Source organism: Ptychodera flava, chromosome 2 (assembly GCF_041260155.1).
Source record: "Ptychodera flava strain L36383 chromosome 2, AS_Pfla_20210202, whole genome shotgun sequence".
Lineage (NCBI taxonomy): Eukaryota > Metazoa > Hemichordata > Enteropneusta > Ptychoderidae > Ptychodera > Ptychodera flava.
Genome location: NC_091929.1, coordinates 27,122,344 through 27,185,869, shown reverse-complemented (window position 1 = coordinate 27,185,869; position 63,526 = coordinate 27,122,344). Strand labels below are relative to the sequence as shown.

At 36.5% G+C, this 63,526-nt stretch overlaps 2 protein-coding genes across 3 annotated transcripts; both read left to right on the top strand.

Annotated features, from left to right (window-relative positions):
• Positions 1-8,807: 8,807 nt before the first annotated feature.
• Positions 8,808-23,624, top strand: LOC139118230 (uncharacterized). 2 transcript variants are annotated; one of them, XM_070681513.1, is made up of 13 exons: positions 8,808-8,934; positions 10,942-11,102; positions 11,492-11,595; positions 12,300-12,507; positions 12,998-13,104; positions 14,878-15,086; positions 15,596-15,773; positions 16,180-16,357; positions 17,102-17,202; positions 18,313-18,457; positions 19,104-19,186; positions 19,769-19,931; positions 20,188-23,624. In XM_070681513.1, exons 2-13 carry the CDS (start codon positions 10,949-10,951, stop codon positions 20,316-20,318), a joined length of 1,761 nt encoding a protein of 586 aa, XP_070537614.1. In that variant the 5' UTR covers positions 8,808-8,934; positions 10,942-10,948; the 3' UTR covers positions 20,319-23,624. The 2 variants fall into 2 exon arrangements, 1 of the variants encoding a protein (XP_070537614.1); XR_011548647.1 differs by lacking the exon at positions 19,104-19,186 and having other exon boundaries at positions 8,846-8,934; positions 20,188-20,277.
• A 7,844-nt stretch (positions 23,625-31,468) lies between these two features.
• Positions 31,469-46,586, top strand: LOC139118245 (uncharacterized). Its single transcript, XM_070681526.1, has 13 exons — positions 31,469-31,636; positions 34,787-34,947; positions 35,356-35,459; positions 35,763-35,970; positions 36,695-36,801; positions 37,503-37,711; positions 38,294-38,471; positions 38,821-38,998; positions 40,787-40,887; positions 41,986-42,130; positions 45,096-45,178; positions 45,854-46,016; positions 46,325-46,586. Exons 2-13 carry the CDS (start codon positions 34,794-34,796, stop codon positions 46,453-46,455), a joined length of 1,761 nt encoding a protein of 586 aa, XP_070537627.1. The 5' UTR covers positions 31,469-31,636; positions 34,787-34,793; the 3' UTR covers positions 46,456-46,586.
• Positions 46,587-63,526: the final 16,940 nt, after the last annotated feature.

The window sequence follows — 63,526 nt, the reverse complement described above, 5'->3', positions numbered from 1 at the left end:
ACCTATGAACGTAATTTCAGGTCAATCGGCCCTCATTTTTCCAGTACCAATGATTTTTACACTCTATTCCACTATTTTGAAAATCTTTTAAGGTAGAATGCGCCTTGGGGACAAATATTCGGACTCTCAAATTTGTCTAATTCTTTTTCTGATCTACCACTTGTTGGGTTAATTTTAAATCTCTTGTGATAGGACAACTTTTCACTGTCTTCGTTTTACAAAAATTGAAAGTCGTATTTTTTTCTCAAAGAGTTTACTCAGGAGTGGCGGTCATATTCTTGCTTTAGTAAGAGAGTGGTTAAAAGTTTCACTGAAGAAAGTTTGGGCATAATTCGCTACCTTAATTGCCTTACAGCATGCACAGCCCCTGATTATGTAGGGGAACATATTGCAAATTATTATTCTTTATCTGTGACATGGATTGAAGTGTCAGGTCCTCTGATATATCTTCAGAGTCAGATACCTCTGGCTGCCAGTAATTCATCTTTTCAGCCCAGGTTTTTTCTAAGAATGTAAAGCATTAGGATATTTTCCATGAACAGTCAAAATGTTCTTCCGTGATGTCTAATAATTTTAAAGATTTCAATTTCAATTAGGTGTTGTTAAAATTGTTGTTTGATTATATAAGTGCCTGCTATGTAAACAGCCGGTGTAATGCATTATTGCCTTGTCAACGGCATAGGGAGTGTTGGGGCATAGCCCACCATATGTTGTGCCCGACACCTTTCACATTAGCGTCAAGAAGCTTAAGGTTAGTACAATTAATAAGCCAGAGGCCGTAGGCGATCAGGGGCGGCAAAGCTGGTTGTTTAAATAACTTTTCATAGATGTTTTCTTAGCTAACAGACTGTTGTTTTATTTTTTTACCAGCAAGGGGAGAGTTTAATTCTCTCGCTTTGACACAGAGTATCAAGTACCAGGCGGGACTTTTCAAGGACGGTTGTGTATCCATGTCCGTTCCACAAAATGTCAAGATATACCATTCACTTGACTAAAAATAATCAACAAAAATTCAGCCTTTACAAACACTGCATCAAAACGCAATAATACAGATAAATTCACACTAACGAATTGCCTGTATTATAGAATTATACACGTGGATTCACATGAATCCACGTGAATACAGGCTTGCTGAATACAAGCAATAAATTATTGACTGTATTCGTCTGTGTATGCACTCTTCAGCTAAAATACAGTTAATAATCCATGCAAATACAGTTAGAATTATTGGTTTTTCATGCAGTGAAAAATTGAGAAAATTTGACCAAAGAACCAAATTTGACGAACTGTATATGAGTGACACACTATATCACGGTGCGGATACAGCCTCTTGAACGCTTACGGGTGCAATGAAATTATTTTTAGATTACCATATCAGTGTAGTTTATCACAGTCGTCTGTACAAGCTTGGTGCATTTTGAAAATGTATTTTTAAACCAGATCTGTAAGAGTCTGACGCTTCACTTTGTTGCTACTTCGAACTTTAACTTTTGTAACAGTGTGTGCATGGTAACAGTTGATTGTTTAATACAGACCGTAAAAAAGTTTTACTAACTCCTCTCTGGCTACAAGCAGAGTAAGGGTAGCGTACAGTTAACCAGTATTTTAGCAGGTTTCAAGCATTCGAACAAAATAAAGTGCTGTTTATATAAAACAAAATTCATGAAAAAAGGTAAAAAAAGAGCGACTTCGTGCTTTAAGCGTGGCGTTGCATTTAAACGACATACTTATTTTACAGCAATATTTCTTCAGAGGTGACATGAAAATCCACTAATGCTATACATTGCCAGAACGCAGAGGATTTAAAGTTTACTATGGAAGCAATACTTTACTCGACGGATGAAGGGGTACCAATTTGGGAATGAAAACCTCTATTATGGTATTATTGAAAAAAAAGTAATTTAAGTCAAAAACTTAATACTACTTATAAAATTTGACATATCTCATTGAAGCTATAGCAGACAAAATTTTGTTTTCCATGGTCTATTCTCATTCTTAAATGGCAGGGGTTGAAAGACTGACATTCAAAAAGTGACTAGTCTTGATAAACAACTTTGAAGTTAGCCTTATTCAATTTGTAAGAACTTTTAAGCCAATTATAATTTTGTTTTGTGATGTAGTATTAAAAGAAAGTGAAAGTTCAAAAAAGTTAAAAAAATGACCAGAGTGGCCAAAGTGAAGTTATAGATATTGTGAAATGTTAAAAACAGAAGAGAGACAAAGCCAGGAAATCGGTACACTTACATTATTTTGCAAACATTTACACTTCTTTCTCATCAAACTTATAACTTTTTGTCATGCTAACAGGTCAATCTGACCAATATTTTAATCTTAGGTTACCAAATTAATGATAACGTAATCGATTTATTTAGTGCAACGGCACCCTAAGTTCTTTTATTCGGAGGCGCGAACTACCTGAAAGGTACACATAATTTTTCACAAGCAGCAATGCACGTTCACAACTGCCCAGTATTATCGCGACAGTTAATCCCTTTATGTCGCACACCCGGTCTAAATTTTGGTCTGCAATCACGCAAACCATCGCTTCCGGAGGAAAGGACTTACAGACCAACTGTCATACTGAATTACATACCAGATTCAACCCGAATTTGCAAGACTGGTGACGTTAAAAAAAACATCTGCAGACGAACATATGTTGCCGCGACCAGCGGAGTCTGTTGTCGTTCACAAATAGCTGTGACTGCTGAATTTAATAACGTAGAAGTCAAATCAGACGTTTGCTTAAAATAAGAATTAAACTCCCATGAACGTCGAAAACCTTGCTTTGGTACCGAATCTATGTCAATCTCACGCAATGGTACATGCATGTTTAGCAATAATAAATATCCATTCACGCGTGTGCGTGCAATGTGTCGTGCGTTATAATGCTGGAAACATTATCCATAATACAACATATAACAATATATAACAAAACAAAAACAAAATTTGCCGATGAAACGATATATATATATATATATATATATATATATATATATATATATATATATATATATATATATATATATGTGTGTGTGTGTGTGTGTGTGTGTGTGTGTGTACATACATATATATTATATGTATGTATCTATGTGTGTATGTATGTGTCTATGTATCTATCTATGAATCTATGTATGTATGTATCTATGTATGTATCTGTATATAATATATAAACTTTATGTATGTATCTTTGTATCTATGTATGTATCTTTGTATCTATGTGTGTATGTATGTGCCTATGTATCTATGTATCTATCTATGAATCTATGTATGTATATATGTATGTATCTATGCATGTATCTGTGTATTAATTTATATAGCATTAGCTAGCACGGTTATTAGCTGAACGGTGTGATATTTGCATGGAACGCGACAACGCACAAGCTGTTTCCCTTGGTTGGAGTATAAATTTGGATACAAAAGCCAAGCCCATACACCTGTTACCAAGATTAGTAGTCAGGAATACACAGTAAAGAAGAAAAAGTACCATGTGTGATCTCTGTGATTTTGTTTTATTATATACCGTGAACATTATTCTCCGGCACATATGGTAGGGGCGTTAGCTAAACATGCACGTGATCCAGCTTGAACAAATATTTAACTGGTAGGCCTATATAAAAGAGATGATACAAAATGATGCTAATTTTCCACGTGATCACATCCTATGACAATTTCCCGTATATTTTACGCAAAATAGTAAATAGATAATATCTGAATCAAGTACTTTGAATTCCATGTTATTACTTTTAGTATCTTTACTAATTCATTCAATTGTATTCAGCCAAAAATGTACATTTTCGTTTTGTAAACTTGCACCTTTTTACGATCCTTCACATGTCTGAAACAAAGTCCATTCAGTGTGACGAGAATCAAGCTTCGAGAATGTGCGAGATAGCCTTACATACTACACGAAAAATGGGACTGTTTCCCTAATCCTGATTTTCAGACATAAAACAAGGATGCTTCAGGTTCTAGAGTACAAGAAGACATGCATGCATAATACTGAAATATTCAGGAAATGACAGCAACATTTAAGGCACTTAATTGACTAAAGAACTTATTACTTAGGCCTTACAATACTTCAGTCTGTTTTCAAACTATAGTTTTATTTTCATTCTCGATATGCATTGATTCAATTACAGTCACGTGACAGGCACATACAACTCGAGCCTCTTCCTTTAAAAAGGCAAGATAGTTCATATTTATGGTAGAAATAAACGGTTGCTCGTGTCGTTCGAGAGCCATGGTGCATTGGTGCGGCGCCTCAACGGCCGGACCATCGGTTACACCCGGCTATCACTTTCAGTTGACGAGTGCAACATTGCCCGACTAAATGATCTCAGCCCATCGCTGACGCATCGACCTATCATCGGTCTTTCTCCGGCACACTGGATTGTGATTCTTTCTTTCCGCAACTGCTTGTTTTCCACAACCTCGCTGCAAAGGGCATTGTTCTTGAAGTGTTCGTCCATCCCGACGCGGATTTCAGCGTCTAAGGTCACATTTTCTGTAACAGTATGAAAAATATCGTTTGCCAACAACAATTTTATTATACATATAAAAGCAATCTACAGCATGCTAATCTCAAAATCTATATATGCAATGCAAAAATTGGAAAACACATATAAAGGTCGCGGCAAATAACAAATAAATAACAAGAAACTAAGGCAGAACGTACCTCCGGACAGAGAGTCGGACTCTCAAATTTCTATATTTCTTTTCTGATCTACCACTTGTTGGGGCTCATTTTAAAGCTCTTGGAGAAAGAAAAACGTTCAACGGGTTAGTTTTTCGTATTTTCCCCATAGAATTAACTCAGGAATGGCGGCCATTTTGAATTCCAAATATCGCAAAATGTTGGGTAATTTGTTTCGCTAGTTCAAAACTTTGCACGATGACATCCCCCCTGATTTGTATTGTTGATTTGGTAAGAGAATGGTTGAAAGTTTCATCGAGGAAATAAAGTTTGAGCAAAAGTTTAAGTCTTTCACATTTGAGGCGCATACTACCTTATTGAACTTTAAATTCTGCAACTACTTTCTACTAATTTCGTTCATAGTGCTATTTTCGCCAGAGCGTTTGTAAGGTCACAAAATGAAAAGGTTTTGTTCTTTTAACTTCCCACGAGTAGATGAAGACTAGCCAGAAACGTCAGCCATTTGGCCCGTGAAGATTTAAATATAAAAAAGTGACACTGTACTTGTTCTGGCAGACAAAATACCTTTTAGGAATACTTAAGACTGTTCTAACGCCATCTTGTCGTGTGAGAGAATTGCCACCGCACTAGTGTATTTGCGTTATTTTCATATCGGTAGTCAGATCGTCAGCTGTCATAAGCAAATAACCAGGTCACCCGATCATTTAGACAGGGAAACTACTAGGAGACGCAAATCTGTAATGTTCTAAACCTAATGTATAAATTTTTTACTTTTTATGGCCTAGATTTATGTAAACAAAGCAATATTTAACATTTGCATAAGTCATTGCGCTTATTATGAATAAATTGTTATTAAAATAACACCTGTTACATTTAACGTGATCATGTCATATGCAAACCCACACGTCACGTTGACCATAAACGTAACATTGTGATAATCATTCAGTCAATAAATATATGTAATGCCGTGAAAGCTTGAACTGTGCACATTTTTTATGTATAGGTTATATAATCTCACGTCACGCCCCCTCCACAAAGAGGCCGTGGTCATGTTTTTCGAATAAAAGTGTTTGAGAATAGTGATTCTAATACGAAACCGGCATCTTCATGACCACTCGGCCGTGTTAAATTGTATTACTTGACACTGTCATCGAAGGTGCCTTCCAAATCGATTTTCCAAGATAGTCGGTGTACTTAAGCGGTGTGTACTAATTTACGAGAACTCACCACGGCTTCGCCATATCTGGTAACTAGTTATTGAAGTGTGTCACGCACTTCCCTGTCAGTAGCCTCTATAAGACGTTTACTCTTCGAGACATAGACGAGCGGCACTGGAAACTTACAGGCAACATTTGAGAGGAGAAACAAAGACGGACAAACAAACGCACAGAAATTTATGGTTAACTTGGTTGTCAATAAGCGAACAACTTTGCCCACCGAAAAAGTAGTTACAGCTACTGCTAGCTACTGCCATGGTCATCTCCTATGTGATATTTGGTATGGGAAAAACTATTTAATGTCATACTGATATGAAATAGGGAACATAGGTCTGTGTTAACCCTTTGAGTGCTGTAAATTTTGCCGCCAAAATGTTTGTGCAAAATTTAACCAATTTTTACGAATTTTTGTAATTGTTTGACAATATTGGACAAAATAGACATTACTTTTCATTGGCTACATTTTTTAATCAAAATCTTGGGGAAAATCGAAAGAAAACATGTCTTGGTTACATCTAATAAAAGTGGCAAAAATTGACTTTGGCGCTCAACGGTTAAATATTGTCAAATGCTGGGAAGGAAGAGCTTCAATACAATAAGGGTAAAATGGTAAACGGAGGGTACCCAGCAGTCGTTTGAATATATTTCACCTATATTAATGCCAGGTCAGATATCAGTTTGGAATTGCTCCCTGTCAGTACAAGTTTAAATGTGTATGGGATCGGTAAAGACGTGTAACATTTCTTTATAATAAGCTGCAAGATAATCCACATCGCACCATTTTGCTGAAACGTTCTGTCGTGTCATTTTTAAGTCTCCGTTCATTCGAAAATGATCCGTATGCTTCCCCAATTATGGAATCATTAATATTCATAACATCTGAATATGGGCGTTGGATGACGTGATGACGATTTGCTGCGCCTCTATCGTCTATCCTTATTCCATGAAGATATCGGAATATACATGTAACTAAACAATGTAAAAAGTGTCCCTAAAAAGTCATTCATCTTCATTGATATCTGATAAGATCGTTTAACAATACTCTGTCGTCATCGTGTTGTCTGAAAGCCTGCCATGTGCGCCATGGCTAATTCATAACACCAACAGTAAACACAATAATCAAAATTAAAACCAAACGAACACCATGTAATATGCCTAAAAAGTCACTAAAGTAATCCACAAGATGACCATAAAACAGCACATTAAACACAAAACACTCTACAAAATGTAGTAGCCGATGCGGAGGGCCACTTTCCTTGTGCTTGTCGATACGATAAGCTGCGCATGTGCGAAGACAGCGCGATATTTAGTAACTTTCAGGTGGTTTGATCTCGCCTTAGTCTCACTACCACGCAATAAACCTTGAACATCGCGGGAGTAGAACTGTCAACATAACTCTACTTTTTGACACTTACAAAATGAGTTTTATTCACGGACTTGTACCAAGTCTAGTGAGGAGTATAAAATAGGGATACTATAAAATTTAAGCCCTGCGTGTCAAGATAAAGCATGAAAAATATAATACATCGATGTCAATTTTCAATAAAAGATGCGTTACTTTAAATTGTCAGGACAAGTCTTTATCTTTTCCTTATCAAATTGATATTAATGACATCATCATGAATATACTTATTTGACACATCTGTTTGGTCAAATACAGTTTAATTTGCAGCAGCTGATCAGACTGTCTAAGGTCACATGTCACACATGATTTTCTGAATGCAAACTTTGGCTGTCTAGGTAAGTCTCGAGATCACAGTCAAAAAGTGTTTCTGCCTTTCGCTTACCCTTGACATCTTTACTGAGGACACAGGTGACTACAGTATATCATTTTTAATCTCAAGAAGCAATGATGAATTCATATTGTCAGCATGAACCAGTCAATGACAAATCGTAGAATTTTTTCCATTTTTAATCACCCAATCTTGTGCGCCCTCTACAAACCCTACTCTTTTATTATGTTGCCTCTGTGGGAGGAATTGTTACCATCGTCAATACAATGTACACAGTAGGTAATTGTTTCAGATGTGTTCATCACTTTAAAAATCAATCAATTTATCACTTTTAAAAATAAACTTATCGTCATCAAAGCATACGGTACCAAAGACATTACTTTTCTTTATTTTTAAAATTTTACAATAAAATGCACCAAAACATATGGCGCTAGCTAACTCTCCCCAGATCGCTGTTACTCATTTATCAGGATCATTTACATATTGCATTTCTACATTTTGTTTGAATAAAGTCTTTATTGCCATTTGTTTTTAGGTCGCAGGTTAAAGTTTCCAAGTGACAATTATGGCATTTTCGAAGTGTTATGCAGCTGTTTCTTTACCGGAATGGTAATGAGATGCCACAGAAACTAGCCTCACAAACCTCACATATGATGTATCCTAATTTTGGATAATCACCATTGCAGCAGCACAGTCCATGAATTTTTAAATGTTCACGACGTGCGAGTCAGGCCAATAATATTACAGGATCAAGTCCCTGTGGGGGCGCCATTTACTAGATCAATTGTAGTCAACATTAGCGAAAAAGTAATTCTGTAAATTTTACACCTTCTGATGTTCCGAGAAATCATCTCTTTTTTTGGGTTTTTTTTTTCATCACTCATCCAGAAATGTAGCTACACTACATTTCTTCAGAGTAAAGTAGAAGCTGAAAGAATATGAAAAATTTAACTCTCGTATAAACATCAAAGAATCATTAAAAACGAATTATTTTTTGCAAATTACTTGACATGTATCATGATTTGGCGTTTATTGTTTGGACACAGCTTTTCTCGAATGAAAGCATCTCATTTTTGCTAAAAGGCGATAATATTGATGCGACTTGTTCATGCCACGTCACATGAGGCAGAAGAATGAGTGTTTTCTACAGCGCCACCAGTGCCAGGGCAAGGCATTAACCGTTCCATCTTGACAGTCTGGGACACGGATTTGAAGACTGTCCACCATTGAGGACAACCGTTTGGTTGAACTGACATAGGACAATCGTTCGAACGTGCGTCGAAGTACTTTTATTGTTACAGTAGCATTTTTAATTCCCCAGCTGTGTCAGGTAAGTAATGGTCCAGCATGTTTACTTTGAGTGATAATGATAACAAAACAGTCAGCAATTGGGTCATATCTCGTATACGAATTAGTTAATACATATTAGGTAAAAAGATCGTTTTATCCTCGACGCCCTGGCTGTTTTGAAAGTCATGAGAATATTGAATTGCAACCCCATTAAGCAATTCACGACTTTAAGTTTCAGACAATTGGAGCTTGATCCCTTTATGTGTTCAAAGTATGTTTAGTACAGCTATGTTACTACATTCCAGCAGTCAGGGGTTGTAAGTTTAAGATGAATCTGGTTATCATGAATAGACCAGACATAATAGTGCGACCGTCCGTAACCTTGCAAATATTTTCGCCTCGTGCTTCGTGAGTTTACCCCGCTATCTATGAATAAGTGAACTCGCCATGGAATATAAGATTTCCATATGTATAGGAAGACTAGATTTACGTATATAGGAAGAATAGATTTACGTATATTGTAAGACTTTCGTAATATGTATTTACTTCATAGTCGGCCGACACACACTGTAGGGTTTGTGTACCTTTGTAGGGGTATAAAACTCGCTCCGGTGTTGACCGTCAATTGTGCCATTTGTATAATCATGATCTTCGATGATTTAACGATTTTAGTAAGAAGGGGACCTCTTTCACAAAGGATGACGTGAGCAGAGATAACTCGTTTTTTAAAACATGTTGCATTTCCCAACCATATCGTCACCTCGAATGTTATGACCGAGCATGTTTTTGCAAGTCAAGTGTGAAAGGTCAGGGCGGTCTTTATCTAAGACCGCAAAGCCCTCGCTTTTTGAAAAAAAACTTTCTTAATAAGTTGCAAAGTTTTTTTTTGCACATTTTGTGTCTATAACATGACAGAGTGCAAGCATTTATACCGTATGTAATATTGTCTCAAATGAATAGATTTACGTATATTGTAATTGCGTTCATTTACATGCAATCACACACACGCAAGACGTTTTGTTGACCTACTTCGCCTATGATAAATTTACCAAAGAGAGGTAATCAAGAGGGCAAATCTAATTTGTAAAAAAACGTTCTAACTTTACCCCTGGTGTGGTGACAGTCTCGGGATCATTTGCCAATGTCGCAAAAAAGACGCGCTGAACCGTATTAATAACATGACCTGATATAATGGTGTTGGTCTCTATGGCCTATTTTCACCCACGACCTTTGGTCAAAGTTCTTCGTCTCGCATTTCACGACGGTTCTGCAGGCACACTCGGGCAAAGGCTCTGGTAGCATACTCACTATCAGAGGAGCTCGAGCTGGAGACTCTAGGACAGTGCTGTACCCTTGAATAAGGCTATTCACTCCTCATTGCTTAAAATGGGGTTAAGTGGCACTGGTACCTTAGCCTGTAATACGGTATTCGCCTGTTGAATTGTGGATTGAATAAACAACAAACGAAAACAACAACAACAGCAACAAGCGTTGTACGGAGTCATATAGGTGTCTGTGTTTTCTAGACTGATATGGTGAGTGGTAGGTGCAAACTGGCCTACATAAATGATAATAATCACGGCGACAATTTAAACGCATACAGTGGGAATCGGGACTCGTTCAACAAAGATGATGTGAGCAGAGATATTACGCTTGTCACAAATAGACATTGAATTTATCCACATATACCAATTTATAGCAATTGCTCAATATGAATATTATGATGTAACATTTTTTCGTTTACAAAGAGTTCAAGTTCACTTGAGATGGTTTAGTAACCTTTTTTGGAACGCACCTGCTCATGAGTATTATTCATGATATTATATTTTACTATTCCCTATACTTCTAACATACTTATATTTAGAATATATATTATTTATGTAAAATATTTCAATATTGGAAACAATTGGATGTCTGTGAAATACAATGCATCTATATAAGTATTCACTATAATAATTAATTGATTTCTTAATGAGATTAATTAATTAACTTTCTCTTCATTTATTTATTTGTTTGTTTATTTATTTATTTATTTATTTACAACTAGTATCACCATGGCAACACTTCGAATTAACTGCAAGTATTCTCCAGTAACAGAACTGTTCACTAGCCTTAGGCTGGGAAGCTACCAAAAGAAATCCGCGAGAGTGACGTCATCGGTATTGCAGCCAAGAGTTCGGCGATTCACAGCCTCATCTCAAACAAAAGGTGGGGTGTCTCTTCATAAATGAGTAAAATATTAAATTCATCCCTTTTGTCATATACAATCACGTACACTGAAAGATTTAACATATGGACAATCGTTGTCAGGCTTGCCAGTGTACTTTTTTACCTATAACAAACTACATGTTCTTCATAGTCTACACATTGAATGAGATGGGCTTACAAACGGGCGTTTGTAGAACTTGTTGGAAAATCGTACCCGTGAAGGTAATAACATCATATCGAACTTAGAAAGCACGCCCTGCAGGGAAGTTGTGAATAAATAGATCAATATACCTATATCTATATGCCTCCAGTAAAAAAAATGTATATATGTAGCTGTCCGTCATCTAAACCAAATCATTAACGGCATGTATTTTCCGTCAAATATGCAGGTATCATCAAAAGCCAGTTTGATGACGTGCAAATACCTAGTGACCAATCTTTGCCTGAATGTGTTATGTCAAATTTTGACCTCTTCGGGGATCAAGTGGCATTGGTAAGTAAACAAAATCGAATATTGCATTATGTAAAAAATTGTCTTCATTGTTCATTCATTCAATACCACATATTACTCGCACCGGAGCGCGATCGTTTGGTTCTTTAAAGTTTGGACTCCACATAGAAGAAATCAGTGAAATTCCTTGCAAAACATTCAATATAAAACAAATCAATCAGGGAAGCTCTTTATACATACATAACAACATATTTAGCTGCATACATACACAGAGAAAAGCATAGAAACATAGATACATAAATCGATCGATTTAGCATAATTCGATACATATACAGATACATAGTATAGAGTACATACATAGATCTTTCGATCGATCGATAGATACATACATACATACACACACACATACATGCATGCAAACATGAATATATACATGCATGCATACATAAATACATGCATGGATGCATGGATGCATGGATGCATACATACATACATACATACATACATACATACATACATACATACATACATACATACACACATACATACACACATACATACATACATACATACATACATACATACATACATACATACATACATACATACACACACACACATACATACATACATACATACATACATACATACATACATACATACATACATACATACATACATACATACATACATACATACATACATACATACATACATACATACATTTCGATGTTGTTTTATGGCAGATTGATGGCGTTTCCAACGAAAGCTACACATTCAGAGAGCTGAAGAATCTGGTTCGTCGGTGTGGAAGTGGTTTAGTGAAATCTGGGTTTGTACCGGGAGATGTGTGCGCCCTCTACAAACCCAACTCACCAGAATATTTCTTATCATTTTATTCTGTTGCCTCTGTGGGAGGAATTGTTACCACCGTCAATACAATGTACACAGTTGGTAAGTGTTTCAGTTCTCTGTCAAGTGTTCCAACGTATTGGAAAGTCTTTTGGCTGGTCTGAAACGACATATTTGTAGAGACTGTGACAAATATGTTCTATTTTCCTTGAAAGATTCAAAGTGCACTTTTTTAGCATAATTAGTGATATCTTTGATTGACTTTAGATGTCAATTGAAAGATATAGACAGTATTTCGTGTTGACCATGTTCCTGCCGTCATAAATAGTCGTTCTGTAATCATTTGAGTGCTCTCCATGGAAGAGAAACAGACTGGAAGAAGATATAGACAGTATTTCGTGTTGACCATGTTCCTGCCGTCATAAATAGTCGTTCTGTAATCATTTGAGTGCTCTCCATGGAAGAGAAACAGACTGGAAGACCCTTTTTCTCTGCAAGTAGCGTCGTTATATAGACAATCAAAGGTTCTTAAGACGGCATTATAGAAAGTGTGCTATTCCCAACGACAAAACTTGTTTTCTTTTATGTGCAGGTGAGTTGAGAAGTCAATTAGAGGATTCTAATGCTAAATGGCTTGTGACACATCCTTCACTGATTGAGAAAGCTAAGGAGGCCGCTAACGATCTACCTACATTAAAGGTGAGTCGGCAGCCTCCCGAGAGAAATAGTACTAAAATATTTGCCCAATAAATTAATGAAGGAGGGCGCACTACAGAACAAGCCAACATTTTTTTTTAAATCGTTTGTGAGATTCGCTCTTATAACTCGTGATTACTGCTCTTCATCCTTGAATAATGTTGCATTTGGGCTTTGCTAAATGTTTGACAGAAAAAAGTCATGCTCAAGTCCATGCTTTGCTTGAATGAAAACACCTTGTTCGATGCTTGACACATAGTCTGTCACATGGCGTTTGTTTACTGTGACTAAGCATACAATATACTCAACGTTCAAACAATTGCCACACCAAAGAAACTCGGAGAAAATTATTTTCTTTGAGAGGCCTAATAAATAATATACATGCAGGAACGGGGGTCATCAATTACTTCGTTAAGGCTCTTATTCTTACCTAAGCAAGCTTCTCTTTGGGAGGCACCATATTACAATTCGTATCACCACTGTGTTAGTTACTCGTCTTTTTTACCTTAATGCTCGTCCACGCACAGTGTGCGACACTAACGTCAGTCTGACGGTCCGAAACCGACTGATTTCTGGTCGGGCCGAAAGTTTTAGCAACATGTCAGACATTATAACCGGCTGGAATTTGGAATAGCTTAAAATGATGAAAAATTATCTCTCAAGACATGTAAGAGCTTATAATGCAGATAATTACTACGAATCTGCAGGAGTGAGCAAATCCACTGCACTAACCTGACCTTACGCTTAGTAGCAGTTGTAATCGCCGGCCAAGTAATTTTTGGCGTTTACTATCCCAGAACATGCGCAATTCTTGACTGGAGAAAACGTAGTGCTGATAAATTACGGCTTTTATCTAATCTTGAAAAAAAGCTTTACATGAAAACGTCAAGCGTCTATGTAAAAATTCGACTGATGTGCGTCCAGTACTTGTACTTTTTAGTCAAACGCAGTTTTTCTCCACATTTTACAGTTAGAGAGCAAGCAGTGAAACAGTCAATTTTAATTAACAGATTTAACAGATAACTGGCGGGCTAGTGTAAACTGAGGCTAGGCTAGTAAATATTTTGGCTACCAGCCAAGGGGCTAGTGAGTCGAAAAATGATTTGCGCACCCCGGTCTGTTTCTGACAACGAATCATGTGATTCAGAATTCAATGACAGAGAAGAAGATGAAGGTTGTGATATTTTTGAGGTTCCTGATAATGTAGATGTGTGATTCATGATCAGTTACTAACACTATCTACAATCTATTTACACTAGGTCACAGCTTACCTGTGACCTAGTGTAAAGTGTCAGAGAAGTTTGCTGATGGATACTAGGCGCTATATAAATTATTTATCCTATCTTTTCATATCATATCCTATTCATTTGAAGTGAATGCTTGCTGACTCTATATAAAAAGAAATGAACAATTAAAGATTAGATGCTGTCTCTTTCACAGCAGTATATTGAAAAGACATATATTTTCATATGGAAATCAAAAAATGGTATTGAGGGAAAGAATGTCGACTTTAATAGTACAACTGCATTTTGTAAGGACCGTCAGTTTTCTGTAAGGAACCGAAGCTTTGGCTAGGCGAATGTCCCAATGACCTGAAGCTATTTTTGCTTAATTTCACACACTGACCACATACCAGTCTCTCTGTAAATTGGCTGTCACAACTTGAAGGTCTCGAATTATTTTTCCGAGCATTAAAAGTCAAGTTTAGCTTTCGTCTCACTCCATGTTCAGTCCTATTTTCCAGACAAATATTGACAATTTAAGCTTACATTGTAGGGCATCTACGTCCTAGGCGATGACAACATACCAGGATGCAGTTCCTTTAGCAAGCTTATGACAGATGATGGCTCAGCATTTCCGAAAACCGTAAACATAAACCCCAGGGAAGATGTGGTATTTATACCATACTCAAGTGGGACAATGGGTCCTTCTAAGGGAGCAATGTTGACCCACTATAATTTCATAGCGGGTGTGAAACAGTCAACGTAAGTATATAATGATAGATGCAAAAAGCTTGGACTTTTGATAATGTCTCTAGTACTTTTGCTCAGTAAAACACGCTTTTGCTTATTCATCTCCCCCTAACGCTGGAATACCAAGTATCTTTCTCATAAAAACGTTGAATCATATATAACACTTACGAGTTATTTAAATACGGACATGTTTCATCTGAAACCAGCTTTCACTAGCTACACTGGATATAACACACGTTCCTATAACATGCATTCGTTATGGGAAGTTCATTGCCGTTTGCGTTAATTTTCGATCGATAGAGACACCTTTTCTTAATCTTCTCTCTAAATATTGGCTACAAAAGAAATCGTATGCCCAGTATTCAAAAATGCAATGCGTTGCATACAGTACGCAATAAAAAAAAAATGAAAAGCAGAAGAGCTCACATTTGCAGATCGAACGAACATTAATACGTTATGCAATTGTCTCAAATTAGCTCCAATTGTGTTACATAGAGGTTAATGAAATTCGTTTTCGACAGAATACCAGGATATTTCAAATATCAACCAGGGCTTGACGTACTTCCCGGTCTTCTGCCATTTTTCCATATCTACGGAATGGCTGCAATTCTCTCAGCTGGACTGTATCAAGGTGCTAAAGTTGTCACTCTTCCGAATTTTGAACCAGACACTTTCTTTGGAGCATTGCATAAGTACAAGGTAACAAGTTCAAGCCTTCTATCCATTTATCTATCCATTTATCTATCCATCTATCTATCTATCCATCCATCCAACTATCCATCCATCCATTCATCCATCTATCTATCTATCTATCTATCTATCTATCTATCTATCTATCTATCTATCTATCTATCTATCTATCTGTGTGTCTGTCAGTCGATCTGCCGATCTATCGCTCGATCTGGCTGGCTGGCTAGCTGGCTGGCTTGCTGGCTGTGCAGAAACAAATTTGCATGTGGGTACATCATCACCACGTTGACAGCTCTTATAAACCGACTGAAACTTCCCGAAAGAGCTCAGTTACCCTTTTATCCCAGTGTAAGCAAATAGATTGCTTTGCAGTTAGGACTTTTTATCTTGATATATGTGTATTTTGTGTGAACAGGTAACGCGTGGTATGATAGTGTCATCTTTACTAGTATCCCTAACCAAACATCCAAACATTGACAAGTATGATCTCTCGTCTTTAGTGGAGATATTGTCGACGGCAGCTTATATTAGTCAAGCCACATTAACTGAGGCGAAGAGGCGTATTGGAAATGAAAATCTGTTTGTTAGACAAGGTTTGTGGCCGCTAAGTATCGACATTTATATGCATATGCCAAAAAGATCTAAATGCTGTTTGAAGGGGGGTTTACAGACGTATCAGATCACACACGGACTTCATAATAAAACAACAAGATTGTGACATGCGATGCTACATCGCCTTGATAGATAACGCTGCTAGGCTGCATTCAAAAAGTTATTTAAATTGATTTAAAAACAGACATTATGGAACATGACCATAATGTATGGAATCGTATTAACGCAAGGTAAACCTAAGGTCCGGCGAGAGCAGTCATATATTCAACCATTCATAATCCGGAGATGATTTAAACAAACAGGGTTATGTATTATTTGACTGACGGGAATACTCCACATGTTCAATATTGACAAAGATACATATCCAAATAGCTGCCAAGAAATTAAACTTGGTTTAGTTTCATTATCATGATGACAACGACTACAGCGTTCATATCATTGAGAGAAGTACAACTAAGAACTTTTTTATGGAAAGCGAATAGAGTTGGGTGTTTAGAGATGAACCTACAGACGAAAAGTAAAAGTTATGTGCTAAATTCTGCGTTTAATTAATATATGTTGTTTCTTTTGACCTTTTTTGTACATTGAAAAATGAAGATGCATTTATCAATATAAGTTTTTGGATAGCTCCATTTTAGCGATTATTTGATGACCAAAATCCAAAATATGTCGATTAAAATCTAATTTGGAGAGACCCTAAAATATACATTAAATATTATTTTAAGGCTACGGTTTGACAGAGACACTGGGTGTAACGATGACGTCAAGTCTCGAGGAATTTTGTCCAGGGTCCGTTGGAAAATTAGTACCAAATACAGAAGCAAAGGTAAGATGGTACGTCATAACAATGTAGCTGCATGTATATCAGGAACAATGTTTAAACCACAGCTTGAAATCGTTTGTTTGACATTTATAATAAATGTCACAAAATAAAGAAAGGAAGATCATCGGTCACAGGGTAAAATTCAACTAGCAAGCATTTAGAATGCAATTCCTCTTTCCCTGTGGAGAGTGGATGATCTAGTATATATAACGCAAAAGTAGTGTTTACACAGTTATTAAGCGTATTATCACTGAAGCGGTAAAAAGAGTGCATTTAGTAACATCAGATCGACGACACGGTCAATACTAACAAAATGTATGATTCAAAACTAAGGTTGATCATTGACATTAATTGGTTATTTGAGACATGATAAACGTAAGATAGTAAATTCCTTAGCACATGTCTTCTTGGTAAACATTCTCTGTCTCTTATCTGTCTTCAATTGTTTCATAAGAGCCTTGGCTTTATAATGAAAATAAATTGTATTCCCATACAGTGTCTGAGTAAGCAAAGGGGAACAAAAATTTTGCGTATATAGTTTCATTTGAAGGTCTGTGAAAATAAAAAAATGACGAATGCATTTTTTTGTTTTATATATGCAGCACATTAATCATTTATTAAAATTAAAAATGAATAGTTGAGCTAATTTATTTACAGATATTTCAAATGTAAGCATGATTCATATAATGAGGTATCTTTTGTTTATATGAACAATAAATAAATTTGATCAAGATTAAAGAAAGACAAGCTAGACTACTGAGATTACCGCTCTGTTAGTATTCACAGAAGGCGTAAACCTGTGTTTACAAAATCAATCATCAAGTAGCCCCATCATTTCAAGCTGTTAACTCTAATTCTAAAGAATATCCTTTAAATGACTGCAAGAAGTGTTGAATCGAATGTGCCATAACAGACACGAGCTTTGCAAATTATATGTGCGACAAATTCACTTAACAATTAAATATCTAATACATATAAACGCGTACACAAAATGACCCGAACTGGACAATGGCGTTTATTGTCTACCGTTCTTGATATTCGAACCTGTGCAAAAACTGAGAAGGTGTGAACAGACCTAACCTATCTGCTAGTCTTTCTTTTATTCTTCTCCAGGTTATTGATGTCGACACGGGGAGAATTCTAGGCGCTGGCGAAGATGGGGAATTGTGTTTCCGTGGTCCTCAGATAATGAAAGGGTATTTGAATAACGAGAAAGCAACCAGACAAACCATTACTGAAGATGGTTGGCTGCACACAGGTATTATGCGTGTACAATTTGTTCATTATTTGTATTTCAGTGAAAACAACGTCACTGGGCAATTGCTTGATATACGTTCAGTATATTTGACGTATACTGAACAGAAAATTACTGGTATACGTATCGTATATCTTTGCATATGCCACATTTTAATACGTTGATATACGTAGCGTAAATCTATGCAGGAAAAGAGTATACTTAATGCAGATCTTTGCACATCAAGTGTACACTGTACTTGTGTGTATTCTTAATACACGTACGCGTACACTTAATGTATTTGACAAATGCAAAGAACCCAGTATATGCGTATATGTTGTTGTATATAAAGCATTTTGCCCAGTGCGTGTATGCTATTTATCCATCTACCTACCTATATATCTAGCTGCTTTTCTATCGCTTTATATATCCTGCATCGATGTTGTGGTAAGAGCTAAATAGATGTACTCTTTATCTCAAAAAAAGGAAATAAGCAAGCTAGACCAATCGATATCCTTTGTCTCTTTTTCACCGAAAATCGTTGTTGTTATTGTTGTCGTTGTTGTTTTCTTTTGTATAACAACAAACAAAAACAACAACAAAAACATCTTTAAAGTTTATTTTCTTTACGAGCTTTGATCGGAATTCCGTAACTTTTGTCTGTCGAAAGGAGATATTGGGCATTACGACGAGGCAGGTCACTTTTATATGGTGGATAGACTGAAAGAAATAATCAAGTACAAAGGTCGTCAGGTAGGTCATCTTTTGAAATGTAAAATTCAATGTGCTTTTAATATTATTATTATTATTATTATTATTATTATTATTATTATTATTATTATTATATTAATGTATGGCACCTTTTATGTTGAATTAATTTACAATAAAAAAAATTGTGTTTTACCTTTGTACAAACTTTATCATCAAAAATGTAGAAAGTATAATTGCTAATACATACATGGTAAACTAGTATATCAAATTCGCTGATAGATATTATTTGTTACGCTAATAATACACCAATAAGAAATTATTTGACAAATCTACTAGTATGGGTCTATGTATAGTATACCATGTTTCAGCTGTTCGGGCTGTTCTATTTAATGCTATCACACCCCTCATTCTGTCTTTAACGTAATACGCGCCTCGAAAAGATCTGTGAACATCAACTTCACACGTTGTGAACTTAAAATGCAACAATTGATTCGAAAAAACCTTATCAAGGTGTAAAAAAATGATGTATCGTCGCATGTCCTAAATCATTTACTTCGCTGAAGCTCCGCTCCTGGCAGTCTCTCCTTAAGTATTAACGTCTTTGTACACTTCATCTAAATATAGGTCGCTCCTGCAGAGTTAGAAAAAATAATCTTGTCCATTGACGGCGTACAAGACGTTGTTGTAGTTGGTCGACCCGACGAAGAAGCAGGAGAATTACCCAAGGCTTTTGTTGTGCCAAAATCGGAAACAATAACGACACAGGATATAGTCAATTATGTAGAAGGTAATGGTTGTGCACGTAAATATTTACAGCGCACGTCCAACCTAAACCAATTCTTTTCAGTGGATACCATATATCTGAAACACTGTATACCTTTGGTAAAGTTACCAAATTTGAAATACTTTACAATAGTATTAGTCCGATTCGCTATATTTGGTTAAAATTCCGGGTTTGTGTCAACACATGTCTGTGTGAACGTTTAATCTAATATATCGCTTGAGTATACTTCAGTAAACTTAGTAAAGTCTTTTTCCCGCAGAAAACGTTGCGCCATACAAGAAACTCCGAGGAGGTGTTGAGTTTGTTGACCAGATTCCAAAAACAGCCAGTGGCAAAAGTTTACGACGTGTCATGAAAGACAGAGAGCTGGCAAGGGCTGATAGAAAGTGAGTCTACGAGTATGATACGAAGACGAAACGTACGATATAATGACAATAAGTGTAACTGGCGAACACAGACCTTTATATAATTGTGTGTTTTACAACTATATACGTTAACATGAGTTGATATTTTATCTAAAGTGTGGCTGATGATAAGGTATTCAACAATGTTGTAGAATTTAAACATATCAATAGCATGAAATCAGCTATCACTATCACTGAATATCATCATATCATAAGTAACGATTAGTTTTAGACGAGAAACAACACATACATGTAAGAAACATACTACGGAATATGATTTAGACGAAATCTTAGAAAATGGTACTTTGACACCAAACAGTTTTATAATAAGATTTTCCATATTATTACTGGTTTGTCCATTGTTTCACTTACTTTTCATTTGTGCACACTTACTTCATAAGATACGTATACGTATATTTTGTCAGTTTGAATTTGATATCCTTGTTCTTTTAGCTGTGTATATGTTTAACAATTGAATGCATACTCTTTCAACTATCCCTTGTGTAACAAATTTAGAGATAATATTTTACTATTGTTATTCTTAGTACTGTTTCTGGAACATGAACTTGTAAAGGTACAGTATGCACATGAGCAGAACCCTACATGATTTCTGCCATGTAAATACTGCATTTATTTTCTGACTTTCTTTGATGGCAAAATCAAAGCCATCAGGACCAATTTAGCAAAACCTCCAAACCTTCCTTGTGCACTGAACGTTGCTTTCATGACTTGAAAATGAATCACTTCAACCCTGTTAGTCACGTGATTGTCAAGCACAACTAGCCTTTTGAAATTCTGCTGCTAAAACTTCAAATCTCAACGTTATGCCGGCTGACCTGTTTGTTAAGCGTTTATATACATCCCTACGCTAGAAAAATGAATCAATTATTTCTTTTACTTTTCCATCGGCTTTTCAAAACCTTTATTACAATGATAAATTCTCTTTATAAAAAGTATCCTTCGAGCCAAATGACCTTAAAAACTTAAGTTCGGTCTAAAATCCCCGTTTTTGCCTCTGAGAAAATTATCTTTCAGCTGCTAAATGATCATCTTATGTCAAATAACATTCTCACTATCCTTAAATCGGCATACAGTCCTCTTCATAACACTGAAACTGCTCTTCTGAAAATAGTTTATGATCTTACGACTGCCCTATACAATTGCCACATTACTATTCTTACTCTGTCTGATCTATCTGTCTCTTTCTGATATTACAGATCATAGTATCCTCCTTCACTGACTTCAACAAATTTTCTCTATTTTACTGATTCTGCTCTGCCCCGGTTCCTTTTTATCTCTCCTGTAAAATCCAAATATGATACCAAATATGGTGCCAAATATTTGTATAAAGATTAACATTCTTAACCACTTTCTTTTGGAGCCCCTCCGGTCCAGTCGTTGGACCTATTCTTTGTTTCCTGTACACTTAAACTTACTGAGACATTGTCAGGATACATTTGATTGAACACCATCTTTGCTCATGGACAACAAGCTTTATAGAGTATGCCCAATTGACCAAAGTCAATCATCAATCGCAATCATGCATAGCTGCATTGCTGGATGACCACAAGAAACTGAAAAAAATTACAGTAAAAGCGAGGTTGTGTTAGTCATGCCAAAGTTCGTCTTTAAAATTATAATCGTTTTCTACTTTAATTGAAATTGGTGTTGATAGTTTTAATCAAATAAACATAGGAGGAGACTCGACATATGATAAGTGAAAGGAGAGCTCCGCGAAGGCAAAGTTTAGTTTACTATGGGGAGGCCCACCACTCGTGAGTAGAAGATCACTTCAAAATCTTTTAAGCATAGCGTGTGTATACAATAGGAAGTATGTGCACACAGTGGATGTAATATTGTAGTTTTGAACATTCAAGTGATACTTTCATAGTGCCTACCAGTCAACTAAGGGCTCTATTGATTTGCTCAATCAGTGACATGTACCTTGCCTAATTCTGGCATATAGTATGATAACCATGATAAGTATAGATTATTAATACTGGTAATGGTACGTTTAAGGTTGTTATCACGACACTTTTGATCATCAGTTATCATGTGATAACAACCGTAAATGCACCGTTGCGAGTTGTGATAACCGACTTATACCACGACAAACACACAAATGTGGCCAGAATTGCAATGGTTGCCTTTGCCATCATTGCGAATGTCACTTGAATGATGACCGTTCATTTACATATGAATTAGAAAAAACAAGTCCAAAACAGAGAGCATCTGTGCGGAAGGAAACTGTTTTCTCATTGTTTCGTTAATACCCGCCGCCTTCCGATGTTTTCTAATGGTCCCTGGCAAGTGCAAGTGGTGCTGAATGGGCTACTTTTTTCTGATTGGCTTATTTGAGTTTCATATGCTAAGAGATTCATGTCGTTGGCTCAGTTTCTACTTGGCTACAGGAGTGTAGACATGGACGCTGCTCAATATTCCGATATTTCCGTCTATGACAGCGATATTGAACGTTTTGTGTCACAATATGACAAAGCAGTTACCAACGAGGAAATAGCGGAGGAGGCAGCATTCACCCTCTTAAAAACACAAGAGCGGTCTCGTTTTGCAGCTCCAGTCGACGTGGAAAACTTGATGTCGGTAAAATCAACTTTCGTGTGTGCCAGAGAATACGAGGAGAGCGATGAACTGGGATGCTACAGTCTGCGATACCTTGGTTCGGATGAGGAATGTACGTATCAGTAAATCAGGCTGTGGAAGTATTGAAGTGTTCATATTTGTACCTGCAATATCGTATGATATCGAATAAGGGAACTAAATTTGGGCTTTGTCGTTTCGTGGTTGAAGTTTGTCGAGTGGATTGAACAGAATATCCATCACAAGGTTTGAGAGCTTTGTGTCGTAGCATTCAGTGGTATTTGAATGAAGAATGTCGTCTGCGAGACCTGAGTATTATGACCACCAAGACGCACATTTTTCAGGATTTCCAATATACGATTGTCGGAATTAAGAAAAACATTGATAGACGTGGTATCGGGATCGACAAAAAACAAGCACAGCCGTTCACACGAGAAGAAGAATATAAGATGTGGGAGAAAATTTTGTCAGTCAATGCAGCAAGGTTGCGCTGTATATTTCTACATGTCCAAAGTAATCTACAGGTTGTATTCATATTCACATTCAACATGACTCTAAAAAGGTGAATATCCATTTTAGACAGTGTTTGTCAATTGTATGCCTGTCAAAAATTAAGCTTTGTGTGTTCATTGCACATGGCTCGAAAAAGATGAATATTCATTTCTAAACAGTGTCTGTCAATTATATGCCGTTCAAAAATTACATAGTCTTTTGTGTTCATTGTATATGCGTAAGAATGGTTGGAATTCTGAATGTTTAGGTGGTTTCTACTTGTATGCAGATTTTGTTATCGGACACCCTTTCTTTCATATGTTGATAAGTTATCGTCATCCTTTTTTGATATGTTAATTATCTCTATTCATAAAAGTGTGGTGATATCTTATCAACAAATAGAAAAGAAGTGTGGTCGATAATATAATTTGCACACATACAATAGGAACCATGTGGGTTTACGAGAAAACATGCACGGCAAGAACAATATGTCACATGACCTAGAGTGGTATAAAATTATATATTTCAACACTTTGGGCCTCATTTTAGTGTAGTCTTCTTGGTCGCTCGAAGCAAGGAAAATAAAAACGTCATAACTGAATCAAAATACATGGTAAGTCATACCATGTGGCATGTGTTCTAAACTCTAACCCTGTAACTGCTGGTAAACTGTGGTACATGTGAATTAAAAACTTATTATTTCCTCAACTAACAACATTGCGAGATGGTCTTGACTTGCACGACTATTTTCCTAAAGGGACAAAGTCGGCCATTTTTATCATCAATTTTGTTTGATACGAGATACTACATATATATTTTTTCATATGTTGAAAGATACTGAATGAATGGGTGACCATGCATAATGCGACCCCGGTTTTAGACAAAATGTATAAACCATCATGAAAATGATTTAATGGTCATGACCATTAACTTATTTTCGTGATGGTTTCACGTATCGTGTCTCAAACCTGGGTCGAATACACGCATGGTCACCCATACATTCAGAATCTTTCAACATGTCAAACAATACAAAAATTATCTCGTATCAAACAAAATTCGTGGAGAAATGGCCGACTTTGTCCCTTTAAGCCTCTTCCATATAATATATTTGCAATATTACTGATAATGATGCACACTAACACGATTTTGTTACGAACATTCTACATAAGCCTTATCTTTGATTGTTCTTGCCGCGTTCGTCATACATTTTTGTGGCTAAGAATGTCTTATTTTAGTTTGGACTATCTTTGCCTAAACTCCGAGACGCTATATCACTTTCGATTGAAAATGAAATTGACACATCCGAAAACATTCAAATTATTTTTAACTTACCACACTGTACAATAAATTTCGGCAGGTTTTTCGCATGTTGTGATGGCAATTAATTGACATGGCAGTTTTACCTTGACAGGTTCCTAGCAAGACCGAGTTCACATCATGGCATTGTACAAATATTCCACTTTCGTTTATTATGGCTATATTTCATTCAACAAGATCTTGTCTTTCAAACTTTTAGACACTTACCATGCTGGCTAGTCAAAGGTACTCAAATAAAATAAGCGATGAAACACCAGTACTGATTCCAAACGTCCTATGTACACTATCGAGAAACAATTGAAAAGACTATAGTAATATTAATATTAATGTTGTCAGAATCAATGACGGTTTGCCCGACGGTAAACTATTCTTTAACATTTTATAATCCAGATATTTTTAGTAAGCGCCTGTATAATGTACGCCATCTATCATTCACAAAATAAGGAGGTTAAGCTGGATTTGTTGATGGCTTCATTTGTGTAAGAAAAAGCCCAAATACGATGGTTCTTTGCAGAAACAAAGTGCGATACTACCTTTAATTGTCGAGACTGCAGACTGGGACATTTTATTGTACGTGACTATTGTGCACAAGAATAGTAAATATCTCACGATTATATCAAACATTCGTATGTCGTGTTGACATATCATCGCACATCATTTAGTGTATTCGTGCCTCAGTTAAGATGAGACTTTCTGTGAAACATCACCCTCCGGGTATCCGAGTTAATGGTTGCCTTAAAGTAGTCCATGTGTACAAATTGCTTCCACACTAAGAATTTGAATATTGAAACGCATTAGATGCCTTAGGGATGCCACATGTTAAAGACAGTTCGCGTAAACGTTCATACCTAAGAGAAAAAAGTTGTCATTGTGACGTATAAATAATCAAAAACATTCTGAAATTTACCTCCGATAATTTCGAATCATTTTAATAGCTTGCTTAAATGTCGCCCTGCATGGTGTAATCGACACTATGATCGTAGCTAATGACTTAAGGTAGTATGCGCATCCTTAAACTTGTGCCCAAACGTATCTCAAGAATCTGCAAACCATTCGCACTGAAAATCAAGGATAAAAATCAGGATAAACCTAAAAAATTGAATCATTGAGTTACGTAATCATTTCAAGCAATTTAGTACCTTTAGTTTTTTTGTGAAAATAAAGACTAATGTTTTACAAATCAAGAAGTGTCGTCACTTTAAAAATCAATTTGCCACTTTTCAAAATAAAAGTATAGTAATCAAAGCATATGTAACATAGGGGTTACTTTTCTTAATTTTTAAAATTTCAAAATGACATGCACCAAAACATATGGCGCTAGCTAACTCTCACCCGTCGCTGTTACTCATTTATCAGGGTCATTTAAATATTGCATTTCTAAATTTTGTCAAATAAAGTCTTCATTGCCATTTATTTCTAGGTTGTAGGTTAAAGCTTTCGAAGTGACCATTATGGCATTTTTTGAGTATAATGAACCTGTTTCTTTACCGGAATGGTAATAAGATGCCACAGAAACTCGCCTCTCAAACCTCACATATGATATATCCTTATTTTATTTAATTATCATTGTGGCAACATATGAATTTCCTAAATGTTCAGAGCGTGCGAGTCAGGCCCATAATATTATGAGATCAGGCGCCTGGAGGGGCGTCATTTACTGGATCTATTGCAGTCAACAACGGCAAAAGAAACTCTGTACATTTTAATCCTTCTGGTATTCCGAGAAATAAGCTCATGTTTTTCAACGTAAAGAAGACTCTGAAAAATATGATAAATTTAACGTTCGTACAAACATCAAGGAATCGTTGAAAAGGAATATGTTTTGCAAATTACATGATTTGCATCACGATTGGCGTTTATTGGTTTAACACAGCTTTTCTAATTTTGCTTAAGGCCAATAATATTGATGCGATTGTCATGCTTTGTTACTTGAGGCAGAAGAATAAGTTTTTCTTTTCTCCAGCGCCACCAGTGCCTGTACCAAGGTGCTTACCGTTCCCTCTTGACCGACTGGGACACGATTTTGAAGATTCTACACCATTAAGGATCACTAGTACTGTTTGGTTGACCTGACACAGTACAATCTTTTGACCGTACATCTACTGAGTACCTTTCATTGTAACATTTCGAATTTCCCTGTAGCATCTGTGTCACCTTTCGTCTTACAGGTAAGTAATGTTTAAGCATATTGACATCGGGTGATACCATTAATGTTCATAATGTCAACAATAGGGTTTATATCATCAAACTATTTAGTTAATACATATTAAGTAGAAAGATCTTTTTATCTTTGACGCCGTGGATGGCTGTTTTGAAAGTCATGAGAGCACTAAATTATGTCGCCACTAAGCCCATTAAGACATTGAGATTCGGAAAATTAGAGCTTGATCCCTTCACGTGTTTGTAGTAAGTTTGGTACAGCCTTGTTACTACATTGCAGCAACGAGGGTTTGTAACATAAAGTGGAATCTGGTTGTGATGGCTAGACCAGTGATAACCGTGCTACCCTGTATGATCTTGCTGTTTTTTGCCTCGAGTTTCGTGACCTTTTTGTGCGATTTATGAATAAGTGAACTTACAATGGACTATATGAGAGAGTATGTGTACCGTTGAGGGTTATAAAAATCGCTCTGGTGATGGCTGTCAATTGACATTCTTTGTGTCATATGTGTAATCATGGTCTACAATGATTTATTGTAATCTGTGTTTTTTGACACAGATGTGTTTTGTTGACTTTGTCCTAGTCACGTTTCATTCATTCAGTTTTCATTGTACGCCGTATGCAGACTGCCGTCAATCCAACCTCCACCCCTATCGTTTTGAAATTGCTTGTATGTGTATGAAGCTTTCCGCAGGTTTCCTTTCATTTGCAATAAACACTGTTAGTTTTACCACAAAGCAGTTGTGGCGAGTTTCACAAAACGATCATAGCAAAAACGAGGGTCTTCTTTCACAAAGTATGACCTAAGCCGAGATAACTCGTCATACAAACCAAGTGTTGCTTTCTCAACCATGTTGTCACCTCGAATGATTTCACCTCGTATATCTTTAAACGTCAAGAGGTGTTAAAAGTCACTGCTGTCTTTACCTAAGATCGCAACGCCCTCACTTTGGGACAAAGTCTTATCAATATTTTGTGAACTTATTGCACAGTTTGTGAATATAACATGACAGAGTGCAAGCATTCAAATTTCCTTCATTTACATTCAATCACATACCCGCAAAGATGTTTTATTGTCCTTCTTCTATAGTTATTTACCAAAGAGTGGTAGTCAAGAGGCTAAGTTTTATTTTAAAAAATACATTCAAACTGTACTCCAGGTGCCGTGACAGCCTTGGAATCATTTGCCCATGTCGCCTTAGAGATGTGCTGAACCGTATTGATAACGTGACCTGACATATTGGTGTGGGTCTCTACCGCCTATCTTCACCCACGACCTTTGGTCAAAGTTCTTTGTCTTGCTTTTCACCACCATTCTGTACAACGCATGAATCAGGAGGCACCCTGGGGCAATGTCTCACCATTTGAAGATGCTGAGTTCGAGAGCAAGTGAGCTACGCTGGACTCCCTGTCAGCAGATGGCAAGCTCGAGACTCTAGCACAGTGCTGTACCCTTGAATAAAGCACTTCACTCCTCAGTGCTTAATTTGATAAAATGGCACAGATAACTTTTTTAGTCTGTACTAAGGCGTTCGCCTGTTAGATGACTGATTAATAAATAACAAAAACAACAACACAACAAAGCGTTGTACGGAGTCAGTAACTGCCTGTGTTCTGTCAATGGATATGATAAGTAGTAGGTGCAAATTTGCCTCCTCAATACTCCATGATGATCACGGCGTCTTTTTAAGCGCACACAAGGGAAATAGGGACCTCGTTCAACAAAGATTATGTCAACAAAGATATCACGCTTGTCACAAATAGACATTGCGTTTTTCAACATAGACCCATTTATAGCCATTATGAGCTCAATTTGAGTATAATGATTTGTCATTTTTTGCTTACAAAGAGTTGAAGTCTACTTGTGATGGTTCAGTAGCCTTTTGGGGAACAAAACTGCACACAACTATTATTTATAATATTATTTGTGTACCATTCCTCTACTTATAATATACTTATATTTGAACATTTATATTATCTTTCCAATTTTTTTAAATATTTAAAATACAATGCATCTATATAATATAAAAATTAATAACTTCTTAATGAGATTATTAAATTAACTCTCACTTTCTTTCTTTATTTGTTTATTTATTAATTTGTTATTTTTTATTATTTTATATCCAGTGTCAAAATAGCAACACTTCGAATTATCTCCTGTAACTGAACTATTCATAAACCTGAGACTGGAAGCTCCCTTAAAAAGCCGCAAGAGTGACGTCATCAGTATTGCAACCAAGAGTTCGGCGATTCACCGCTTCATCTCAAACAAAAGGTGGGATGTCTCTTCATTAATGAGTAAATATGAAGTTCCTTTTTTGTCGTGTATGGTCAAAGTGGTCTGGCCTGCCAGTGAATTTTGACTTGCTTGTGTTCTGTTACCTGTCCGGATAACACATTCTGAGTATTCTGCAGTTATGATCAAAAGCCAGTGTGATGCTGTGCAAATACCAAGTGACCAATCTTTGCCTGAATGTGTTATGTCAAATTTTGATCATTTCGGGGATAAAGTGGCATTGGTAAGTTAACAAACTCGAATATTACGTTCTGTAAAAATTGCCTTCATTGTTCATCCGCTCAATACCACGTATTACATCGAATCGTAAGCGTTTGGTTCTTTTGAACTCCATTGGAAAGAAACATGTAAAATTCCTTGCAAGACATTCCGTATAACGAGTCAATCAGACAAGGTCTTTATACATACAAAAGAACATATTTAGCAGCGTTCATTCACACACCGACATAAATAGAAACATCGATAAACAAACAATATACATTTATACAGACAGACAGACAGCCAGGCAAACAGACACATCAATCCATCCATCAATTCATCCATTCATCCATCCATCCTTACATACACGCATACACGCATACACCATACGTACATTAGCTCAATTCGTGTCACACGGAAATAAATGGAACTCATTTTCGACAGAATACAAGGATATTTCAAACACCAACCAGGGTTTGACGTACCTCCCTGACTCCTGCCATTTTTCCACCTCTACGTAATGGTTATAATTGTCTCAGCTGGACTGTATCGAGGTGCTCAAATTGTCACTCTCCCGATTTTTGAACCAGACAATTTCTTTGGAGCTCTGCATAAGTACAAGGTGACAACTATATATCTATCTATCTATCTATCTATCTATCCGTCTGTCTGTCTGTCTGTTTGTTTGCCTGCAGGCCTGTCTGTTTGCCTGTCTGTCTTACTGCCTGTCTGTCTGCCTATCTGATCTATCGATCGATATGTCTGGCTGAATGGCTGGCTATGCCGAAAAACGTGCACGCATGGTACATTATAAACCCCTGCTATCAACGCTATGTGAAGCGACTTGGACAGCTCTTATTAACTGGCTGAAACTTGCTGGATGAGATTAGTTACCCGTTTATCCAAGTGTAAGCAAATAGGTTGCTTCGCAATTAGAGAATTTTTATCTTGATATATGTGTATTCTTGTCTGAACAGGTAATGCGTGGTATGATGGTGCCATCCTTAATAGTATCCTTAATTAAGCATCCAAACTTTGACAAATATGACCTGACGATTGTGGTGGAGATAATGTCCTAGGCAGCTCATATTGGTCAAGCCACCTTAACTGAGGCGAAGAAGCGTATTAAAAATGAAAATTTGTTTGTTAGACAAGGTTTGTAGCTGGTAAGTCTAGCCGTTTACATGCTTATGCCATAAAAGTCTATATGCTATTTGAAGGGGTTTACGGACTTCACAATAACACTACCAGAGTGTGACGGGGGATAAACATAACCTTGACTTAAAACGCCGCTGGGTCACATTTGAAAAATACTTGAAATTGATCTCAATATTATGAAATTTGATCAATAATTGATTTAATAAATTACGTAAATTGATCATAACGTTCTGAATCTTAATGACACATACTAAACCAATATGTAAATTCCATCTGTAGATATTGAACCAACATTAATCCGTAGATGATTTAAAGTACACGGTAATTGTCTGACGGGAAAACTTCACACGGCATATTATTGACATAGAGTCATCTAAATATTGCCAAGAAGTCAAAATTATTTTAGTTTCGTCGTCACGATGACAATGTATACAGCGTGCATATCATTGAACGTAGTACAACTAAGAGCGTTTTTTTACGTATGGGATACAGTTGGATGTTTAGAGATGAACAGACATACAAAATGTAAGCCTTGTGCTAAATTCTGCATTTAATTACCATCAGATTTAGTTGTTTCCATAGGCTTTAAAATGCATGTGTCAGTTTCAGTTTTAAGATAGCTAAATTTTTGTGATTATTTAATTACAAAATCCACAAGTAGTCGATTAAAATAAAATTTGAAGACACTCTAAACTATACACTAAATGTAATTTTTTCAGTCTACGGTCTGACAGAAACGTTGGCTGTAACGATGACCTCATAATTTATAAAAACTGTAGCCCTTAGCCAACAACTCGCAGCCTGCAGCCCGCAAAATTACCAACTCTGTCATGCTATGTCATCTTGGGTAGACGGATGAGTGTTTGTACAGCGCCACCAGAGCCAGTACCCGGCTTCATGCATAAAGGCTCTTACCGTTCCCTCCTGACCGTCAAGAACACGGTTTTGAAGACTTTTCGCCATTGTAAATTACTGATTGGTTGACCTGACATAGGACATTCGTTCGACCGTATGTCAATTGAGTACCTTAACTGTAACATTTCGAATTCCCCTGTAGCATCTGTGTCACCGATTCGTCTTACAGGTAAGTCAAGTTCCAGCATGGTAAATCAGACAATAATGTTGACAAAATAACCAGGACTAGGGTCTTGTCCCCGTCATCTATTCAGTCTATACATATTAAGTACAAAGGTCGTTTTAACCTCGATGCCCTGACTGTTTGAAAGCCATAAGAACATTGAATTACGTCGCCATTAAGCCACTTGATGACTTGAGATTCGGAAAGTTGGGGCCTGACCCCTTTACGTTTCATAGTATGCATCGTACAGTTATGTTACTATATAGAAGTAGTAACTATATTTGGAGATAAACTGGAATCTGGTTACCATTAATGAGACCAATGATAAAAGTGCAAACCTGTGTGACCTTGCAAGTGCACTTTGCCTCGTGCTTCGTGACTTTTCTGTGCTGTCTATGTATAAGTAAACTTACTATAGATATGATATCCCATGTGTACGAAGATGGGACTTTCGTAAAACCCGCACTCCTTCATTTTCAGGCGACAAACACGGGGTGCGTGCAGTTTAGAGGTATAAACTCACTCTAGTGTTGGCTATCAGAGTTGACTCCATTGTTTTAATTATATAATCATGGCCATTCGGTAATTCAGCGATTTTAGAAAGAGAAGGTGATACCTCTTTCACAAAGGATTATGTGACCGAGATAGCCCGTCATACAAAACGAGTGTTGCATTTCTCCACCATGTCATCCCCTTGAATATTATGACCTCGCATGTCTTTCTAGGCCAAGTGTTAAAGGTCACTGCCGTCTTTATCTAAGATGGCCGCGCCCTCATTATTAGGACAAAACCTCATCAATATGTTGTAAAGCTTATTGTACAGTTTGTCTATATAACTTGACAGGATGGGAGCATTAATATTGTGAGTAATATTGTCTTGAATTCATACTTTGCATTCATGTAGCTGCAATCAAACACATGCATGACGTTTTGTTGACCTACTTTTCTAATTATTAGCTCACGTGTGTAAACACGTGGGCTATTGTCATAGCGATGTCTGTCTGTCTGTCCGTGTGTGTGTGTATGTGTGTGTGTGTGTGTGTGTGTGTTAGTGTGTGTCTGTCTGTCTGTCTGTCTGTCTGTTTACACGATAACTCAAAATGCCTGAACGGATTCAAGCCAGATTTTTTTACACAGGTACCATATGCTACTTGCAAGAACTGATTAGATTTTGGTTAGTGTGGCTTGCATACTAATGAAGTTATGCAATATCGTTTTTTTCCGTACAATGGTTTCCCTATGGAGACGGTAATGATAGTGTAGACATATATCAAGAAATACTGCACAAACTTTCATGAAACTTTTCACAGATGACAATCTCAGAACATTATGATGATACTGTGAGTGTCATGTCAATTGCCTTCTCATTTGCATATTTAATGAACTTTTGTTATTAGTGAGATAACTTTGAAATTCCTGCACCAAACTTGATGATACTTGCAACAAATATTGATCTGATATATATCTAATTATACTTAGAAGCAATTGACAGTGTCAAGTTAATAAATAGGTCATTTGCATATTTTATGAAGTTTTGTAATTAGTCATATAACTTTGATATTACTTCACCAAATGTGATGAAATCTGCTGCAGATACTGATCCGACTGATATCTAACTGTAGTGTAAAGCATTCAGTAGTGTGAAATTAATTAAAGGTTCATTTGCATATTTAATGAACTTTGTAATTAGGTATATAACTCTGAAATTACGGCACAACAGTCTTGTAAATTGGGTACAGATATTGTTTTGATAAATTTCTAATTGTACTGAGAAGCATTTGGCAGTGTCATGTAACAAATATGTCATTTGCATATTTTTTGAAGTTTTGTAATTAGTGATATAACTCCAAAATAACTGCACCAAATGTTATGAAATCTGCTGCAGATACTGATCCGACAGATATCTAATTGTGGTGTAGAGCGTTTACTTTTGTGAAGTTAATTAAGGGTGTATTTGCATATTTGATGAACTTTGTAATTAGGTATATAACTCCAAAATTACAGCGTTATATTTGATGAAACTTGCTACAGATGTTGATCTGATTATTATCCAATTGTACTGAGAAGCATTGAACAGTGTCAAGTTAAAAATTAGCTCATTTGCATATTTCATGAAGTTTTATAATTAGTCATATAACTCCGAAATAACTGCATCAGATGTGATGAAAACTGCTGCATATACTGATCTGACAGATATCTAACTGTGTTGTAAAGCATTAAGTAGTGTAAAGTTAATTAAGGGTTCATTTGCATATTTTAAAAACTTTGTAATCAGGTATATAACTCTGAAATTACGGCACCAAATTTTGTGAAACGTGCCACATAATATTGATTTGATAAATATTTAATTGTGCTATGAATCATTGAACAGTGTCAAGTTAATATAGGGATTATTTGCATATTTAATGAACTTTGTAATTAGTGACATTACTCTAAAATTACTGCATTAAATTAAATTAAACGTGCTACAAATGTTGATCTGATGGATATCTAATTATCCCATGAAGCATTGAGCAGTGTCAAGTTAATTAACAGCTCATTTGCATATTAAATAAAGTTTTGTAATTAGTAATTAAAATCTGAGAGTACTGTGCGATGTTGAAAAAAACATGCTTCATTTAGTGATAACATATATCTTATTGTTCTGTGAAGCGTACTACTATTAATGAAGCTATTGTAAAACACGTGAGCATATTCAGTTCATATCTGGTTTTACCAAATAGTGACAGGCAAGGGGCTAGGTGTAATTAGTTGAAATATTTTAACGTTACAATAGGTGTTGTAACAGCCTTGGAAACATTTGCCTATGCCGCCTTAATGACACGCTGAAGCGTATCAATAACATAACCTCAGATATTGATGTGGGTCTCTATCGCCTAACTTTACCGACGACCTTTCGTGAAAGTTCCACGTTTCGCATTGAACAGTCTTTCTGTGCAATGCATGATTCAGGAGTCGGGGACCGGACTTACTATCTGAGGATGTTGAATTCTAGACCAAGTAAATCCGGCGTAACGAACTCACAGTAAATGTATGTATATAAGTGCGCAATATATTTATTGATAAATTATTTCTTAATTGATTAATTTATCAGTTAACTGTCACTTTCTTTTTATTTGTGATTAATTTATTTGTTACTTATTAATTTACAAACAGTATCACGATGGCAACACTTCGAACTATCTGCAAGCGTTCTGCAGTAACTGAACTGTTCGCTAACCTTAGGCAGGGAAGCTCCCTTAAAAACGCCGCGAGAGTGACGTCATCGGTATGGCAGCCAAGAATTCAGCGATTCACCGCCTCATCTCAAACAAAAGGTGGGGTTTCTCTTCATAAATGAGTAAAATATGAAATTCATCCTTTTTGCCGCATGTTTATGTATACTTAAAGAATTAAAATATGGATCTTCGTGGTCGAGCTTGCCAGTACACTTTTACGTGTCTGTATTCTCTTGCCTATATGGACACAACATTGTGTTTAGTGTGCACATAGAATGAGACGGGCTTACAAACGGGCGTTTATAGAAATTGTTGGACAGATCATACCCGTGAAAGTAATAACATCATATCGAAATTTAGAAAGCAGACCCTGCAGTCAGAAAGGTTGTGTATACATAGGTCAATATACCAATATCATATATATGACTCAAGTAAGCCAAAGTATATGTATCTGGCAGTCATATATACCAAATTATTTACGCAATGTACTTGCCGTCAAATTTGCAGGTATTATTAAAAGCCAGTATGCTGATTTGAAAATACCCAGTGACCAATCTTTACCTGAATGTGTTATGTCAAATTTTGACGTCTTCGGGGATCAAGTGGCTTTAGTAAGTTAACAAAATTGAACCTTACGATCTGTTACAGTTTTGCTATATTTTATATTCCTCACATTTAGAGAAAATATATTATTACAAATACCACATTTTACTCTCACCGAAGCGCGAGCGTTTGGTTTTGCACAACTCTATTGAGAAGAAATATATGAAATTCCTTGCAATGCATTCGGCAAATTAACTATCTATACATACATAAATACATACATACATACATACATACATACATACATACATACATACATACATACATACATACATACATACATACATTTATTTTGATGCCATTTATGACAGATTGATGGCATCTCCAACGAAAGCTACACATTCAAAGAGCTCAAGGAGCTAGTTCGTCGATGTGGAAGTGGTTTAGTGAAGGCAGGGTTTGTACCAGGAGATGTATGTGCCCTGTACACACCTAACTCACCAGAATACTTCTTATCATTTTATTCTGCTGCTTCAGTGGGAGGAATTATAACCACCATCAATACAATGTATACAGTTGGTAAGTGTTTCTGTGCTCTGTCAAGTGTTCTAACGTAATGGAAAGTCTTGTGACTGGTCTGAAACGACATGCTTGGCGTTGAGGCTGCACAGTCAAAAATAAATTTAATTTTCCCTGAAAGACTCATTAGTGCACTTTTAAACATAACTAGTGATATCATAGCTTTAAATTTGATGTCAGTTGAAACATATAGACAGTCTTTCGAGTCGACCACGTTCGCGCCGTCATAAATAGTCGTTATCTATACCATTTGAGTTTTCTCTGTGGAGGAGACACAGACTGAAGTACCCCTTTCTCTGAAAGTAACGCCATTATGTACACAATCAAAATACCTTGAAGGGACAAAGGACAAAGTCGGCCATTTTTCATGAACTTTGTTTGATATGAGATACTACTTATATTGTTTGACATGTTGAAAGGTACTGAATGAATGGGCGACCATGCACATATTCGACCCCGGTTTTAGACAAATTAAATTTAACCAGTGCGAAAATGGTCAGTACCAATAATTCATTTTAGCGATGGTTTCATGTATCGTGTCTAAAACCGGGGTCGAATATATTAATGGTCGCACATTCATTCAGTATCTTTCAACATGTCAAACAATATAAGTAGTATCTCATATCAAACAAAATTCATGAAAATGGCCGTCTTTGTCCCTTTAAAACGGCAATATCGAAAGTACACTATTCACCATGAAAAGCCTGTTTGCTTTTTTGTGCAGGTGAGTTGAGAAATCAGTTAGAGCATTCTAATGCTAAATGGCTTGTAACCCATCCCTCGCTTATCTACAAAGCTAAGGAAGCCGCTAACGATCTACCTACATTAAAGGTGAGTCAGCAGCTAGCCTCCTGAGAGAAATCATACTTAACTGTTTGCCCGAAAGTTACTGCAGTTATACTCCACAGGAAAGCGCACTACACAACAAGCCAATATTTTATAAATCGTTTGCTGGCAGTCGCCCAAATTAGTCGTAGTTACCTCTTGGTATAATCGAATATACATTGACGCCCAATTCCGAGTTTGCCTCGTATTTAAGCGGCAACCGTACTCATCATGTTTCATTATATGGTTACATCCTGCATTGCTCGAATGAACACACGATGCCTGACTCTTTTTATTTGTTCTGCAATATGGCATACATTTGCAGTGACTAAAATTACACTATCATCAACATTCGGACAAACCTTGGCACTACATATACAAGGAAATCCGAGAAACATTTGTTTTCTTTGTAAGGCCTTATAAATATATATATGCAGGATCGAGGGGCCATCAAATAACCCCTTATGACGCCGATCTTACTCTAACCCAAGTAAGCTTTTCTTTTTGGAGGCGCCATATCACAATTTGAGTCACCACTGTGAGAGTTACTCATATCAACCCCTAACCAGACTCTCTGTTAATAGACTGCCACAACTTGGAGCCTAAATTATTTTCCCAGCATTAAAAGTTACGTTTACTCTTCGTCCGTTTCCTGGTCAATGCTATTTTCTAGAGAAAATGATTGACAATTTAAGCTTACTGTGTAGGGCATCTACGTCATAGGCGATGACAACATACCAGGATGCAGCTCCTTCAACAAGCTTATAACAGATGATGGCTCAGAATTTCCGAAAGCCGTAAAGATAAACCCAAGGGAAGATGTTATATTTATCCCATACTCAAGTGGGACAACGGGTTCCTCCAAGGGAGCAATGTTGACCCATTTTAATGTCATTGCTGCTATGAAACAGTTAACGTAAGTAAGGAAAAGCTTTGGGTTTTGAAAATGTGCGTTTACTCAGTAAACATACTATTCTTTATTCGTCTCCTACTATAATGTTTAAATATGAAGTGTCATCCTTTTACAAACATTGAATCATATATAATACTCAACGATTCAGTTAGATACAAATATGTTTAAAATGGATTTAGCTTTTTACAGTGAATCTTGCTATAACACACATAAATACCTTATGGCACGTCAAGGTTTCTGTTTGTGTTAATTTTGGTCCTCGGAAGAAAAAAATCCTTACCTTAATTTTCCAACTATTTGATGAATTACAAATTATTTGCCATGTACTGCCATGCAACGTATTGTACGCAATAACATTGTTCTCGAATGACGTCAGTTCACAATAAAAATGGTATTCAACATTATGATTTTTAACATCGTATTTTTCACTAAGGAACTGAGTTGAAAAACTTGAACATCAAGGCATTTCGAGAAAACATTGATAACAGAAGTAGAAAAAATAGGACGAAATGAGAAACGAGGATAGAATGTTTAAGAATAACTGTTAATCGAACACATGGAAATAAATGAATTTGTTCTCGACAGAATACCAGGATATCTCAAATTTGAGCGAGGTTTTGACGTACTTCCTGGTCTTCTGCCTTTCTTCCATATCTACGGAATGGTTGCAATTCTCTCAGCTGGACTGTATCAAGGTGCTAAAGTTGTCACTCTTCCAAATTTTGAACCAGATGCTTTCTTTGGAGTACTGCATAAGCACAAGGTGACAAGTATCTATCTATCTATCTATCTATCTATCTATCTATCTATCTATCTATCTATCTATCTATCTATCTATCTATCTATCTATCCATCCATCCATCTATCTATCTATCTATCTATCGATATATCGATCGATCGATCGATTGATCAATCGAATTGTCCATTTGGCTGGCTTGCTATGCAAGGTATATCATGAATCCCTGTTATTAGCACTACGTGCAGGGCTACTTCTAAAGCTCGTTTAAACCAACTGAAACTTGCCAACGCCAATTTATAGCCCGATTTTCCCATTGTGAACAGATATATAGCTCCGCAGTTAGATTATTTTCGTGTACTCTTATTTTGAATAGGTAACACGAGGTCTGATGGTGCCATCTTTACTAGTATCCCTAACCAAGCATCCAAACATATACAAGTATGATCTCTCAGGTTTGGTGGAGATAATGTCCGGGGCAGCTCCTATTGGTCAAGCCACATTAACTGAGGCAAAGAAGCGTATTGGAAATGAAAATTTGTTTGTTAGACAAGGTTTGTAGCCGCTAAGTATCGACATTTACATGCACATGCCATAAAAGTCTAAATGCTGTTTGAAGGGCTTTATCGATCTAACAGATCACACACGGACTGAACAATAAAGCAGCTATAGTGTGACATGAGATGTTACATCAATTTTATCGATAACGCCGCTAGGGTACATTTGAAAAGTAATTTAAATTGATCTCAAAACAGGTATTATGGAACTTTATCATAATTTACTGAATCTCAATCACACAAACTCAACCTCAATTCCATCAGTAGCAGTCATATATTCAACTACGGCTAATCCGTCCGTGATTTAAACTAACAGGGTAAAGAAGTCGCCTAGCTTATACATGATACTAAAACCGCACAAAACAGCATACAAAGCTAGGTTTTCGTAAAGTCTAATGTTCAACGACAGAGTTATCAAAGATGCTGACTTCTGTTCGTCCTGCCATTAAACGGGGATTTCACGCATTCTATGATGTTTTCTTTTCTTGAAGTGGTATAATCAAATGGTAATTTTAAAAATTCTAAGGAACTCTGGGATAATTTGAAATCAAGATCTATTTCAAAAGTAACATCTACTAAAACTTTCGATTTTCCACATGGTATACTATCATACCATAAAATAAATTGAAGAACGCTTGACAAACATCATCAACCAAGCTCACGCCGCTACAAATACATGGTATTAGGGTGAAATTCTACATATTTTGTCAAGAATAATACTAATTCTAAAGTTTTTTATACAGTGGAAGACGTTATCGGTATGCTTGATATCCTCATTGACCTCATATTTATTGAATTTAGCGGACACATTTTCCAAGAGTGTGAAGGAATTTCTATACTAACTGTGCTCTCTTGCTTGCTGACTTATTTCTGTACTCATACGAGGCATAATATATTAAGAACTTAATCAAACAGAAAAAGGTCTCTGTAACTAGAACTTTAAATCATATATTTAGATATATAGACAATGTTAGTTGAATGAATAACTCCAGATTCAGTGGCTATACCGCTATGATAACCCCTACGAATTGAAGATTAAAGAAACTACAGAAACGGCCTCTTATGCTTCAAGTACTGTAAAATGATTCTGGATTCGAAAATTACCCTAAAACATGGTTATTCTTGTTCCTGCGTTGCCTAATTGAAAAGTTATATCGAAAAAGCGATTTTTTGATATCCGAGAGGACCGCCAAGATGGCCGCCAAGTGAAACCTATGGGATAATATTTGATTTTTTGAACATCAAAATTTATTTTGCTAGATATCCTATGGAAAACAAAAACGTAGATTTCCATGGGATCTATGGGAATGCTACATATCGATTATGCTAATTCTCCAACTCCACATGAACCAGAATGACAAGGATAAACCTCTAAATAGCTGCCAAGAAATTAAGATAATGTTAATTTCGCCATCATGATGACGACTACAGCGTTCATACCATTAAAAGTAGTACAACTAAGAGCGTTTTTATGTTTTGCGGATATAGTTGGATGATTAGAGATGAACAGACAGGCGAAAAGTAAGTGTCATATGCAAAATTCTTCGTTGAATTAATATCAAATTTAGTAACTGTTGTTTCCATTGACCTTTTAGCGCACACGGGAATCAAGGAAAGCAAGATGCAGGTATCAATGATAGTTTTAAGATAGCTCAATTTTAGCAATTATTTGATTACAAATCGACAAAATGTCGATTAAAATACGATTTAAAGAAACCCTGAACTATACACGAAATTGTTTTTAAAGAGACCCTAAACTATACGCGAAATGTTACTTTTTTTCAGCCTACGGTTTGACAGAAACATTGGCTTTAACGATGACGTCAAGTCTCGATGAATATTGTCCAGGGTCCGTTGGAAAGTTAGTACCGAATACAGAAGCAAAGGTAAGATGACACCTTGTAATAATGTAGCTGTCTGTACGTATGTCAGCAAAAATGTTGAAACCAAAGCTTGAAATTATTTGCATGAACTTAATGATAAATGTCTCAAAATGGAGAAAGCAAGCTCATTGCTTAGAGTGTGAAAGTCAACCAGCAAGTATTAAGACTCTAATCCCTCAATCATTGTGAAGAGGTGATTATCAAGCATATGACGCAGAAGTAGTGTTTATAGAGTTAGTTAGCGTATCATGACAGAAGCAGTTAGACAAAAATGCACTTGTGACATTAGTGCGACTACTAGGTCAATACTAACAAAATTTATGATTTAGCATTAGAGTTGTTGATTTCGCTATTTGAGACATCAACGTAAACTATTGAATTCCTTGGCATATGCCTTCTTGATGAACATTCTCCATCTCTTATTAGTCTTCAAATCTTTCAATAGTAAAAATAGGATCCTTGGCATGATTATTAAATACGAAACTATGAAAACTCCATACCGTGTCTGTATGAGCAAAAACGAGCAACATTTCGCATGTATGGCTACATTTGAAGATAAATGAAAATAATAAATGACGAATGTTTGTTGTTTCGTATGTTGCAGCAAATTTATTTAGTAAAATTCAAAAATGAAAAATGTATAGTAAACTTCATTTATTACTGATACTTCAAACGTAAGCATTATTCTTTAATGTTGTATATTTTGTTTATATGAACAATAAATAAGTTTGATCAAAATTAAAGAATGACAAGCTAGGCTACTGAGATTGCCGCTCTATTAGTATTCCGAAAAGGTGTGGACCTGTGTTCACAAAATCAGTCATCATACACCACACCATAGAAAGTTGATAAATGTAATATCAGAGAATATTTTTAAAATGAGAGTGGTTAATTTTGAATAGTATATTCGCCATAAATAACAGACACAAGCTTTGCAAACTATGTGTGTTACAACTTTACTGTACAATCACATATGTAATACGTATACAAGCGGACACCAAGATATCCGAACCTGACAATGGTTCTTAATATTTGAACCTGTGCATGAAAGTGGGGAAAAGATCTTTCCAATCTGTCATTCACTCTTTTATATTTCTCCAGGTTGTTGATGTTGACACAGGGGGGATTCTAGGCGCCGGCGAAGATGGTGAATTGTGTTTTCGTGGTCCTCAGATAATGAAAGGGTATTTGAATAATGAGGAAGCGACTGGACAAACCATTACTGAAGATGATTGGCTGCACACAGGTATGAAGGTATTATGCGTGTACAATGTGTCCAATATTTGTACTTCAGGGAGAACAACATCTTTACCGATTTTGTCATTTATCAATTATGCAGCTATCTTCGCATGTCATTATATATCAATGCATCAATGTTATGGCAACAGCTAATATCGATGTTTTTTTCTTTTTGACAAGCAGATTCAGAAGTGAGCTACATACACCAATCGATATATATTTTCTCTTTCAACATGAAAATTGTTGTTGTTGTTCTTGTTGTTGCAGTTCTTCTTCTTCTTCTTCTTCTTCTTCTTCTTCTTCTTCTTATTATTATTATTATTATTATTATTATTATTATTATTATTATTACAAGTTTAGGGGCTATAAGTATTATATAGAAATCTAATAACAGTTCATCGAAGCTGTGGGAATTCTGAAAAAGAGGTGTTGTTTATTTTAATTTTGTCAATAGGGGTGACTTCCAATTGTCGTACGTATATTCTCTCCGCCCAGTTAGGTGTTCCTTTTGACATCACTACCTTTATGAATATTCATATACTTGCAAAAACTGACAGTCGCTGTGTCTGGCAGCGCTTGCTCACAGTGGCTGAGCTGCAAAGCGTAGCCTTCGAATGCAGGCCCATCGTGGCAGTCGTGGGCGTGCACAAAACAAGGCACAGCGACTGTGCAGAGCCATGCTATTGTAATTGGCCTTGTAAACGTATCTTCAGCGTGGCATTTGGAGTTGTAGCGAAAACCATAAACCCTCTCCCTATGCTGACGTAGCTGGTTTTATTTTGTCATGTGCATTAAATGTAAGCAATCAAGGAAGTTTCGGCATGGAAATAGAGCAAAGGCATGAGTTTCCGCGAGATCTGTGCTACAAATATAACTTTACGCATGCGCATTCGTTTGCCAGTGTAGTGTGCCAATTGAGCATGCGCAATTGAGTGAACGTGCGCGTGAGTGTAGTCTGCACTAAGTCTCCTGCTATAATCATGTCGTTCAGCTATGCATGTTGATAGAAACTGGAATTACTGCAGAAAATACCTTTCAGGACATCACATGTGAGTCTGTAAGGTAACAAGTAGGACGTTTAGGAAATCCTTTCAGAAAGTTCACGCTGCCTGTGGCCATTTTGTGGAGTATAAGCTTATAGTTATTCGTACCTGGAGCGTATACAATTCTACTGTACAGTGTACATATTACCGGATAATATGCGATGGAATTTTGCGTTTCACGTCGTTCAATCATTCAGATGGAAATGCTGCCCTTCTCCAAACTTTGAAAAAAACAGGGTGACAGATTTGGAATGCTAACTCTTGTATATCAAGAATGACGTAATTTAATGAGAAGACATTTGTATTCGAGCACGGCTACAGTTTTTGATTCGAGAACTCTCATCATGCACCGTGGTTGTATTCAACAATCGAGAGGACTAGGGTGAGTCGAACTTTTTCCTATGTCCATGTAGCACTTGTGCAAAAATAAGCGAATTTACAGGCCTTTGGCGAATCAATAAATGCGTTTTTCACCATGCTGAAAGGTTGAAAGATCCGTCCGTCACTTTGGGACGAGGTAGATAAATGCAGTCAACCCAGCTGGGCACATAATGTGACTTTGTTCTGGAAATTACGAAGACGACCGGCCGTGCGGTGGAACTTTGCAACAAAGTTTCGATATCTGAACTGACCTACTTGAATGACAGGCACAGGAAACGATTGGCAATAAAAATGCATTCTCGTTGCATTTTGATAATAATGTATCAATCACAATTACACAGAAATTATGCCTCCTCCCGGCAGAAGGGCCATGGCCAATTTTTAGCCCTGCTACAGTATGTCTCAGTGCTGAAAAGGCCATGTTGATGTCAGGTTGTCATGGCAACTTTTAAAATTTGCATACAACTCGGGTTGTTGATAGGTCATAAAACTTTTGAGTCCCACTGTCGTCCATTATACCTGTTTCCTTGGGTATTAAAGGTGTGCAAGTATACACATCAAAAGACTAGAAAATTCACTTCATGGGCAGAATCTCGTAAAATAGCCTTTTCTTGTCTGGTTAACGAGAAAAGATACCCCTGATCTAAAATATGCATGGTTTTAAAGAAAAAACTGTGGTTACCTAAATGGTTACCATGGCAACATGAAACAAAAATGAACATGGAGTTCATGCTGTGATAAATACACTTAGGAGAGCATTTGCATAGTAACTGGGATTACTTTTAATGGAATTTGGAAAACTTTGAAATTTTAAAATGCAAATAGGTTACTATGGAAACACAGGGCAGTAAAAATGGATATCATGTTTTGTCTTTCTAACCCAAAATAAGCCTTTGGTATAATATGTCTGTTGATTCCTGGATTTTTACACTGAATATTTGGTCTTTCTAACCCAAAATATCCCTTTGATATAACATATTCTGTTGGTTACTGGATTTTAGGTGGAATCTTTGAAAAACTGGTAATTTTTACTCCTGAATGGTTACCATGGAAACATCTCACATTAAAATGAGTGGTTTTTTTCGGTGTGCTAACAAGAAAAACCCTCATTATCAATTTTTTTAAATCAATCAATAGTTCTTTAATAGGAATTAGGGAAAAAGTAACATTTTCAATCCCAAAATGGTTTCCATGGCAACTCGAAACATTAAGATCAGTCTTTTTGTGTGTGTTCTGTGACCCGAACTCCCCTACTAGGTAATTTTCATATCAATCAAAGTAACTTTTCATGGGATATTAGAAAAACTGAAATTTTCAACCCCTAAAATGTTTACCATGGAAACATGGGGCATTGAAATCGATATCATATTTGGTCTTTTCGACCCAAAATACCCTTATGGTGAAATTTTCACGGAAATTGAACCTATTATTATTCGCGTTATTATTTCTATATAATACTTATATTAATTATTATTATTTTTAGCAATATTTTGAGATTATATGTTCTTGTCAAATTTTGATCTGAATTCCCTTTTTATCCTTGAAAAGGAGATCTTGGGCATTACGACGAGGCAGGTCATTTCTATGTAGTGGATAGACTGAAAGAATTGATCAAGTACAAAGGTTATCAGGTTGGTAACCTTTTGAAATGTAAAAACAGTGCCTTTTTATGTGGAAGTTGCAAAACTATCTTTTAGTGAAAATTTTTCGTAGAATTTGGCGCTGATCTTTTACAAGGTGGCATATGTTGCCGTGCACGTCCAATATATTTTGCCTGCCCCGTAATGGTGGTTGTTTTTACATGTTCCACTTATTTGACCTTTAAAAGTTGGGGCGATGTAAATTTAAATTGCATTGTACCTAGAAGTACAAATCCTCTCATTAAGCAATGTAGAAACTATAATTGCCCGCACAACATGCTAAATTAGTATATCAAATGAGCTGAGAGATATATTGGTTAAGCTAATATCCGTAATACACCAAAAATAAAATATTTGAGAAATCCATAGAATGTTTACGTTTCAATGTAATAATCAACGTACGTTCAACAGAGTTTTGGCTATGCTGTTGAATTCTATCACATCTCTCCTTCTCTTATCAAGGCAATACGTGCCCAGAAAGTAAGTTTTGACTTTCAACTTCAAACATTGTGAAAATCAAATAAGACAACTGGTTCGAAAAGACTCTTATCAAGTTGTTAAATGGTGTGAAATATTCCCTTGCACTGAAATGTTTCACTACGCTTATCCTTAACATTAAGAAGGCCCTCCTAAAGTGAAAAAAGTCTGTGCATACTTCATCTATAGGTCGCTCCTGCAGAATTAGAAAAAATAATATTTGCTATAGAAGGCGTGCAAGACGTGGTTGTAATTGGTCGACCCGACGAAGAAGCAGGAGAATTACCCAAGGCTTTTGTTGTGCCACAATCGAAAACAATAACGACACAGGATATAGTCAGTCATGTAGAAGGTAATGGTTTTGTAAATGAATAGTAACAGCGGACGTGTATTAGCACCATAATAGAACATGGTTTAACTTGAACTTGTGTGTTCAGTGGATACTTATATACCTGCTTAACTCTATACCTTTGGTAAAGTTACCTCATGTGAAACACCGTTAGCCAGATTGGACATTTTGGTGTCACCAAAATCCCTGTATTTTGTCAATACACAACTGTTTGATTGGTCGCCAACATCGTTATAAGAATACTTTAATGGAGAAGAAGGAATGTCTCATCGAATATATCGGCTTACTAAACTTACTCATCTTTCCTGCAGAAAAAGTTGCTCCATTCAAGAAACTCCGAGGAGGTGTAGAGTTTGTCGACCAGATTCCAAAAACAGCAAGTGGCAAAAATTTACGACGTGTCCTTAAAGACAGAGAACTGGCAAGAGCTGATAGAAAATGAGTCTACGAGTATGATACAAAGACAAAGCGTGCGTTATAATGGCAATAATCGTGAAAAAGAACACGGGCATTTAAACATTGTATTTTGCAATCTTACACATTAACAGGAGTTGATATTTTTGATATTGTTACCGAGAACAAAATTATTTTTGAAAAAACTAAAATGGTGAAAATTCTAACACCAACAGCTTTAAAATGAAAACCCACAAAAGGTAGATACATAAAGTTTTAAAAAGGTTTGATAGTCCGCATATCTATCCTCAAAACACATTCTACAGAGCTTCAAAATTAGCCCACACAAATGGTGAATCAGAACGGTACAGTAACAAACTGAGAGTCCGAATATCTGTTCCAGAGTTGCCGTCTACACTATCGTCATCATTCTGTTATGAGTAGACTTGGTGTTACTATTGTATATTTTTAAATGAAGGAAATATTCGAAGATATAAAGAAACCTAGTGATAAAGATAACATGAGTTTGCAAATGGATTCACAACAATTACAATTATGATTGCTTATACTGAAAACGTGATAGGATCAAGGTGCATAAATTGCTGCAGGCTTTTCCGATTGTGAATGAAACAAAGAAAATTTCCGTTCTGCTTTGTGTTATTTTTTTTCAATCAGATACCGGTCATTTTTTATTCTAACTTGATAATCAAACTACTCTGGTGTATTTCAGATTGTTCTTTTTTTTCATATAAATGTTGTTTACACTGAACAAACACCGTATTAAAACTTTAAGCGTAAAGAACTCCTTGTACTTTCGGCCTGGAGATTAAAAATCAACATAAATATTTATTTATATTTGTGTCAAAATGATGATAAAATGACATGTTGTAACAGCGGTGATGTTATCTATTCTATCGCACAGATTTCGCACTTTTGGTTTCGCCAATTGTTTTTCTAATGAAGACGTGGTTCTGCGTTTACATCCCCTTTATTGTCGTTGCTTCGGCATCTGTACGGACATTTAAAGACGGAGAGGAATATGTGCGTGTGAGTGCACGATAGAACAACTATTAACTCTCTATACATTCTATCCATTGTCAGCATTGTTTATTGCATGTTTACGACTTTAAAAATCTCGCAGTGTTCATACTACGAAACAATGATATAATCACGGCCAAAATAATTCACATTAATTGAATAGTCAAAGTGTTTAGCATAGTCTCTGTAATGACAGACTGGATTGTGTTTGTTGTAGAATAATAGAATCTAATATTCAAGAAACCTTGGATCAGATTTCTCCGCGGGTCTGTTATATGTTATCTCACACTCGCCTGCGGCTCGGCGTGTGAGACAACATTTTCCCTACGAGTGTGCGGAATATGATCCAAGGTCTTTGGTGTGTGTGTGATTCTTTTTCTCAGATGACCACAAAATGCGTTTAATTCACACTGGAAACATTGAATGATTTCTTTAACTATATCAGTGACTATCCTACTTCATGGCCACATGTATTATTCTTGGTCACTAATAACATAAGCTCATTAGGGGTTTCACTAGTACCAATATTTCAACTTCAGCTCCGGACGAGATATCCATCGGGAAAATGGCGATATGTTCCACGTGACCTATGTTCACCTGTTATTTGGAAACTTCGACCCTCTTTTGTGAGTCTGCCACCAGCGACATACAACATTATACTAAATTGTGTCAACAATGTCGTCTGACACTGCATTGTAACCCGCTTATTTTGTAGTTCTGCACTGTGCTACTCATCGCGCCATTGGATAATATTTCGAAGCAAACACAATTAACAACAATCGCATATTGCACCTCGTATGCCATCGATACACATAGAATCAAAACATCCTAGTGTATTTAGAAAACAGAATAACCGCATTTTACTCGTTTCTTTAATGTTTTCTAAAAAGAATTTTCACACAGCAACGCGTTCACTTATATCAGAAGGCAAATGCTAGAATATATTAATTGAAACATGTTCGCTTTATGATAAAATATTTGATATAATGTTAGAAAAAGAGATAACGAATCCATGGTAATCGAGCAGCATGACAAAAAACACTATATACGTTCGAACTGCTTAACAATATGTAAAATATGTTACTTTGCAAAGTATAGATTTACCGCGGCATTAATAAAGAAATAGGTTGTGTTTTACAAGCATGCATGTTTCTATAAATTATTTTATAACTAACTGAGCAGTGTTTCACGCTCACTGAATTCCATTAGATGGTTATGTAAGATGTCATGCATGTAAACGTAATGATTAAATGTAAATTTTAGCTTGACTAATTGATCACTCAAAGTGTTAAATTCATGTATATGATTGGTTGAAATTTCCTTAATGCTTTTACTTTGCAAACTTAAAGATACGCCTTTAAAGGGTATATCTCAGCTAGAAAGCAGTTTTTTTATTTTTGTCATTTGTAAATAATGAGACTATTTTGAGAATAATGAGACTATTGTGTTTCTTCTTTCTTTTTCCCGTTGATAAATAATTGTGAGAATGGAAAATGTTCATGGCTTGACAAAAATACTCCGAGAGGACTACGTCCACTTGTGTGACGTCACAAGTGGCGTTTGTGAGTGTAGAACGGAAAAGCTATACACATAATTGCAGAAGGGCATCTATATCAATTTCTGTCAACAATTTTGAAAATGGCAATCACTCCTGTAATAGAATGTTGTTCGAATTTAGAGGATAGCCAATGATGAAGAGTCTGGTGTTACTGTTAATAATTATTCCATCGGAAATATTATGAGCGTAGATTTTGTGCCTCATTCACTTAGGGTGAAATGTCTCCCAGGACCGGCCGGCCGCTAGTGGAATAGTTCAACGCAAACAATCCACAGCTTCATAAGAAATCTAGAAAATGTTCGATCTACCTGTTCTGTTCTTTAAAAAAGTTATTAGAGCAGAATATTACTTTTATCAGGTCTTATTGCCTGCGGAATTGATTCTGCGCTGTCCGGGAGTATATAAATAAAAACGGCTGAGACGCCTAGTTGACCCTGGTCACTTGGCTTTTTTGTTTCGGCGCGCAGTACCAATTACAGCTGGCCAATGCCATCGCGTTCACTATCAGTCAACACATGAGTCTACCAGAGTGCATTACTTCAAAGTCATCTCACCACAAACATAACAGTCGATTGATTATATTCAAATATCTTCAATTTATTCTGTTTTGATATTTATATGCCCACGAAATTGGCGTGAGTCTCGTCAGATACCGACGCACGGAAATATTCGGAGCCAATATGGCCGCCAACCCACGTTTTCATGTATCGCCGATAAATTGACTTGTACCATCATTGACGTTTCTCAAGAGAGAGGACATTTAGAGCATGATTTGATCGTAGGACACTTTTTCTTGCATACCCAAGCATACGAACTGAAGATAAGAGGGTCCCAACCCTGAAACTGGCAGGATGCAGTCCATCGGAAGGTTGATTGAAAATTGCCGGTCGTCTAATCGGGGGCCCTGCTGCATGCTGCACCTGTCAAACGGTGAACTCGCCCTTGCTTGGCTCTGTATGTATATTTCACTACACTTTTGTAATTAATGATACGAATAGCATACCTAAACGACAGTATATGGAGCCTGGAAATAACAGACTTTACACAATGCAATTTATTGACTGAGGAGGTGAGCCTGATTCGACCAATTTTAATACGCATCAGTCGTAATGTTCTGGCTGTAGACTATCACGTCCGGTGTCGCTGCGGTGGATGAACAGATTTACTGCTGTAGTATAAATGTAGGCGTTATAATGTAGTACTGTTTATCAAGTAGTACAGTTTAGGGAGCTACTAATTATGAAAGGCTTAAGGCTCATTCATAGAACATCCTGGGTGGGTCGGATCTATGTCCGGGCATGATATTCCTGTACAGTACACAGCGGTTGAGCTAGCTCGGCAACACACAACTCTACCTTGCTTTCATGGAAATATCTTTTGGTCAACACCAAACTTACAGCACAAATGTAGACAAAATCGTCCAGGTTTGCGTTGTTGCAGCCCAAAACCACGCATCTTTCCTAAACTAACCGACTTTGTGATCGATCTGGCCATCACATACGCGAAAGTACGTCAACAACAAATTCAAGAAAAGAAGACATGTTCCTGAAATTGACATCCAGCCTGCTACTCTATCGAATAACAAAGCGTCATTTAAGAAACCTACTATTATGTTCACATTCATTAAAATATACACCTTTCTCACTTACTCCAGCTGTAAAGATCGATTGTACGCCGAACAACACAACAAGTAAAATACCGTCATACACGACAAGTAAACAATAATCAAACGGTTATTTCGTAAAGCGTCATAAAGTGATCCGTTGCTCGTAAAGTACGATACAGGCATACCAACGACCAGACCCGCAGCTCCGTTGAACCAGGCAATCACCGAAACAGGTACATCTTCACTCATAACCTTTAGAAATAGGGATCCACACATCGTCATTGCAGATATACAAATTGCAGGAAGGTAACCGTAGCCCCGAGATTCCCCTTGTTGAGAAATCAATGATCCGAAGATGAAATCTGGTCGACTTATGAGCAGAACACCTAGGGTATTGATAAGAACGGAAGTGACGTCTGCTCGACCGCATTTTTCTCCAAGAAAAATGAAAGCTACCAGAGTTCCAAATATGGGTTTACAGCTTGCTGAAATAGCCATAGTTTCTCCAATTCCTATTGCATCAATTGCATAATATAATATGATATCTCTAGCGTTTTCTACCACCCCTTTGGCGACATTTAGCAGAATATCCTTTCCAGTAAATTTGTACATATTGATGGAATTGCAAACTAAGATCAGCGACGTCACAAAAAACATGACAGCTGACTTGAACATCATTTGTTGGGATGGTTAAGTTCCACAGTTTATCCCCAGTAACACGAAGATATCGGTCACGGCTAAGAACACTCCAGAAAGCATGGCTAACGTGACACCAATAAACGACTTAAAGCAGTCCGTTAATTGTTCTTCACACACCAAAATCCAGCGTCGCCGATTACTGGTGCTGCCTCTTTCACTGTTGACCAGAGAGTCAGCATTCAGATGTTGTCGTTCGACATGGTCCACCATGGTATCCACCGGTGCAATCAATCACTTGTGTTACTGTTATATTTTCATGTAATATGTCGGTATCGTCAATCCTGGGTTTTGCAGAATATATGTATACGTTCTCTTTACTGTGAAAATGACTGTTCATGTCTGTTAAAAGGAACTTACAAATAATAATGACCGAACAAGGAAATATATTCGGTTCATTGTTCAGCCTATAACACACATTGGTTATTGTAACAGGGAAACCATTTCAGTAAAATAAGTCGTAATTTCTATAATTCATGAATTACTAGAATAGAAAAAAATCGAAATAGCGATATCATGTTTATTTCTGTCTATTCGCAGAAACTACTAAGGGTGTCGTTAAACCCGGCTGTCGAAAAATGTATTCTTTTTGGCGCCTAAACTATCCTGTTATTAGAGGCGCCGACACTCTTGTTTAGTTTTTTAGAGACGTTACTGCCCTAAATGCCCTTTGTTCTTTAAAAATGATCATGTGTGATCTCCACTATAATGGTTAAAATGATCGCTTCTATGATACCACGCCTACAATACCAACTACACACAATATCAACTATATTGTCCTGTTTAAACAAAACAACTAGAGTTTATGTCCACACAAGGGGTCCTCTTTAATTCCTTCAAATTTAGGCACTGCTTTTATTCATTCAGTACGGCAACGTATTTTATAATTCCATCTCTTCAGAGGTGAATCTGTTCAAAAAAAAATAACAATCAGTAGAAATATAGGGAGCACTCGCCATAAAGGTGTATCCGCCTGCTCACAAGAGCATGCATATACGAGTTTAAAAGTTTCTCTTGTTCTAGTCAATTGCACCAATTTAGATCCATGATGTCGTAAGCCTTAAAAATATATTTAATGTGGATTCTTCTACCGTGCCTGAACACTTTAGGTAGTATATTACATATTTGAATACAATCTGCAAATATTCATATATTAACTTTACTTCGGCAGATGTCCTCGTGGCAAATAAGAGTGCTCGATGCTAAAAGTAGAGCGTTGTAAAAACAAAAACATCGTGCAATGACAGTGAATAACTACGGATAATTTAGCTCACCCTATCTGTCTGGATGCATGAAACTTGGTAACATATATTATATGCTAAATTCTCTACATTTTCAATTTATACGATACGATGACAAGCCGAAAAATGGATGTGTGAAGAATGTTATTAGGGTGCAATGCATGTATGTGCAGCGAGAATCCTGACAGTCATATAGGGCCGGAAAGGAGTGAGATACTAAAAATATATTTGATATTCTGGCCGATACTCAGTCCATTCCACCATCGTTAAGGAATTATTTATTCGCATATAGATCAAAACCAATTCTCTAAGCTAAATCCTTTTTTATAACAAACGAATATAGGGGAGTAGTGCCCTACTATATTTGTTCAGAAGTGATTGCACGTTAGTGGTATAGCTGTAGTTGATGAAATTGTAGCTGGGACAAAACGTCGAAAACAGAGAAACACTGATATGATACATTTTCCTTCATTTTTGATCAGAGAAAACGAATGTCAAGAGGTAAATGAGATTGAAATATAACTTGTGGACTTGTCACACTATAGGCTAACGAACCAATGATTACAATTTGATAAGGAATTTAGGTAGTTGTCACCTTATCGTAAGCCGTTTATCATGATATTAATGGTCACTGAAATCTATTACATTAATGGTGTATAAACATGGCAGTAGAAAATTTAATCTCTAACAACCACTTATATCTGAAATATCAAGAAAGAACAAACGATATGCATGTGCGTGAAATAACTGCGACGAAAAAAGTTGAGTGAATCAACAGTCCTGTGATTTCAGTCAATATATATGATCGTGAGCAAAAATGCAAAAGAAGCTCCAAGAACGGACCTTCATGCTATGCTACAAACAGATAAAACTTGCACATGTCCCTCTTCTGTAACACAATTTAACACCCCATTCCGCAGATATGAAATGTCTGCAAGGTGTTGGGGAATGTCTGTCTCGGCTCGTGTGAGAAAGAAAATAAAACTAAAACTAAAAGTAGAAACATTACTCAAGATATGTGTAACGAAACAAGTCATTACTGGGGTACATTGGAAAGTTTTGTATAAAGTGAACCCTACAAATCCGTTAAATGTTTCCTTAACAAATAATGCAGAAAAAAGAACACAAACTTGAATGCACTAAATATCACAGAGTCTGAAATAGTATCATGTCCTTAAAGTACTTAAGTCTGATAAAGCATTAGCTGTTGGTTATTCCGTCCATACCGAATACCCAATGCATTTTGCAGCTGTCAGCTCAAATGTTCTTGCCTTTACTTATAGAATTGTTTGATGTTATTTTAACTGTGTATTGTTCATTGTGAATGTTCCATACCTATTCTTGTAAACGATCTGTGACTTACACTGGGGGTGTAGCGGTGAGCTACCCCTCTGCTCCTTCTGTAATAGCAATGACGAAACGGTAGATCACTGATTGTACTTTTTGTAAATTGTTTGACAGCTTCTTGGACGAACTGCATAATTTCTACAAGGATTCACGTTTTCTTGATAGAGACCTATCTTTCTTGATGCACCTTTTTGGAGTCAAAACATGATTGGAACTATAAAAGATAATTGCGAATTTTACTGTTTAACCTTTCTGACAAGCACTCTAACTATCCTTTACTGCTTTAAAGTTACCTCCACTACAGTTAGAAAAATAAGTCAAATACATGAAAACGTGGACAAAATACTATTCAAACAAGTAAATAAGTGTTAGTCATACAATTTCGATGATAAATAAAAACTGTATGTAGTCTTACGTCTGTTCCATTTCTTAAGCTTGTTCATATTTTTGTGTGTTCTGATAATATCAAAAGTGAGTTTACACAGTAGGTTTTGTAACTCCCATATGATCCATAAGAAGAATATTTTTTTCGTTTTACGGTTCTTGTGGAAACAAACTTTTAATTGACAGGTTGCCGTGTAGTTATGTTATTCGTATAATTTACGATCAAGAACAATTAGTTATTACAGTTTATATGTATCAGTTCGGCTAAGTGAATCATATCTTCACATGACGAATAGTTACAAGATATAGCAATTCTTTCAAAACGAGGTTAAACAGCGTAAGCCAAACCAGGCTCTGTTTAGGTGACTGCATGCATTAAAACACCTTATATGCACCAATCGCCGTCTTTTATAAAGATCAGAACATGAATAATCCAAACTGCGTATGTGAATAAAGGGTAACACGGGATTTTCTGATAGAATCAATAGAAAGTAAAGTTCTAACGGTGGGACGGCTGTTTCCCATTGGCCGCATATGTTAGCGCTTGTCGCATAGCAACATCCTTGGCTGAGGCATAACCGAGGTCATAGCCTCATAGTGATATAAAAATTATAATATCTAGCAAAATTTCTAATTCATTATATATTGGATAGGTTCTGAAATGTGTATATCGTGCTATTGGCTAAGCTTTGTTAGGGCAGGCTGGTTTTCTCGGAGTCTGTTACTGGGCCTTTGTGCTTGTTGACCCGTCAAATAAATAAGTAAATAAATAAATAAATAAATATTATACATAAATCAATACTCAGTTCGTCTTTAAAATTATAATAGTTTCCTACTTTAATTGAAATTGGTGTTGGTTGCTATAATCCAATAAACATAGGAGGAGACTCGACATATGATAAGTGAAAGGAGAGCTGCGCGAAGGCAAAGTTCAGTTTACTATGGGGAGGCCCACCACTCGTGAGTAGAAGATCGCTTCAAAACTTTTTAAGCATAGCGTGTGTATACAATAGGAAGTATGTGCACACAGTGGATGTAATATTGTAGTTTTGAACATTCAAGTGACTTTCAGAGTGCCTACCAGTCAACTAAGGGCTGTATTGATTTGCTCAATTAGTGACATGTACCTTACCTAATTCTGGCATATGCTATGATAAACATGATAAGTATAGGTTATTAAAACTCGTAATGGTGCGTTTACGGTTGTTATCACGACACTTTTGATCATCAGTTGTCATGTGATAACAACCGCAAACGCACCGTTACGAGTTGTGATAACCGACTTATACCACCACAAACACACAAATGTGGCCAGAATTGCAATGGTTGCCTTTGCCATCATTGCGAACGTCACTTCAATGATGACAGTTCATTTACATGTGAATTAAAAAACCTCTCAAAGGTTAGCCACATCTGACGTCATGCTACGTGACCAATACGCGGCGAATATGAACTCTGACGTTTCCTGACAGGGTGAATTTTCCACAACTTTAACAGTGAAATACACTACTATAGAAATAGTTGCCATTACAACGTTATGGATTTTTCGAAACAATGAATATTTTTTTAAAGTTCAGACATACAAAAAATAGGTTGGATATACACTTTAAGGAATCGTTTAACAATTATGTTTTGGCTCTCCGTTGGCTTAATCTCTAAGCCTGTAGTGTGAAACCTCCAGACATAAAAAATGTATGGATGTAATCTTTGATGATAAATTTCTAAAAAGTTAAAATAAGAATCAATAGTCATAATGCGATGTGTGTGCACCTGTATAGCCATTTCATTTTAATTATGACTCTTTTAGCGTGTTTTAGAGCTGTTTAATGTGTGCTCACCAAAATCACGATCGATAGGTTGACCTCTTATTTGATGGCTAGTCTTTCCACTAGATCCCTTATTTTAAAGTACACTAAAATTAACAAATTTTGAATGAAGTTACGATAATTTAACATCTAAACTACCCGCCTTTCTGATCTTTCTGGCCATCAAATACGCGAAAGTACGTTAACAACGAATTCAAGAAAAGAAGACCTGTTCCTACAATTGACATCCAGCCTATTACTCTATCGAATAACAAAGCGTCACTTAACAACCCTACTATTATGCTCACATTAATTAAGATGTACACCTTTCTCACTTCCTCCAGCTGTAAAGATCGATTGTACGTCCAACAAAACAACAAGTAAAATCCTGCCATACACGACAAATAGACAATAATCAAAAGGTTATTTTGTAAAGCGTCATAGAGTGACCGGTTGCTCGTGAAGTACGATACAGGCATACCAACGACCAGACCCGTAGCTCCGTTGAACCAGGCAATCACCGAAACAGGTACATCTTCACTCATAACCTTTAGAAATAGGGATCCACACATCGTCATTGCAGATATACAAATAGCAAAAAGGTAGCCGTAGGACCGAGATTCGCCTTGCCGATAAATCGATGATCCGAAGATGAAATCTGGTCGACTTATGAGTAGAACACCAAGGGTATTAGTAAGAACGGAAGTGACGTCTGCTCGACCGCATTTTTCTCTAAGAAAAATGAAAGCTACCAGATTTCCAAATATGGGTTTACAGCTTGCTGAAATAGCCATGGTTTCTCCGATTCCTATTGCATCAATTGCATAATAGAATATGATATCTCCAGCGTTTTCTACAACACCTTTGGCGACATTGAGTAGAATATCCTTGCAAGTGAGTTTGTACATATTGATGGAATGGTAAATTAAGATCAGTGACGTCACGAAAACCATGACAGCGGACTTGAACATCATTTGTTGGGATGGTGAAGTTCCACAGTGGATCCCCAGTAACACGAAGATGTCGGTCACGGCTAAGAACACTCCAGAAAGCATTGCTAACGTGACACCAATAAACGACTTAAAGTAGTCTGTTAATTGTTCTTCACTCACCAAAATCCAGCGTCGCCGATTACTGGTGCTGCCTCTTTCACTGTTGGCCAGAGAGTCAGCATTCAGATGTTGTCGCTCGACATGGTCCACCATGCTATCCATCGATGCAATCAATCACTTGTCGGTATCGTCAATCCTGGGTTTTGCAGAATATATGTATACGTTCTCTTTACAATGAAAATAACTGTTCATATCTGTTAAAAGGCACGTACACATAATAATGACCGGACATGAAATATATTCGGTTCATTGTTCGGCCTATAACACACATTGATCATTGTAACAGGGAAAACTATTTCGGTAAAATAAATCGTAATTTCTATTATCATACATGCTATGCCTGTATTGCCATTCTTCTATTGTTAAGACGGTACTGATATGTACCCATATTTTAACTACTGAAAATACGAATCATATTTTCACTGTAACCAAACTAGTTACAGCGACGCGTACGCGTGACCTTCGCTGGTATGCATGACCTTCGTCGGTGTATGTACATATAGAACAGCTGAGCGAATAAGACAAATGACAATCCGAAACGTCATTATGGTTATGGTCAAAATTCTGTTGTTTGCAGTCACTTCATGGGAATTGCACTTAGGCACAAGTACAGTTGTACCAAAATCATACAAACAAACGTATTGAAAATTTGTATCATTTGCCGACACCTGTCATCATTCATGGCCGGTCCCGTGGCGGTGCAGTGTTTTCATGTCGTCTACGCTGCTGAAGATTACATGTAAGATATCGGTTGACAATTTATCATGATAGAACCGCATTACGACAAGTTTCCTGTTGATGGGCTTAAGTATCTTGGTGGTGAATTACATCGTTTACAGCCTTAAATGAGCAAAAAAATCCGACCGCACTGAAAATACTCGCGACAGACAAGGTTGGAGGTGGGTGCACATAATATTTCCGATTTTTCACAGGCCATGATCGTGTCTGATGGCACTGGTGCTGTGTGGGTTTCAAATACAATGTAAGATCTAGGGAAAGTCAAACTTTTGCTTAGGTTGTTAAAGGAAGTTTAGTTCTATTTAGGCAAGCCAGGAACGAAAATATACGAGCAGGCGACGGAAATACCTTTGAAATGTTTTATTCGTACAGCAACAAAATCACGAACAAGTTACGACACTACAGCTTACAGTGTAGTCACTTCATGTTTTTCCTAATCCGCTTACTACGATGGTAAATTCGGCATATTTGACGTCTGGAGACATGTATAATTCTTCGAGATAAACTGACTGGTATGGGTATTATATCCACTGTGCATTCATAGATGTCGCAGAGCTGCTTGCTCCATACTCTCAGCTGTTAATACTCGATCGAGTTTGAAATCGAACGCTGGCGTGGCGCGAGTATTTTGACCCGATTTTGGTGGCCTCATAACTTTCATGCAGGGATGAGGTTATGTATCAAAACACAAAAACCCACCAATTTTACAAACTCCCGCCCATGTTTTACATCCAACGTCATTTTAAACTACAAATAAATCTTCTTCAAATTATGAAAACCTGTGTCGACATCGTAACATTTAAATTGTTCGCTTTAAAAGTGCTCTGTGAACCCTCCTTTGAAGTGAAATGGCCTAATAGGGGAATAATATCAAGAAGTGATACGGTTGTCATCACTCCTTAGCAACCAACTATATATAAGTACAGCCTGGAGAAAGCAAGGTCGATTTCCAGTTGATTACGTCGCTAATATCGGAGCGTCCGTAGGAAAACAGTCATATCCAAAGTATGCACACTGTAAAGTTAAGTGTTAAAGGATAGAACACCAATTAAACGCCTTTTTGTAACACTTTTTGAACGCCTGTAGACGTTCAGAAATTTAACACTACGTGTTCAACCAACGTTCAATTTTTGAACACACGTGTGCAGATTTTGAACGCTACGTGTTCATCAGACATTATATTGAACGCCATGTGTTCCATATCTGAACACACGTTGCACAGGAAATGTGTTCAAAAAATTGAACGCTTTTACGCGTTCAAAGGGCTGTAACACTTTTTGAACGCATGGACGCCGTTCAACGATAAGTGTGTTAAAGGCTAGAACACATGATGCGCGCTTGTTGAACACCTTTAATTTGGGGCGTTCACGGGGTGTTCAAGCCTTGAAATAACATTACAGACCATTGATATCCAGTAAAATTATTTATTCTAAAAATACACGAAACATTTCTAGAATGAAATACAATAATTTACTGTAAAATGGGCTAATAAGCATCGCAACTTTGTAAACTATGTAAAGTTTGTCAGAGGAAAAAACCAACAGTGTTAACACCTTCCTATCAAAAACATAAGCAATAAAAATCACCATATTGTGGATTACGTTTTATATTCATACTTGTTTAAAATGTACAAAAATCATCTGAAAAAGCTCAAAATTTTGCATACTTATTGTGTTGAAAAGTGCATACCCCATTTTTGTAAGATGGTTTCTTAAAGACATTTCCTCTTGTATAGACAATTGTAAATTTTGAAGAAAAAAGGGGTTAGTCAAGGCTTCTCTAGAGCACATGGTATATATGGTATATCCACACTAAAGTAAACACAACATGTTAAGTTGTCAAAGTGTAACAGTAAGGCACAACGTGCAGAAAGTGGGGAAAGTGGGTCCTTGGCAGGGTAAAACCTATTTCCTTGTCCAACAAAGTCCTTCATAAACAAAAAGGTTTGTTTGTTTGTAATATCTTTAAATAAACCCTGAAATAAATTGGTGACATTTCAAAAATATACATCTCAGAAATTTAAAACATATTCGTAAAGACCTTTCGAATTCTGGTGTACCCTGCTATTAATTTTTATACAATTTGTTACCAAAAATGGTAAAAATCACCCTTAACTGAAAAAATGTACATTTTATCATCACTTGAATATATCACATTCTGGTAATCCCTAATTTCTTAAAAATGTGTGAAATGTCTTTAATGTCCTAAAAATACAAAGTTGCAAATTTCTGCATAATTTGAACAATCTGAAAAAGACTATCAGTAGAGATTTAAGCTTATGTCTTAAATATCAAAGCTGTCCGATTAGCAGTTTTGAAAAAGATTTTTTAAAGATATTTTTGACCAAAAATGACAAAACTTGCCAGTAAATATAAAAAATTGAATATTTCATTACAACTAGCACAAATTTGACTAAGGTCATTTTTAGGGACATGTTTACCAAATATTGAAGATGTGAGTAAAAGAGAAGAAGATTTTTCCAAAAAATAGCAAAATTTGCCTCAGAAATAAATTTGCATATTTCAGCATAATTTGAACATATCTGCTTAGGGTAATCCCTTGGGACCTGTAATCCAAATATTAAAGGATTCGTACAGGCTGTTTTGAAGAAAAACCTAAGGATGTACAAATTTGAGGATAATGCTACACATCCACCTATTTAACTGACAGCAAAGCTAAAAACCAGTTGCTAAGTACAAGAGACGTGTTGAGCTACAATACAAAATAATCTACGGTTTGGTAGCAGGCTATGATCAACTAAATGTTTCAAGGGCATAAGCTTTCAAAGATCATAGCATGCTGCCAAAGCTTAGATTAATTCAGAACAAAAATACAGAAATTTATCAAAATTCAGTTACTGACCCTTGGAAGTTTAAATGTACATTACAGATGAACTGAGGTTCTCACACTTGTTTCCAGACAGCTACCTGTACACTCATCTTCTTCATTATCTGTATCACCAGCTTCTGGTGATACAGTTTTTCTTCACAACTCTTCCATTTTCAGTTAAATCCAACTTTTTACATCCTGAAAAAATGCAACAATAGGTAATATGGCGAGATGAAACTTTAAATGAAAGACAAGGGACTGATTAGGTAAAGGAAAAGGGGAGACTTTCATATACAGTGCCTCTCTTCAATACTGTTACAAAATATTTGCTGCTTCTTGTCATCAACTGATTAAAATAAAAAAGCCAAACTCTCATATGCTGAAACAATACAATGTATACTCTACGATGTTTACCTGATGTTTTACATGTTGTGTCTACTAAAAGACATGTGTTAGCTGTGATTACGCAGCAGCACTATGCAAGGCGTATCGATCGCGCTCAGGTCAAGGGTTATCGCTACAGTTGTGTTGCTATGACCCTTGACCCGAGTGAGATCGATCGATAGGCCATGGCCAAAAGTACCACTGCGTATTCACAGCCAGTTGTTGGTATACCAGCCACTGAAAGAAAAAAAGGTTTCTTCACGTAGTTAAGCTATTTCAAGGTACAATACAATTAATTTCAAAGGACGATAATAAAGATGCTTCAAAAATCTAATACCTTTCACTATTTTGGAGAGGAAACTTACCCTTTCTGGTCTTGCTTCCGCACGATCACGACTTCAGGGTGCGCTTACAAGAAAAATGTCGCAACTTCCGTTTTGATGCATCATGGGATAGGAAAAGACACCAAACTTGAACACCAAGTGTTTAGAAGTAGAACGCTTCTTGCACGCCGATGTTAAAATTAAAACGTTCATGGTGGTTTTCTGATTTTCTATTCTAATTTTTAAACTTTCAACCCGTAATAAACGTGTAAAATTATTTTGTATACTTCCTTTTTTAGAAAAAACATGCTTTCGGCAATTGCAGGCCGGAAATATTTTTCACTTAGTGTGAAATTCGTTACACCGAAATCCGTGTACGTTTACCGGACAGTGAAGCAATAGTAAATTTAATATAGCCATTGTAAAGTAAAAAACACAAAAGACTGTTAATTGTTTCACAGTATTGTAAAATTTCTATGATGCTGAGTTTTTGAACACTTGAAGGAGATCGTTGTTAACACATAGTGTTCAGGTTTAGAACATCATTGTTAATATTATGAACACTAGTGTTAACAATATGAACACCAGCCGTTCAAATTTGAACACCGACATGTACATTTTGAACGCGTAAAGACGCGTCTAGCGTCCGTTATTTTTACAGTGCATGTATGATAAAGGGGTTATGACACGAAGTTAGGGCGATACCGCGTCATATTCTCGTGATGTGTCCGTATTTTGACTCGTTGCTCCGCAACTCGTCAAAATACGGACACATCACTCGAATACGACGCGGTAACGCCCAAACGTCGTGTAATAACCCCTAAGAATTTATGAATTACCAGAATAGAAAAATCTAATGTGCGGTATCATATTTATTTCTGTCTCTTTGTAAAAACTACTAAAGGTGTCGTTAAACCCGGCTATTAGCCATAACTCTTTAGAAAAATGTATTCTTTTTGGCGCCTAAACTATCCCGTTATGAGAGGCGTCGACACTCTTGTTTAGTTTATAAAGACGTTACTGCCCTAAATGCCCTTTGTTCTTTAAAAATGATCATGTGTGACGTCGACTAAAATGATTAAAATGATCGCTTCTATGATACCACGCCTACAATACCAACTACACATAATATCAACTATATTGTCCTGTTGAAACAAAACAACTAGCGTTTATGTTCACACAAGGGGTCCTCTTTAATTCCTTCAAATTAAGGCACTACTTTTATTCATTCAGTACGGCAACGTATTTTATAGTTCCATCTCTTCAGAGGCGAATCTGTTCAAAAAACAATAACAATCAGTAGAAATATAGGGAGCACTCGCCATGAAGGTGTATCCGCCTGCTCACAAGAGCATGCATATACGAGTTTAAAAGTTTCTCTTTGTTTTAGTCAATTGCACCAATTTAGATCCATGATGTCGTAAGCCTTAAAAATATATTTAATGTGGATTATTCTGCCGTGCCTGAACAATTCAGGTAGTAAATTACATATTTGAATACAATCTGCAAAAATTCATATATTAGCTTTACTTCGGCAGATGTGCTTGTGGCAAATAACAGTGCTCGATGCTAAAAGCAGAGCGTTGTAAAAACAAAAACATCGTGCAATGACAGTGAATAACTACGGATAATTTAGCTCAGTCTATCTGTCTTGATGCATGAAACTTAGTAACATATATTATAACCTAAATTCTCTACATTTTACATTTACATTATACGATACGATGACAAGCCGAAATGGATGTGTGAAGAATGTTATCAGGGTGCAATGCATGTATGTGCAGCGAGAATCCTCACAGTCATATAGTGCCGGAAAGGAGTGAGATACTACAAAATATATTTGATAATCTGGCCGATACACTGTCGAATCTACCATCGCTAAAGGTTTATTTATTCGCATATAGATCGAAACCAATTCTCCAAGTTAAATCATCATTATAACAAACGAATTTATAGAGGATTTATGCCCTAAATATTTGTTCAGTCAGAAGTTGCACGTTAGTGGTGTCGCTGTATTTGATGAAATTGTAGCTGGGACACCATGAAAAATAGAGAAACA

Excerpts from the sequence above, each read along its gene's own strand:
- LOC139118245 (XM_070681526.1), top strand. The coding sequence starts at position 34,794 with ATGGCAACACTTCGAACTATCTGCAAGCGTTCTGCAGTAACTGAACTG. Across the intron at positions 34,948-35,355 it reads CGCCTCATCTCAAACAAAAG|GTATTATTAAAAGCCAGTAT; the intron begins GTGGGGTTTCTC and ends TCAAATTTGCAG. Across the intron at positions 35,460-35,762 it reads TCGGGGATCAAGTGGCTTTA|ATTGATGGCATCTCCAACGA; the intron begins GTAAGTTAACAA and ends CATTTATGACAG.
- LOC139118230 (XM_070681513.1), top strand. The coding sequence starts at position 10,949 with ATGGCAACACTTCGAATTAACTGCAAGTATTCTCCAGTAACAGAACTG. Across the intron at positions 15,087-15,595 it reads GCGGGTGTGAAACAGTCAAC|AATACCAGGATATTTCAAAT; the intron begins GTAAGTATATAA and ends CGTTTTCGACAG. Across the intron at positions 19,932-20,187 it reads TATAGTCAATTATGTAGAAG|AAAACGTTGCGCCATACAAG; the intron begins GTAATGGTTGTG and ends TTTTTCCCGCAG.